The following is a 72089-nucleotide window of genomic DNA, read 5'->3' on the forward strand; positions in this document are numbered from 1 at the left end:
TATTCGATACACCAGAAGATAGAAAGATGATGTGTATCAGTTGTGTATCAAATGCAGTTGGCTCTGCTAAAACGATGAACAATCACTGATCACGTTTACAAAATGCATTTGCAGTTCCTTGGATGAAGAAGTATATGTACCTTTATATTTATTTAAGATGTATGGTAGATTATGCTGTAATGACTGTAGGCTATATTTATTACGAAACCACGGAACATATCACGGATCACTATTTCTTGTATTGGAAGAATTGAATTTTGGTGTCAAAGATGCACTAGACACTAGGAAATTTTTGACGGCAGTATTTGAGAAATAAAATGAATTTAGAAGGCGAAAAGTGTATAAATATTCAATTTTTATAATTTTATGCTTTAAGAACGCAGGCCACGTTGTCTCTAGATAACCCATGTTGTTAATGTGCCAAATCATTTTGTTCTGCAAAGAAAGGATTTTCATAATATGTAGTCGTCTTTCCTGTAGTCACCCATACTAAGCTACAGTAATTTAAATGGGAAGACAACAAGGCATAATAAATGTTCAGTTTCGCTTTGGTTGGAAGACGCCGATATCGAGACAGAACACCTGTGATAGCAGACATTTTTGTGCAGATATTTTCAATATGTTTGTCCCAAGTAAGGTGCGAAGAATAAGTGACGCCTAATATTTTATGTTCATCAACTATTCGCAGTTCTTTACGAGCACATACTAAAGTTTGATTACTAGTAAGAACTTTATTTTTTGCGCGAAATAACATTCTTTTAGTTTTCGTTTTATCAAGTATTCATTTAGGTTTATTTTTAGGGGATTAGTGACTCACTATTCAGATAGCTTAGTGAGTAGATAATTACATTTTTCCATTAATTCTTGTGAATTAGGACCAGTAGTAAGAAGATTAGTGTCATTCGCATACACAATAAATTTTACAGTTGTATCAATATTAGTGATGTCGTTAATGTAGAGTTTAAAAAGCATAGGACCTAGTATGCTCCCTTGTTGCACACCATTTAGTAAAGGAACAAAACTTGACTTGTCGTGTTTTATGCATACTGATCGTTTTCGATCAGTAAGGCAAGACCCAAATAATGCTAAGGGAGTACCTCTAATGCCATTCTGTGAAAATTTCCATAGCAAAATTTTATGATTCATACAATCGAACGCCTTACTGAAATCGATGAATAGTACCAATGTGAAAAGATTTCTTTCTATGTTTTTTAGTACACGTTCCTTGAGTGTGAGCAAAGCAGTTTCTGTTGACCTGCCGTTACGAAAGCCAAACAGACCACTGGATAGAATGTTTTGTCTGTTGAAAAAGTTTGACAAGCGAGAAAAAATAATCCTTTCTAATCCTTTGGAAAATACTGGAATGATTGAGATGGGTCTGTAATTGGACACATTGTTTCTGTTGCCTCCTTTAAAAAATACAGTTACCCTACTCATTTTCATTTTTTTCTGGAAACACCCCAGACTGTATAGCTAGATTAAAAGATTAACTAGATTACATTTAACTCGGAACAACTTTTCCTCACATCGATACAATATGTCATAAACACAGGACAATGATCACTGACGTCCGACGTCACTGTTCCATATGCTCTACGACAGTGTCAGTATTCGTGATAAGAATGTCAAGATATGTAGGCAAAGACAATGTAACACGAGTTGTTGCATTAAAGCAGAAGAGATGTATTATAAAACATACTTTATAGGTTTATTTTGATATCATTTATGTCAAGAGCTTTACTATATTTAAGGTTCATAATAGTGCTAAATACCTCAAATTCACTAGCGGAATTTACAAATAAGCTGTTCGAAACGGAAGGAAACGGCGACATATCAGGCCGAGTTTGCTGTGGCACGGTTATACTTGCAAAGTACTTATCGAAATGGTTTGCAAGCGCTAAACTTGCAATTTCAATTTTATTAAAGATTATCTTGTCTGGGTGAGGTAGAACGCTTTTCATGGTCAAGAACTTTATTGATAATGCTTCACAAGGTTTCAGGATGTTTACCAGTGGCGTCTGCAAACAGATGCTCATGATAAGGATTCTTAGCACGTCTAACTTCTGTATTTAGTTTGTTTCTGTGCTTTTTAAACAGTGTCAGCGTTTCAGGCGAGCATGTAGTAAGAAATTTATCGTACAGTTTGTCTTTGTGTTTCATCATTTTAGGAAGTTCCTGCATAATCTAGGGTTTTCTTATCTTTTTGGTTTGCTTAATTTTTTTGAAAGAAAAATGTATGCTGTAGATTTGTAGAAATGCTGAAATAAACTTGGAATACGAGAAATTTACATAACTGATTTCATATGGGAAAGACCAGTCATAATTGCGAATTCTGTATTTAAAAAGATACATATTTCTATCAGTTATATCTTGTATAGCAAGCACATTTAACTCAGAACAACTTTTTCTCACATCGATACAATATGTCATAAACACAGGACAATGATCACTGACGTCCGACGTCACTGTTCCATATGCTCTACGACAGTGTCAGTATTCGTGATAAGAATGTCAAGACATGTCGACAAAGACAACGTAACATGAGTTGGTGTGCTAATTATGTAGACAAATCCCGCACAGCTAAGTCTGTTAGTAAAATCCAGTGTGGCAGCAGTATTCTAAATAAAATTTATGTTAGTGTCTCCCCTGCAGACAAGCCGAAATTCGTTAACAGAAACATATTGCAGTAAATTATCAATGAAATTTAGAAAGCCAAGGTATTGCGGGTGATGGATGACCGAAATTATATTGGAGTAATGTTTAAGCACTAAAATTTCATAGTCATATGTTGTGTTACAAAATTCTGATACTTCTTCACAGTTCTATCTCGACACGACGTAGGTTACTACACCCCCTCCTCACCTATCAGTTCGATTTAAAACGCAATCAGCATAGCCATCAAGGTACAGCCGGGCACTGCTGTCATGATACCATGTTTCGGTTAGCGTAATGATATCGAACTTGAAAGAAAACAGATTTTAAAAATTACTCATGATTTCTTGTTTGTTGACTGCAGATCGAGCATTCAAGTGTAGAACGGAAATGCTAGAGTTAGATTGTAATTGTAAACGATGCAGTAAGATGAAATCATGGTATTCCATGGCAATTTTTAGTGAGTGTTCCCAGTCATGCTAGAAACAGCAGACGTAATCGTAGCAAGATCACATTCTTCCGATATTTGCACAGCATCAGAGGTATCATTATCCCTTGCATAGATTTTCCCGTTGCTGGTCCACACAGATTTCCATTTATGGTCATATTTCCTTTTCACTGCCATGCCAAGCAGCCTCTTTAGCGCTGGGCACAAATGTTCGTTCAAGTAAATGGGGCATGTAGATTCTAATCCTAAGTCTCTGTTCGTAATTCTTGTTTTCTTTGCTTTCTTCAAGGTGGCGTCACGTTTAGCTCTAGATTTAAACTGAACAACAATGTTTGTTTTATCCGGGTTGCGTGTTGGAACACGGTGAAAACACTCAACGTCAGATGAACTGATTGGCTCATTGATTACAGTGTCTATATCAGACAAATTAGTAGCAAGGTCCTCATTTTCTTTCTTTACAACGCCCTGTATTTCCAGATTAGTATTTCGTGAGTACTGCTTTGAATGTGTGAGTCGCCTTTCAAGTTCTGCTGCTTTTTTTTCCAGAGCAGCACATTTAGCGCGCAGTTCATCATTTTCCTTTGCCTGACTTGCATTCTTTGAGAGCTCAGAGTTGAGCTTTTGACTCATTTCTTCGATTGACTCATGCAGAAAGACAGTACTCTTACTCAATTGGCGTTGCTCATCTCGCACCTCCCGGATCTTGTTCTGAGGTCATGTTCTGATGTGTCTTTGAAAGCTTTGAATTCTTGTTTAATTTCTTTGGGCAATTCAGCTCTTATCTCTTCCTTCAGCTTTGTGAATTATTTAGCCATATTGGCAATCCTAACATACAGCAACTGATGCACGAATCAAGCAAATACACACTCAAACTTGGCAGTGGCGATGAAACTGTATAAATATAAAAGCAAATGTATATGTACAGTGGGCACTAGCTTGTAGTAAAAACAAGCAGTAACCTTTAGTTGAGCGCCAAGCAGCGTGGTCACCACTGCCAAGGGAAGGGACGGGTGGCTGGCAGTCTGCATTTATAGCAAAGGCGGTATTGCAAGATGGCGAGAGATTCCCTAGAGCTGATGATAGGCACGATGCCTCCTGGTGGAAGCCAGTCCAAAGGCTACGTCTTCCGGCCACCGGATCCGGATGCAAGGCGGAAGACTTGATCATCAGGCTGCGCAATGGCTCCAACATCATAATAGTAAGCACCGACAATGAAGAGGCATCCCAACGTATACGGCGCATCACACAGCTAACGTTCGGGAACAGCAGCTACGCCATCAACGCACACGTGGCGGCGCCAGAGGGCACGTTGCGGTGGGTCATCCACGGGGTGGACGCGGGGACCTCGCCGGAAGAACTCAAGGCGAACCTTAGAGTCCGAACACAAGGAGTCAAGATCTTAGCAGCCAGGATGCTGGGACAGTCGAGCGCGGCGGTCATCACATTTGATGGCCCCATAATCCCGAAGCAAGTACTCTACTACGGTGGAGAGATGTGGTGCTACCCGTACCGCCCGACGAGACAAGTATGCTACAAGTGCTGCCAGCAGGGGCATCGGTCGGACGTCTGCACGAATCCGGAGGCCAAGGCCTGCAAGCAATGTGGCTACCAAAATCCAGTGGAACAACACCAGTGCACGCCCAAATGCCTGATATGCGGGGGCGACCACGTGGCAGGCACGCGGGACTGCAAGCAACGACTCAAGACGGCAGGCGAGCTGCGAGGGGGTCCACAGGGACATCAGCAGCAGAGGCGCAGTGGCAGCCGAAGCAGAGGCAGCGCAAGAAGACCGAGGTGGTTCCGAGACGAGGGCCAGGACCAGGGTCAACAAAAATTCAATGCCTACCGGAGCAGGTCACGGAGCTGGAGCCGCGGCCGGGACCAGAGCCAGAGCCGAGGGTCCAACCGGGACGGATCCTATCCACCCCTGGGCGGCACGGGCCAGCAGCAGCAGCAAAAACAGCAAAAGAAGAGCGGCGGCGGCGTTAAGGTGAGCTGGGGACCGGCCCTCCAAAAACACTTTTTGCTCCGCACTCGGGACCACACACTAACAACAACACACAGACAGCGGCCGAAAGGCAACTAAGTGAGGAAAACAAAAGTGTCAAACGCGAACTCGAGCTAAGCCGAGAAGAAACGCGACAACTCAGAGAGAGGATAGATGACCTAATTAAAGAAATGCAAGAGCTCAGACGAGCGGAGTACTTGCCAATCAGAACGCCAACGCCATCACCGCAGGCCGTGGCACCAGTGCAGCAAAACATTGAAGAGAAAAGCTTTAATGATGAAATGAGGAATTTCATCACTAGCGTGCAAAACCAAATGCAACAGATGCAAAATCAGATGCAACAAACGCAACAAAAGATAGCTCTGCAGGACCAGAGCTTCCGTAACTACGTCAAAAATCAAAACACGCAGAAAACCATTAATGATGCCAGGGATAGGCTATACAATGACAGGAGATTAGGATCAGAAACCCAAGGTACAAGCAACAACACTAACGTAACATGGCAGGACAAAACCAACTAGAAGTATGGCAGTGGAACTGCAGAGGGTATAAGCGCAAGCAAAGACTCCTGCAACAATTTATATCTACGCGAGAAAATACACCAGATATAATCATGCTACAGGAAACCAATAATACCCCTGCGCTCAGGGGCTACACGTGCCAGGAGAGTGGCCGCACCGCGACCCTCATAAGTAACAAAGTAGTAACCATAGTGCATAAAGAAATCGAGGACACCCAGATAGAACACGTGATCATGGAGGCGATTCTCAAAGAAAAGAAAGGCTAGAAGTACCTACATAGTAAACTTGTACAGTCCACCTAAACAAACAAAAGGAAACTTTATTAAACTTTTCGCGGAGGCCAAGAAATTGGCGGGACAAAACACTCTAATCATAGCGGGAGACTTTAACGCTTAAAGCCCGCGCTGGGGCAATAAAAAGGAAGAAAAGAAGGGACGAGGCATCTGCACGGCGGCAGAAAACACCGGATGCTAGCTGCTAACCGATGAAAACCAGCCGACTAGACAGGGAAACAGCGTCAGTCCAAACATGTGTCCCGACCTAACCTTTATCAGGTGCGCCAAGCAGGCAGAGTGGAAAAACCTGCTCGAGAACCTTGGCAGCGACCACCACATAATAAGAGCCAGCACGGTGGCAGACAATGTCAAGAGGAAAATTGGTACGGCTCGGCTGACGGATTGGGATGCTTTTAGAGCACACTGTCGACAGCTAAAGGGTAACATTACCTCGGTAGAAGAGTGGAGCCAACAACTCAAGCGAATTCAGGAAATGTACACGCAAGAAGTGCACAGAACCGAACAAGCACCGGAGGTAGACAAGCGGCTCCTCAGGCTCTGGGAGGCTAGACACGGGCTCACCAAGAGATGGAAAAGACGAAAGCTAAACAAGAAGCTTAAGAAGAAAATAGCGGACATCACTAGGCAGACGGAGGAGTACGCGACGCAGCTGGCCAGACAGGGGTGGGAACAGTTTAGCAACTCGCTGAACGAGACCCTAAGTACGCCCAAAACGTGGCGCATCTTCAAGGCCCTAATGGACCCTAGCAAGAACAAGTCCGAAAGCGGCAAGTCGATCCAAAGACTGGTCCACCAGTACGAAGGTTCCGAAGAGCAGCTCCTGAAAGAAGTCCGAGAAAAATGCTACGGGAAAGACCAAATCGAAGGTTACAAAGGAGATTATCTTGGTGAGGAAAACCTGAACATGGACCGACCCATCACGAGAGAGGAGGTCACCGAAGCTGTGAGAGCGGCCACGAAGAATGCAGCGGTGGGAGCGGACAAGATTCAAAACTCGCTCATAAGAAACCTAAGCGACGAGGCAATCGATCAGCTGACGTCGTACCTCAGCACGCTCTGGCAAGAGGGGAAGGTACCGGCAGAATGGAAACACGCCGTCGTGGTCATGATACCCAAGCCGGGCAAGAAACTACAGATCGAGAATCTCAGGCCGATCTCGCTCACGTCGTGCCTGGAAAAATTGTATGAGAGAATAGTCACCAGAAGGATCCAGCAGCACCTGGAGAACGGGAGGTGGTACCCTGACAGCATGTATGGCTTCGGGGCCAACCTATCGACGCAGGACGTCCTCCTACAACTCAAAGAGGAGGTACTCGACACAATGCCCAAGGCGGGTGAAAACGTTGTGATGGCGCTCGACATCAAAGGCGCCTTCGACAACGTCAGCCACGTGGCCATAATGGAGGGCCTCAACAACACCAACTGCGGAAGGAAAGTACATGACTATGTCGAGGCCTTGCTAACCGACAGAACGGCAACGGTAGGGCTGGGGAAGTTGAGAAGCGACACCTTCTCCACACCGTGTAAAGGCACACCCCAAGGCTGCGTAATATCGCCCATGCTATTTAATTTCATTTTATGATCAGTCTGGCAAAACGACTCGGCGAGATCCAGGGCATCCAGCACGCTGTGTACGCGGATGACGTCACGGTTTGGGTCACGCAAGGTTCACTGGGAGAAAAACAAGAGAAGCTATAAGAGGCTGCGCGCTGTGTCGAAAAGTACACCAGAGAGAGGGGACTGGTATGCTCCACAGAAAAATCCGAACTACTGAGAGTAGGTAGACACCCCACCCAAGCAACACTGGAAGTAACGCTTGACGGTCAAAACATCCCGGAAAAGAACATGATCAGAATCCTGGGCATGTGGCTACAGGGCAGCAGAAAATGCAGCCACACCATCAGCCTGCTGAGCAAAGTGACGGAGCAGATGGGCTGGATGATCAACAGGGTCTCCCAAAAAGATACGGCATGAAAGAGGAAGACACACTCAAACTCGTCGGCAGCCTGGTCGTCAGCCGAGTCATCTACTCGCTACCGTACCACACGATGACCAAAGGAGAGAGGGAACAGGCGGACACGATACTCAGGAAAGCATACAAGATGGCTCTCCATCTGCCAAAAACACGTCAAATGAAAAACTGCTCCAACTGGGCATCAGCAACACTTTCAGCGAACTGGCGGAAGCCCTGCTCGAAACGCAAAAAGCCAGACTCAAAAGCACCCCTGCAGGGAGAGCACTCCTGACTAGGCTGGGATGGGACACGAGCGGACACGTAGATAGATACGCAGACGTGCCCGACTGCTTAAGAAAAACAAGAAGCATTAGGCCAGTACCTAAGAACATGGACCCCAATCTCCACGAGAGCAGAAGGCAGGCGCGAGCCAATTACATGGAAAAGACACTAGCGCTACGAGACAACACGGTATACACGGATGCTGCCACGTACACACGACTAGGAAAGCGCACGGCCACGGCAGTGCTGGTGGACGGCGATGGTAATCTGCTCACATGTGTGACGGCAAAGGCAGCCAGCACAGCAGAGGCCGAAGGAATTGCCATGGTGCTGGCGGCAGTAGAAGGATATAGGACAGGCAGGCCTCTAAACATCTTAACAGACTCGAAGGAAGCATGCAGAAATTACACGAGGGGCAGGATTAGCAAAGCCGCCCTCAGAATTCTTGGCGGAGCCAACTTCGCTGAGAGGAACGTTACGCACAAGTTAATCTGGATTCCGGCCCACGCAGGCATAGAGGGTAACGAAAGGGCAGACAGCCTAGCTCGAGAGACCACGTTCCGAGCAGAGCTGTCGGACGTCCCGAAGTATCACCCACACGCTTGTGAAGGAGGATACACAGAAATCTTAAACTTATACAGAGGGACGAGAGCCAAATATCCCCCACCGCACAAAGCTCTAACGAAGGAGGAAGCAACGAGTTGGCGCAGATTGCAGACAAACTCCTTCCCAAATTTATACATCCTAAACAAAATGTACCCAACACAATACAGAGACACCTGCCCATGGTGCGGGGCCACACCCACACTATATCATGTCACATGGGAATGTTAACACAATCAATCATTCCACCAACACAATAACCCGAGTACGGAGCAATGGGAGAGTCGGCTTGCCAGCTGCGAGCTCACGGCCCAAAGGGCCTTAGTGCAGCACGCTAGTGAGGTAGCTAGGCTCAGTGGAGCCTTGGAACAGGGGCCCACCCTTGCCGGAAGAGGCTCCAAGTCGCTGGCGCCCAAGAAGACAACGGAGACCTCAGGACACTAATTCGGTGAAGGAACCAAATAAAGTTTCTCTCTCTCTCTCCGTGCTTTCGCTGACCACGGTGATGCACATGAAGAAGACCTTTTCTTCCCAAAACATTGAAATGCAGCTCCAGCAGAAACAGCGATCTGTAGTAAAAACAAGCAGTAACCTTTAGTTTTATTTATTTATTTATTGTACATACTTTCAAGGCCGGCAGGCACAACAGAAAGGAGTGGTGGAGTACATTATTTGCAGAACGAAAATAAAAAATAATGAAGGAACTATAAGGCACTTTGAACAGCAAGCTTGAAATTGGTGCTGTCACAAATGGTGACTAAGGAGGCGGGAAGGCGGTTCCATGCAGTGGCGGTTCTTGGTAAGAATGAAGAATGGTATAAATTAGTGCGGCAAGTTGGCACTTCAACTTTGTATTGATGATCGATGCGAGATGAGATGTAACTGGGTCTGGTGAAGAGATTTTCTTTCAGGAAAGGATTGAGGTAGTATATTTTATGAAAAAGACAAAGGCGAGAATGCTTGCGACGTAGTGAAAGGTCAGGTAGATCTAATGTTTGTTTCATGGATGTTACGCTAGAATGACGTGAGTAATTAGACAGGATAAAGCGCGCTGCACGGTTCTGAATGCTTTCAAGTGAATTAATGAGATTGGAATGAGCAGGGTCCCATATGGCACACGCATATTCTAATTTTGGACGGACGAGCGTTTTGAACATGGTAAGCTTTAGTGAGGTCGGAGCGGATGCAAAGTTTCGTCTTAGATAACCTAATGTTCGGTTAGTATTGTTAGTGATATATTCAACATGCATGTTCCACGAAAGATTGCTAGTAATATGCAGGCCAAGATACTTATAAGAGTTAACAACCGACAGGACAGTACCATTAATAGAATAGGGGGGCGGATCAGAAGGGGTAGAGCGGCAGGAGACACGCATATGTTTGCATTTATTTGTGTTAAGCTGCATTTCCCATTTATTACACCAATTTGATACACTAACCAGATCATCTTGAAGCTTACTGGAATCATTAAGGTTAGTTATTTTGTGGTAGATGACGCAGTCGTCCGCGAACAGCCTAATGATTGAGTTAGAGATACAGTCAGGAAGGTCATTAATATAGATGAGAAAAAGCAGGGGCCCCAGTACGGATCCTTGCGGTACACCGGAGGTAACTGAACAAGGTCTAGAGGTATAGTCATTAGCGGTTACATACTGGGTCCTGTTAGAGAGAAAATCCTTAATCCATGCAAATACGTTTGGGTCAATATTAAGAAGAGAAAGTTTGAAAATAAGTAAATCATGAGGAACAGAATCAAAAGCTCGCGAGAAGTCCAGAAATACACAGTCAGTATCAAGTTGCTGATCTACATTAATAAACAAGTCATTGGTAAAGGACAAGAGTTGGGTTTCGCAGGAAAAGAATTTTCTAAATCCATGTTGTGCGTTGTTAAAGAAAGAATTCATCTCGAGGAAATTAATGAGGTGTGAATAAATTATGTGCTCTAATATTTTACTTGGAATGCATGTCAATGAAATTGGTCGATAATTATTGGAGGAATGAGTGTCACCTGATTTATGGACCGGAACCACCTTTCCCACCTTCCAGTCTTTGGGCAGGGTAGAAAGCTGTAGGGACTGGTCAAAAATCTTCGATAAAATAACACTTGAAAAAACTTCAGTACACTTTAGCATTTTTGAATTAATGAGGTCGGGACCACAGGATGAAGAAATTTTTTGATTTCTGATAAGTTTGCCGATGCCAATCCAGTCAAGCGAGATAGGATCCATAGGCGGAAAACTTGGGGACGATAAGAATGGAAATTTTGGATGTACTGATCGCTGAAAAAATGACGAGAAGGTATTATTCAGAATTTCGCAGCACTCGTGAGTTGGAACTGGCACGTCTGATTGGATTAATTGAAGAACATTCTTTTTAGTACCTGCAACAATAGACCAAAACTTCCGTGGGTTAGAAACCAGAAACGAGGGCAGAGTATTATTTAGGAATGTGTTTTTGGCACTGGCTGTTGCCAAACAATATTCACTGGCAATGCAGTGATATCGAGACCAATGATCAGGATGATTTGTAGCTTTAGCGCGGCGAAACACCCGTTTTTTTTTGTTGCGCAGGCGCTTTAGTGCATTATTAAACCATGGTGATCGGGGGTTAGAAGGCACTCTTCTTTTAGGTACGTAGCGGTCAATTATCGATAGAAGTTTGTTTTTATAGAGAGACCAGTTTTCATCAACTGTTCGTTGCGAAAAGTTCATTAAGTAGTTCGTAATGAAAGACTCAAATTCGGCTGTTATTGACGAGGCATCAGCTCTGTTGTAATCTAGTATAATCTTCGAGCTTTTTTTAGTAGTAACATGCGCGTTAAGAGTGAAATGGATCATTACATGGTCGCTTATACCTTGCAGGAACGTTAGAGGTGAAACTAAGTTGGGGGCAGTGGTAAGAATGAGATCCAGGATATTGGCAGAAGTCAGTGTAGTGCGCGTGGGGTAGTGCACAAGTTGAATAAGGTTAAAATCGCGGCACAGGTCCAAAAATTCTAAAAATTGAGGACAACTCTGTTTCACAACTACGTCATCCTTCGACCACACAACATTGGGAAAATTAAAGTCCCCTAGTACAAACAAGGGTGATGTGGGGTATCTAACAATGAGGTTATTAATCACATCATGAAGTTCATGGCAAAACGAAATAGGGGCAGTGGGTGGTCTATAACAGGCACAGAAAATAAACTCGCGATTGGAAATGACAACCCGTACACACACAAGTTCTAATGACGATGTAATCGGAATGATGTGAGAAACAAGAGTATCTTTGACACCGATAAGAACTCCCCCTCCTGATCGAATGTCGCGGTCATATCGGTATAAACTGTAAGTGTTTTCGCAATCCAGTATTTCACTGCTGCTTATTTTTGCTGACAGCCACGTTTCCGTAATGATAACAATGTCAGCAGAACAGGAATCAATGGTTGATGATAAAGCTATGCGTTTGTTGAGTACACTTCGTGCATTAGTGAATAGTATTGATAGGCTTTTGACATTTTGGTGTACGGCAGATAGCTATGAAGAATCATTCCCCTGGGCGGCAGCGGACTCAGGTACGGCGGCTGGCACGTGTGAAGGGGGATACATTTCACAGATGCTATCGGTGGCTGCGCAGTAAACGTATGTTTTTTTGTTAATGATTAGTTTATTATAACGAAGTGTAAAATTCTGTTTGCTGGCATTTCCGAAGTCTATAAGTCTCTTACGCAATCGCCTGGTATTTTTGCAGAAATCCTCACCTACAGATACACCAGAGCCCTTTAGCTTTGCCCTCAAGGAAAGGATGCGTTCTTTAATCTTAAATGCCGAGAACATAACAATTATGGGGCGGTTTTTATTCGCAGAAAACGACCCCAATCGGTGCGCTCTAGATACAGCCGTGTCTGGAATAGAAATATCAAAATGCTTTGACAGTATGTCCCGAACTCGGGTTTCAGACTCAGCCCAAGTCTCTGTGGGACTGTCAGCGATACCGTAAAAGAGCAGGTTATCCCTCCTTGATTGATCCTCAAGGTCGTCAAGGCGAGAGGCAAGGACACTGTTCTCATTTTTGACTGCTTCCTTGACTGCTTCCTCGATTTCGGCCATAGGTGGCGAGTTCTCGAAATTCTCTACAAAGGATTCTACTTTAGTTAGCCTGGTAGTTAAATCAGATACGGTTTGAGCGAGTGCGTCTTGTTTTTGTTTAAGTTCACCTAGTGCACCCATAACTTCGGCATGTCTCGAGTCAATTTTAGACGACAGGTGGCTGATTACCGCAAGTAATTGTGTATACTGTGCACTAGAATCATTGAGAGGCCCGGGATTCGTCTCGACATCGCCACAAACCAGTAATGCCCTTGCCACTAGTACACAATCACAAAAGCATTGGAATAACACACTTGGGCACGGGATAAGCAGCAAACACAGATTGTTCGATCGCTTGCTAAGAAGTGATGGTTTTTTACCAACCTGCATGTAAAACAGAAACGGGTTTCTGAGCGACGAATGCATTGTCGCCGCCATCCCGTGCCCACTGAAGGCCGAAGTCGGATCCGCCGCCCTTTTGTATTATCCCAGTTGAGCGCCAAGCAGCGTGGTCACCACTGCCAAGTGGTCAATCAATCAATCAATTGCTCAATCAATCAACCCGTCATTCTCTTTGTAAACCCCTATTCCTACTGCAATTGCGTGCTGAATGCAATGCGAGAAATACAGGTTTTTGTACCTTTGCTTGTCAGTGATTGTACTGCTACACTATACATCTAAATCGCTCGTTTTCATTTCGGCCTTTCTTTTTTATTATTATTTTCTTTGTCATAGGATGGAAATGTGATTGGCATCAACACAATGAAAGTCACAGCAGGAATCTCCTTTGCAATCCCTGCTGATTATGCGATGAACTTTCTGGAAGAGGCATCAAGGAAAAACCGTGAGTAAAAATTACCATACTTGATTGCCTACTCCAGGACTTTTGGTCGAGATTGAATTAACTGAAAAATCGAATTAACTGGAGTGAAACTAATGGAAGTCTACTGTACCTTGCTTGAAATTTTCTTCTGCGTTCATTTTAACAGTAAAAGGAGTTTCATGGGATGGTAGTTTTAAAGAGATAGACGGGTGTTTAGAGCATAAATCGAGATAGCCATGATGATATAAAAATTGTTTCGTATTCACTTAAATGGCACCATTTTCCTCATTAAACTAAAATTTATACATATAATTGTTTGCAACAAATCATTAAAAATTACCTTTGGCGCCCTCACGTAGCAAAACCATGACAAAAAAATAGAATGCCCTATCACGTGACCTTTTATTAGTGTACACGGCTCCTCGGCCTATTGCAGATATTGAAATGCCATATGCATTTTTTTATTTATTTATTTTTTATTTATTTATCATACCCTCAAGGTACGGTTGTACATTGCAGAGGGGAGGGGCAAAGTAAGTAAATACAGAGGCAAATCACAAAATAAGGAAGGAAGGCAAACAACATGGCAAAAAACATCGTATACAAGATAAGAATGGTAAATAGAAACTTGTAAGCGTGGCAAAAATACATGGCGTAACAAAATAAAGAAAGGAAAGAACATACGATATAAAAATACAAGCCAAAATGTAAAACAATGACATAAAAGCAGTTATCATACAGAACAAGCAAACGCAACAATAATTTATAACATGAAGCTTTGAAGTGTGCTTTTAAAGTTATTGGTGTCAAAAATGCTTGTAAGTAATGCGGGTAAGTTATTCCAATCTTTGCTCGTTTGGGGAAGAAATGAATATGAAAAGCCGACGGTGTTGCAGTGCGGAATGTTTACCTTTTGGCGGTGGTCTATGCGAGATGAAATGTATGGTGGTGGTTGGACAAAAATAGAACGTAAATATGTGTTATGGTAGTAGATTTTATGGAAAAGACATATGCGAGGTAGTTTTCTACGGGTTGATAACAGCGGGAGGTGAAGGAGAGCTTTCATGTTAGTGACACTCGCAGTTCTTTGGTAGTTGGTGAGAATGAAACGGGCTGATCGATTCTGTATTGCCTTTAGAGACTGTATGAGGGTGTCATGACCAGGGTCCCATACTGATGACGCGTACTCTAGTTGTGGGCAAATGTAAGTTGTGTACAATAAGAGTTTTAGTGATGATGGTGCTTGAGAAAATTTTCGACGAAAGTATCCCAGTGTGCAAGTGGCCTTGGATGTTATGTGATCAATGTGAGTTTTCCAGGATAGATTGCTGGCAATGTGAACCCCCAAGTATCGATATGATGTTACACATTCTAGTGGGATGTTATTTAGCGTATACGTGGGGCAGATGACGTTAGTACGAGAAATCCTCATAGTCTTACACTTTCTAATGTTTAATTCCATGCGCCACGTACGACACCACTCATTTATGTTATTGAGATCCTCCTGAATTAGTAGAATATCTGAAGAATTAGTTATTTTACGATACAAGACGCAGTCATCCGCAAAAAGACAAATGTTTGAGGAAACGTGAGTGGGCAAGTCATTAATATTATTTAAGAATAATAAAAGACCGAGCACAGACCCTTGCGGGACGCCGGAGTCAACTGGGGCTAAAGGTGAGTTAGCGTCATTAGTGGTTACAAATTGAACACGTGATGTCAGAAACGCGCGAATCCAATTAATTACGGAGGGGTCTATGTTTAGAACACCTAATTTATAAAAAAGCGATGCATGGTTCACTTTGTCAAATGCTTTAGAGAAGTCAAGAAATATACAATCTGATAAAAAACCAGAATCTAAATTGGCATGTAGGGCATTAGTGAAGAGGATAAGCTGAGTGTCACAGAAGTTTTTACGGAATCCGTGCTGCATAACTGTGAAGAAGTTGTTATTTTCAAGAAAATTAACCAGATGCGTGTATATTATATGCTCCATAACTTTGCATGGTACAGATGTAAGTGAAATAGGTCTATAGTTGTGTGGATCATGGGTTGGTCCGGTTTTGTGAATGGGGATTACTTTGCCAATTTTCCAATCATACGGTAAGGTGCCAGAGTTGTAAGATTGTGAGTAAATGCATTCTAGTAGGATTGAACAGTATTCCGCTGTGTTTTGTAAGAATATAGTGTTAATTTCATCTACCCCACATGATGCTTTAGGTTTTAAGTTTTGTACTATGGCTTCGATACCAGTTGAGTCGTATAAAGTATAAGCTTTCTTTTTGTAACTTTCAATGTAAAGCTAAATCTTTGATTGTTATGTGTAGAAAAGTGGCGCCATGGCCTTCAAGGTGGGGCAACATGTGTTGTCGCCCAGTCTCAGGGGCCATAGTGGGGCGGTGAAAACTTGCTTCTACGGCCAGTAGAAGGCACCACATTGCCATTAGCTAGCGCTGTAATTTACAGCAGCCACAGATGCAGCAACTTATTGCAGCAGCATAATATTTTCAGAGAGGCTGAAAAAGTAAAAAAGTGAATCGTTAATCAAGTTGCACTTACTGCTTCAATATCCACCCAGTGTTCTCCTATCCCAATGAGCCAGGTAGGCTATAAGTCTTGCTCTCAGTTCTCAGTGTTGCTGGCATCGGCCTCCTTATTTATTTCTTTTTCAGATTGTTCACGTCGAAATCTTCTGCTTGCAAAATTTTTGCACACTTTTGTAGTAGCCGTTGCAGGTAGAAACACTACCGGGGATGGGCAATTCATTGCACCGTAAAACATTGGTTCCTTAAAATGTGATCGCCACTCCCTTTATGCTCCAGTAGCTTTTCCAATCATTTTTGCCAGCTGCATGTACTTCACTGCTGTGTTCAAAAGCCATTCCGCTGATATCATGCTGTATTATTGTGTGTTGGTGGTATGCAGAGGAGGAGACATCAGCTGAGCGATGGTACCTGGGCATCACGATGCTGACGCTGACACCTAGCCTTATCCTGGAACTGCAGCAGCGTGACCCTATGTTCCCGCATGTCACAAATGGGGTCCTTGTCTGGAGGGTCATGCTGGGCTCGCCTGCAAACCTGTACGTAGGAATCTGATGATACAGGGTGGGTCCGGAAAGTAATGCAATTATAATTTTTTTTCCAGCGCTGCTATTGGACGTACCATGATTAGATTGGTTGGGTTAGGTGGGGGGACTGTTAGCTTTTCATCATTGCCTAGTACAGTGTGCTGCAAGCTCTGGGAGCATCAGGATTGCTGTTTCCGTGAACTTCCTGATAGTGCTCTGTCACGACGTGGGATGGCATCCGCACACGAACTACGCAATCAAGTTCTGTGCTAAACTCAATAAGAGTCTTGCTTATACCTACCAAATGATTCAGCAAGCCTACAGGAATTCTGCTTTGTCATATTCTCAAGTTTCACGGTGATTGAAGGCACTTAAAGGGGGCCAAGAAGACGTGGGTGATGAATCCCACTCTGGACGGCCATCAATGAGCAAAAGTAACAAAAATGTCTCGTGTTCGTTATCTTGAACACCGACCGTCGAATGATTGTGCGGATAATAGTACAGACTCTCAATATTCCGAAAACCACCGTGCACGACATCGTGTGCGACAATTTGAACTAGCGGATAGTGTGCACCAAGCTGGTCTCCAAACTGTTGACTGATGACCACAAGAACAACCGAGTGGTGATCATGAGCAAACTTTTAGAATGGGTGCAGATTGAATCTTATTTTTTCTACAGGCTCATTACCGGCGACAAAACATGGGTATTTGGCGCTTTGTCTCAGGATCGTATTCAAAGTTTCGAATGGCATACCTCGGAGTCTCCTCGCCACAAGAAAGCAAGAATGAGCAAGTCGAAAGTGAAAACAATGCTAATTATCTTTTTCGACGCCAAGAGTGTGTTTTACAAAGAATTCATACCTCAAGGGCAGATAGTCAATGCTGCCTACTACGTGGATGTGCTCGAGAGATTGAGAAAAAGGGTCCTGCAAGCGCAAAATGATATCGCCGATACCTGGCAGTTGCACCATGACAACACTCCCAGCCGCACTTCTCTGGCCATACGGGGGTTCCTGGCCAAGCATAACTTGGTGACGCTGCCCCAGTGCCCCTATAGTCCCGACCTGGCTCTGGCGGACTTTTTTCTCTTCCCGAGAATCAAGAGTGCCCTGAAAGGAGTCCGTTTTGGGACCATAGAAGCCATCCAAACCTCCATGACAAAGGCTCTAAAAGAGGTTCCCGTCGACGCTTTTCAGGATGCATACAGTGCATGGCAGAATCGCTGGCAAAAATGTGCAAGTAGAGACTACTTCCAAGAATTCTAAACATTTGTAATATCTTGGATAAACATTTTTCTATCGATAAAATTGCATTACTTTCCGGACACACCCTGTATTATCACTTGCCAGCTGCAGTGCTCTATCGTATAAGCTTTCGCTTCATGATTAAACATTTTATTGTCTGCTATGTAACCTTATCGCAAATATGTGTATAATGTAGGCACATGCGCGAACAAAAACATAACTCTTGCCCATTGTTGTTTTTGCTACAGCGGCTTTACTAAATGATACATGAAGCAAGCAGCCTGAGCGGCTTTGCAGCTTGAAGCAAAAACCTAGGTCAGACTTCAAGTTGTGTTGCTCTTACCTTTTCATGCAAGGGCTTTCAACCATAAATAGGCCTTCACCAATGATGTTGCAAGGAATGGAGCACAGACAACACCTGCACATGATGAGAAGCCTGCCCTCTAGAGCTGCAGTCTAAATCATCATCATAATCACCATCACCACCAGCATGCAAGTTTACTGCATCACAGAGGCGCCTTTCAAAGAACTGCATTTGATCTGTACTGCCTGAACCAGTAACATTCCATAGGCACTTGATGAAAAGGCATGTGGTGCAGCCCGCAACATGGGCTGAAAATGATCTGAGTGCGCCTAGTAACAGCTAGGGGCACTGTGGCATCACAAGCCAGAGTATGCTTCTGCATCAAAGAGCATAAGTTCTAAATGTGTCCAGAACGCAGTTACCAATGACAGTAGTGCCCTTCCTTACAGTCAGCAGCCGTTTTTAATGCGTTTGCATTCTTAGGGTACTTGACAGATTTTCTGGGGACTCTCTCTCTCTATCTAGCCATCGATGTATGTTTTTATCTAACTGTTTTCCCGCCGACCTGGGTCACTGTATAGTCCATGCTCGAATGTTTAGAGCATCAGGCTGCTGTGGACAGAGAACAGGGTTCGAAACCAACTGTCGGACCAACTTGAGACTGAGTATATGGCAGTGTGTACATATGTGCCGCTCTTCAATGAAACTCTTGGATGTTGACTTGGAGCACCGTGTATGTGCCGCTCGGTCTGAGCTGGTCTTCAATGACCCTCTTCGATGCCAATTTGTGCCTGTAGGTGTGTGCAGCTCTACAGTGACAAAAGAAATCCTTAAAATTTTTCCGATGTTTGGCTGAATCAAACCCATGTCACATGGGTTCCTTATGGACAGCAACCCAATGATTAAGCAGGCTGTGCCACAAATGCACTGGGTATATGCCGCTCTTCATTGAACCTCTCGCCAACTTGGGTCATTGTGTATGCGACACTGGGTGTGCGGCAAGTGAGGGAGAAATTCTTGGGGACCACGCGCAGACTTCTTGGCAGCGCCATTAGTAGATGGCACAGTGTGCTTAGAAAAAAAAGGGCTAGAGGGGAGCCCAGCTGCCGCTCGACGCGTTTCTCAATGTTTGCACGCACCAGCATGCCATGCATTTCAGAGGCCGTGTGCAGACTTTGCGGCAGCGACACTAGATGGCGCCAATTGCTCTTAAGAAAGCATGAGTGGGCACAGCGGACCAACTGCGGGCATGTGGCCTCACAAGCCTTTCCTCTGCTTTATGCAGGTGCTCGTTCTTGGTTTGACCGGAGCGACGTATCACCGAAACAGTTATTCTACCGGATCTTCAAGCTGCCAAAATGTGCCTGTTCCTTCAACGTGTTTTCTTAACACGTCAGCAACGATGGAGGCTTATCACGAAACACCTTCCTTCCACGTCACGCCAGCTCTGGTGCCGCACACTCCAACCCTAGCACCACCCTACACATCATGTGACATCAGTGGGCTGCTATACAAAAGGACGACTGCAGCTGCACAATTTCAGTGGGCACGGCGGACCAACTGCGGGCATGTGGCCTCACAAGCCTTTCCTCTGCTTTGTGCAGGTGCTCGTTCTTGGTTTGACTGGAGCGACGTATCACCGAAACAGTTATTCTACCGGATCTTCAAGCTGCCAAAATGTGCCTGTTCCTGTCGTGTCCGCTGCCGGAGCGGTGATACAAGCAAAAGACTGACGCCACTCCGATGTAGCCACGAACCCAAAAAGCCCCGTGTTTATTAGACAGCCACTTTTTATCCCTTTTGCTCCATGACGTCACAGCCTGCGCACATGAGTGCTGAGTCAGATCAGAGAACCGATAACACTACATCTCCCCCCCTTTTTTTTTTACACAACACATAGAAAACAAATGAACCACAAAACAATCAAACAGTATGAAACGTACAAATGGGATGAGTATACAGCACTCAAGTGTAGCCATATCGCTGTGGCGGCCTTATTTCTCGACCGTAGCGTGTCATATAACCACCGGGTCTCCTGTCCTCATATGAAGCAGCAGCCGGCGTTGAATTAAGCACAGAAGGCTCTGCCGAGGCCTTGTTTTCCTCGGATTGGCCTGCAGCGTCCGTAGTCGCAGGAAAGTCATAGGATGGGTCATGCACGCCGGTTCGCTCGCTGTACCGGACCAACGCGCATCTGTTTCTCTCTAGTTCAACCCCGTTGTCTGTCCGCACCCTATAAGACCGAGGCCGCATGGCCCTACTCAACACTTTTGCTGGAATTTTGCTGTCTTTTATCCATACCTGGTTTCCCGGGGTGAGCAGCGGTAGCTGCGTTACCGCATGGCAGCGGTCGTAGTCAAATTTTTGCTTCATCCGCACTTTCTTGTCTTTGTATCGGAGGCTCCTGAGACCACTCGTCATTGACGGTACTAGCTTTTTCGGGTGCACGGGAAGCGTAGAGCGCAACCGTCGGCCCATCAATAGCTGGGCTGGGCTTGTACCCAAAGGACCTGGGGAGTCCCTATAAGCTAGGAGGGCCAGGTACGGGTCAACCGCTTTTTCCAACATCCGTTTTACCGTCTGCACTGTACGTTCGGCAGCTCCATTTGACTGCGGGTACCTGGGGCTGGACGTGACGTGATGAAAGCCATAACTATTTGCAAACAATGCAAATTCTGAGGAAGCGAATTGAGGACCGTTGTCTGTTACGACAAGTTCTGGAATCCCGTGCCTAGCAAATATACTCTTGATTTGCTCAATAACCGCCGCCGAGCTCGTGGAAGATAAAAGGGCAAGCTCTGGATAGTGCGAAAAATAGTCTACGACCACGAGATATGATCTACCATGCAAATGGAAAAGGTCAGCTCCTACCTTCAGCCAAGGCAAGCTGGGGGACTCTGATGGCATCATGGGCTCGGCCTTCTGAACGCGCAGTCTCGCGCACTCTCGACAACTGTTTACCAGAGCTCCTAGCTCAGCGCTGAGACCGGGCCACCACACAGATTCGCGGGCCCTTGCGCGACATTTCACAATGCCCTGGTGACCAACATGCAATGAACAAAGTATTTCACTTCTTAGGTTCTGAGGCACCACAAGACGAGACCCATGCAGAAGCACACCGTCACATATTGTAAGGTGTGCTCTCTCCGACCAGTAAGGGCTTAGCCAACTGCTTACTTTAGCGAGACGTGGCCAGCCCTGCTTACAATACAACCGAAGTTGTTGGCAGGTTGAGTCTTTTTCTTGCGCGAACTTTATTTTGTTCCAATGGGCCGAAAATTTCAGTTTGCTAATGCAGCCTTGTGCATGGCTCGATACTTCACCGCAATCCAGCTCCCCTATCTCTACGTCCGCTTCCGTGCAAGGTGCCCTAGAAAGGGCGTCGGCGGTGCCAATCTGTTTTCCTGGGACATAGGAGACTGAAAAGCGATATCGCATGAGCCTCAATCGGAATCTTTGTATTCTAGGGGGAAGCACATCAAGGGGTGACTGACCGAGTAGCGATACGAGCGGTTTGTGATCCGTCTCAAATTGAAATTCCAGCCCTATCAAAAACCCTTCCAGCCTTTCTGCCGCCCGCGTCAGCGCAAGTGCTTCCTTTTCTATCTGCGCGTACTGTTGTTCTGTCAGCGTTAATGAACGAGAGTGGTACACAACCTGCCGCCTTTCCCCATCTGATTGCACTTGCATGAGCACACAGCCGAGACCGAATGACGACGCGTCGGTGGATACAATAGTGCGCGGCTTAGGGTCGAATTTCGCGACGCATTGCGCCGAAGTGATAAATTCTTTCAGAGTCTCGAAGGATTTTTGCTGAGGCAGGCCCCAGTGCCACTCACGGCCTTTCAAGAGAAGGCTACGGAGCGGTGCTGACATGTCGGCAAGGTTGTTCACAAACCTTGCCAGATAATTTATCATGCCCAAAAACCTGCGTACATCAGCAACATTTGATGGCGTAGCCATTTCGTTTATGGCTCGAACTTTCTTGGGATCCGGGGCGATTCCTGCCGCATCGACCACGTAGCCTAAAAACGCTACTCTTCTGACACAAAAAGAACATTTTGCCCGATTGAGTGTTACCCCCGCTGCAACCAACCTTTTGAGTACTGCGTGCAGCAGTTCATCATGTTCACGCTTAGTAGCTCCGTAAACCAGAACATCGTCCATCAGGTTCACTACTCCTTCAAAGCCATCTAAGATTTCCTCCATTCGCTTTTGAAAGTATTCCGGGGCCGAGGTGATACCGAACGGCAGTCACTGGAAGCAGTACCTACCAAAGGAGGTGATAAATGTTGTTGGTTCTTGACTTTCTTTCGCCAATTTAACCTGGGGAAATCCTGAATTGGCATCTAATTTCGAAAAGTATGTGGCTCCCGCCAATTGCCCCAGTGCGTCGTCTACGGTTGGCAAGACAAACCGTTCACGTAGGACGCTCTTGTTCAGCTGGGTTAGATCCACACAGATTCAAACTTCCCCACTTGGTCTGACTACTGGAACCATTCCTGCACACCATGTAGTTGGGCCATCTACCTTACGAATGACATTGCTTTTGACCATTTTCGCCAACTCTAGTTTGATGGCGTTCTTTAACGGGATGGGTACCCGCCGCGGCACGAAAATTGCAAAGGGGACGGCGCCCTCTTTCATGCGAATGGTGTATTCGCCTGACATCATGCCCAGTCCAGAGAAGAGCTGCGGATACATGTGCTCAAACTGTTTATCATCAACCACATCAAGAAATTTGACTACACCAAGTGCTTCAATGGCTGGGAGCCCTAATAGGACACACTGCAGCGACTCTACAACATACAGTGTTTGTCGCGTTGTTTTGCCTTTCCAAACAATATCTGCTGAAAAACAACCATTCACTTCGAGGCGCTAATTCGCAGCGCTTCTCAAAACCGCTTGTGACCTGTCTATACGAGGTGGTACACCGGGGAAATCGGGCGGAACAACAGTGACTTCGGCTCCTGAATCAATTTTTGCACGTACGCGTACACCATTGATAGACACTTCCGCGTATCTGGCATTTGAGCTGTTCAGTGTCCCAACAAAAAAGTTTTGTCCATCGCCTTCTAGCATAGACACGCCCACCTGGTTGTTTTCTGTTCTCGTGCGACACGCCACGGCGAAATGTCCCTTGATATCACAGTGGTCACACCGCGCTGACCGTGCAGGGCACCGGGCTCTCGGGTGGCTCGACCGTCCGCAGAACTGGCACGCCTGCGTTCGCCGCTGTGCGGTGGCGCCAGGCTCCCAGTTGTTGGACGGCTTCCTCGTTGTTCGTCGGACTACGTCAAGTTCGCCTGTATTCGCCTCGTTGCTGACGGCCCGGAGTTCCAGTTGCTGTCGGGGAACTGTTTCCTTGAGCCTGGCCCTCGCCAGAGCGGTCGCTAGCGTAAGGGTGGCATCCATCTGGAGCGCTTCCGACAGCTGCGCGTCCTCGAGGCCGACCACAAATCTGTCGCGGATCATTCGATCCCGAAATTCTGCAAATTCACAGCGGTCTGCAAGCTCGTGCAGGGCTGTCTCAAAGTTGTCCGCACTTTCCCCGGGTTCTTGCTTTCGTCGATAGAAATTTGCGCTTTCATAGACTATATTCTTCGTGGCCACAAAATGAGCGTGAAACTTTTTCTTCACTGTCTTGTAGCTTCGAGGCTCCTCTTCGGTAAGGCCGAATGTGTGAAAAATTTTGCTTGCCGGCCTGCCCATGGTGTACAAAAGCGTTCGCACCTGGGCCTCTTCCGTTCTGTCGTTGAGCCCCGAAGCGTAGCGGTAGTCGTCGAATGACATAATCCATTCTGGCCATTCGGAAGTCCGGTCAAAGTTGAAGGGTGTCGGTGGTGGGATGGTCACACCAAAAGGAAATCGGGTTAACAGTCCCGAACCTGGCTACGGAGATCGGTCCTTCGGGACCCAGTGCGGCAACACAAACCAGCTCGGAGACGCCGATGGGAGCCCCGGGAAGAGTTTTCTTTTCTCTGTAAGGAGATCGAGTCCCTGGAATGGGTTCACCCCGAGATAGGGATGGTGGCTGCGTAGAGCAGTGCGGCTCTTGCGCTGTCCGGTGCGCTCCTGTCGGCCCTTGAAAATCCGAGTGAGGGAGTGTGATTTTCGTGCCGGACCGTACCCACATCCGCAGCAGGTCTCCAAGGTGAACAGCCTCTAGTCGATAGACCAATGTAGGTAAGGGAAGTCGGCAAAACGGATCCGTAACCTTGGGAAAAGGATTGGCTCTGAGGGCTGAGCCGGTGGCGGGGCTGCCGCTGGCGGAGCCGTCATCGCGCAGATCGAACGTCGGGTGAGCGCCGCAAAGGCAACTAGGATGGGGGGGTCGACCCCACTCCTGACACCATGTTGTGTCCGCTGCCGGAGCGGTGATACAAGCAAAAGACTGACGCCACTCCGATGTAGCCACGAACCCAAAAAGCCCCGTGTTTATTAGACAGCCGCTTTTTATCCCTTTTGCTCCATGACGTCACAGCCTGCGCACATGAGTGCTGAGTCAGATCAGAGAACCGATAACACTACAGTTCCTTCCACGTGTTTTCTTAACACGTCAGCAACGATGGAGGCTTATCACGAAACACCTTCCTTCCACGTCACGCCAGCTCTGGTCCCGCGCACTCCAACCCTAGCGCCACCTACACATGTGACATCAGTGGGCTGCTGTACAAAAGGACGACTGCAGCTGCACAATTTCAGTGGGCACAGCGGACCAACTGCGGGCATGTGGCCTCACAAGCCTTTCCTCTGCTTTATGGAGGTTAGTTACTACTATTAGGGTTGGAGTCGGGCTTGCAGGACGATCGGAGAAACTTGGGGCCACAGGACTAGGTGAGCAGGATTTAATGGCAGTATTTACATTTAAAACATTTTAAGCAAGATACATTGGCAGTCTAGCGCGACTCCCAAATGGAGCCCGCAAGACTAACGTACAGCAAACAGCTTACGAGCACACAGCTCACTAGTACATTCTAGCATGACAACGAGCACTCAGCTCCCGACGACGAGCACACTCTGGCAGCCGGCAATCGCTGCTTATATTCTCTCCGCTTGACGTCATAGTTCGACGTCACCGTTCGAAAGCCCCGTAGACGGAGTCCCAGTGGACGGAAACGTTCATCCAGTCATTGTAAACTAGCCGCCCCCCACAGGACGGCCCACACACACAAGGGCACCCACGTACGAGCCCACACACACAAAGGCACCCACGTTCGAGCCCACACACACAAAGGCACCCACGTTCGAGTGTCCGGAGCCGACGTCGGAGAGCTTCGTAGAACTCTCGGTGCCGCATAGCTCTCGATGCCGACGTCAGAGGGCTTCGTAGAACTCTGCTCCGTCCCGGGTGGCGCTGGCAGCTAGCACATTCCTGAGCTGACCGCGCGCCATGTGGCTGCCGGCCATTCGCAGTTCTTTGAAGTGCGCCCCGTCCGGCCGGATTGGAACACGTGCAGCGGGCTGAAAGCTGGCACGTTGCCGCCCCGTCCGGCCATTCCTAACACTACTCTGCCCCATATAAGAGTGATAGCCGCTGTCTTTTGGTCTTGCTGTGCCCCCGGCGTTCTGTTAGTATTGCTTACGAAATGTACTGTATGTGTTTACTTTTGCTGTGCGGTGACGTTGAGACAAATCCAGGCCCCAATGTTGAAAAAGTGCTGCAAGAAATACTGGCAGGACAAACTAAGTTAGTTGAAGATATGGCGATGCTTCGAACGCAGCAAAACAATATGGAAAAACTTTTTACTGATTGGGGCAATCGTTTCACTGTTTTAGAAAAACGTGTCACTCGTGTTGATGAACTCGAACAAACCGTTAATTCTCTAGAAACCAAGATAGTAGAATTGGAAGATAGGAGTAAGCGTTCCAATTTGATACTATTTGGCCTTCGGGAGGAAGCCACTGAAACAGAAACTGAGCTTAAGCAAAAAATTGTGACTGACATATGCTAAACGTAAATTGCAGCTCGATTGGAAGAATCCACCGTTTAGGGAAGACTGGTAAACAAAGACCCATTATTATGTTCTTTCAGGACATAATATGTTATTAATGTTAATATTATGTTCTTTCAGGAAAAACGTGCAATCTTAAAAAACGCCCACAAGCTAAAAGGCACCAGAATCTCTGTACAAAATGATTATTCACGTGAAACCCTCAGAAAACGTAAATTGCTTTGGGACAGCCCGAAGGCTGAAAAAAAAGAGGGCAAAAAAGTTACTTTGATAAACGTGAAACTGCGGGTCAACAATGAATTTTTTATATGGAATGATGCCACGAACACCAGGATTAAAATCCACGACTATCACAGTACTTCAAAAAACAAATGACTTGCTCCCCCTCAAGAATACCGAATCTTAAATATCAATGCATGCAGTGCTATCAACAAGAGTTCCAATTCGAATTCAACAAGAGTTCTAATTCTTGCGCGTAACCCACGCATTCTCGTCATCACAGAAACATGGCTGCATGACGAAATAGAAGATACGGATGTCTTTCCCTCTAATTACCATGCTTTCCGTCGTGATAGACCTACTAGAGGTGGCAGTGTTGCTATTTTGGTGAGACAAGATATCTTGGCAGTTCTCCCACGTCAAGCTGATAATCTTGAAGTGATCTCTTTAAAAATTTTATGCCATAAAGCCTCTGTTTTGATTTTTGCTTCTACCGTGCTCCCAATTCCGCTCCGCAATTTCTCAATGATCTGCGTGATCACATGGCGTCTTTTGTGCATGACAAAATTTTTCTCATAGGTGATTTCAATCTTCCGTGAATTGACTGGATTCACGGCACTCCTAGCGCTGATGTTAATATAAATAATGAGTAGTTGCGTAACATCATCTTGATGCACAACTTGCAGCAAGTGTTTACTGAGGCAACACGAATTAGTACTACTTCTGCCTCAATACTAGACGTTGTGTTTATTAGCTGGACTTTAGATAATTATTCTGTCTGTGTTGAACATGGCATTTCTGATCATGAACTTGTGGCTTTTTCTGGCCACCTTGATCCTCTCAGATCTACTTATTGTGAAACTATTACTGTAAAAGATTTTTCACGTGCCAGGGATGGATTATCTGGATACTGAATTATACTGACACTGGATTATCTTGACTTTCATCTTAGCGGTTTTGGGGGACATGACACCGTTCAACCTTGGGATGAATTTAGGGTGGCGAGGCCCAGTCAGGCACGTTCAGTGCCTTTTGTCGCGTCCCCCAAGGCATTTCTGTAAGGAATGTCTTGAATAAATGAATAAAGAAAGAAAGAAAGAAAGAAAGAAAGAATATTTGTACGCACTGTATTGACAACTTTATTCCAAATAAAACCAAGAAAACATCTAGAGCTACTCCCTGGATGACGCGTGACATAGTGCACATAAAGAGGAAGGTCAAGCGACTAAGACGACAGGGTATTTCTTGTGACATAGTAGAACCCTACCAAGCAAAATTAAATGAGGCTATCAGTGTTGCTAAACTTCGCTATTACCAGTTAACCCTTCCTAACTTCATCAGAACTGCTCCTTCCATGTTTTGGGGTTATCTTAGTAGAAAAAAGTAAATCAGTTGACCATAATATGCACGAGGGCAATCCTGTCATCGCTAAACAAGATATCGCTGTTCACTTCAATGCTTATTTTAACAGTGTCTTTTTGAACTCGCCTGTTTCCGCTCATGTGAATGGCGTAGCACACAACGATTATTTTAGTTTTATTTCTTTGTCTGGCGTCTTTTCTATGCTTCTGAATATTAAAACAAAATCATCTCCTGGGCCTGATAACCTACCAAACATGTTCCTTCACGGGTACGCTGAAATGCCATCTCGCTTTCTCGTAATTATCTTTCGTGCATCCCTTTCATCGGCGGTGCTTCCTAATGACTGGCTTTCTGCTCGTATTTTTCTGATACTAAAAAGAGGCGATCCATCACTAGTGGCAAACTACCGTCCCATTTCACTAACCTCATCTTGTTGCAAATTTTTAGAACATATTATAGCTTCTGAAATCAATAAATTTCTCGATGATAGAGCCATTCTATCTCCTACGCAGCATGGTTTTCGAAAGGGCCTCTCCACTGTAACCCAATTAACCATTGTAATTCACAGTCTCGCTAGCACTATCGATAAATCAGGGCAAACTGACATCATATTCTTGGACTTCAGGAAAGCATTTGATCTTGTATCACACGCAAAGCTAATAGAAAAACTTGAACATCTCAACATTCCTTCACATCTTCTAAATTGGATTCACGCTTATCTTTCTAACCATACGCAATTCGTAGTAGTTATAATTGTTCTTCCAGCACCCTTCCTGTCACTTCTGGTGTTCCCCAGGGTAGTGTTCTTGGACCATTATTATTTAACATATATATTAATGACATTGTAGACACTGTTACTCAACCCGTACAAATAAAACTATTTGCTGATGACTGTCTCCTCTTTAATGAGATCACTTGCCAACAAGATCAAGTTATTCTAAGCTCCAACCTTCAAGACATACTAGCTTGGTGTGCGTGCTGGGATATGCAGCTTAACATTGATAAAACAGTATTTATGAAGGTCACTAGAAAAATAATAAATTGTCGTTTACCTGTAGCCTAGCATCCAAACCTCTTACGGAGGTGAATGAATATAAGTACCTCGGTGTTACAATTGCCAGTAACCTTAGTTGGAACTCGCACATCTCCATCTTTGCGACTTAGCTTTTAAGAAGCTTTGCTACCTCAGGCATAAATTAAAACACGCTCCTTCTGAAACCCGTATTATCGCCTACACTTCTCTTGTCCGTCCTAAACTCGAGTATGCAGCTATTGTTCGGGATCCCTATACTAAAACTAACATTGATGCGCTAGAAATGATACAGCATAAAGCAGTAAGGTTCATCTTCTCTAAATATCGCTCAAGTGATTCCCCAAGTCAGTTAATGGCTGAACAGAATATTCAGTCTTTGCAACTAAGAAGAAAAATTCACAGGCTTAAATTCCTCTTCTTGCTTCTTGCCCGAACCTTACATAACACCCCTTACTATCGCCGAACAAGACATCGCCACGCTGCCTCATTAACGCCTTATAATGGTAGAACCAATGTCTTCATGTCTTCCTTTTTCCCTCGAACAGTAACAGAATGGAACAGCCTACCTTATAACAAACTTCTCAGCACTGACTCAATAGCGTCTATTACTATCTAATATTAGTGCTTGTTGTTACGAAATCTCATTTCAATTTGTATCATTGTGCAATATTTATTGATTTACGCGTTGTAGTAACTTTGAATTATGCACTCTTTTTTTTTCTATTACATTTCCAGTGTTTTGAAATTGTGCTTGTGAAACAGTGTTTAAATTTGTATCTGCCACTCTCTATGCATTATTTAGGTGCTTTACTTATTATGCATTTGTACTTTTTATTACATTTTTTCCGGAGCTTTTTTTTTTTACTCCTTCGTCCATCTATTGTTTCCTTTTTTTGTATGTACCTTTCCCCTCCTGCCTGGGCCTTCTAAGGCCTGCAGTATTCCTAAATAAATAAATAAATGAAGGAGAAGTTCCGCTACAGTACATGGCCTCACGCATAGCTTGTTTCAACAGTGCCAATACGTTGTGTCGCTTTGTTAATTCAATGCTAAACATATTACCGTCAACAGTCGTCGTGTGATGGGTTCTGCCGAGTTTTTAATTAAAGGAAATGCCACTTATAGGAGCCGGCGTGTTCTTTGTTCATGATTGCCGCATGCAAAGGAAGATTGTGTATCTAGCTCTGAACCATGCATAATTGTCGCAGACTAAGATTCCAGTGAGTGCTTTCAAAGCAAGGAAATTACCGTATTTACTCGCGTAATGATAGCACTCACGTAATGATCGCACCCCTGAATTTTGTTGTCAAAATTCGTGTTATTTTATTTCCCGTGTAATCATCGCACCCCAAACTTGCCGCAGCAATATGCCGTGTGCCAAGTCTAGCTAATAATGATCGCGCTTACCATCTGTCGAATGCCACGTGAACGACTCTTCAACACAAACCAAGCGGTCTCCATGCGCCAAACATTCTTAGCAAGCAAATGCCCCATTTCATTCCTTTCATCACTTTCCGCACTTCCATGACAAAAAAAAAGCTACAACCAAACTTGCCTTTATTATGTGTAGGCTTCATAATAGTTGTGGTCAACGACTACAAAAAAGGCACCTTTCGATTCTTCTCGTCTGCACTCGTGGGCACACAACAAATTGCGAGTGGCAGCGATAGCAGCCACATTTACACTGATACGTTAGTGTACCCTATTCATACACTGACACTTGTAATACAGCTAAGATATTCGCCCACCCTTAGCGGAAACGTGCCTTATTAGGATAGTAGTGAAGACAAATGCCGCAGTTTCCACAGCATGCCCGCTATGTGTTCCTATGTCACTGGCAGCTAAGCGCGCCCGTCTGTTTCTGTCCCCTCAAAGTGCACATGGCTACGTTATTGCCGCAAACTTGCTGATATTAACGATATTATTCATTACTTACGGAAGAAACTGTTTTAATGCATATAATATACTCACGAGAAGAAAAAAAATTGCGTTCGGCGCGTTTGGCTTGCTCCGCTGACTGCCATTTTTGTTTTGCTGTCCTGCACTACATACAGCGGCAGCCACCTATTTGTCAACCTGTTGTCATGCTGCAGCAAATGCGGGGCCGAGGAGCACAGTCGTACCTCACATGGGCTCCTGCTTTTCTCGCTATTTTGTGTGGAACATTGCTTGGAAACAGCGAATTTGGTAACCTCGGATTCCTGAAGTTGCAAGGCATCGTTTGACACCAGCCACGACGCAGTGAGCAGACCTTTACTCGAATAATTGAACCCTGAACATTCTGTGACCGTGCGCTTCAAGATAACCCTAACGCCGGGGCACCAGTGGCACGAGCGCGAGACCAGCGGCTCGCGCCTGCAGGCCCGCGGTGCACGAGCACAGCGCTCTCGCAGCAGGAGTGAATCACGCAGAACCAGCATCTGAGGCGAAGCGCGCCCGCTTTTCAGGAAACAGATGGCCAACGCTTTACAAGAGCCGACAATGGCGCGAATGGAGGTGACCGCGGCTAACTCCGACACCACACCACAGTGGACATACGATGCGAACAGCGGCAAAACGACGGGTAAAGCCCACATCGAGTGGCTACAAGTTTGTCGCAAAGGCAGATCAGCAAAAGAAGACAATAAATCTGCCGAGGAAAGAGCCATAGAAGTCCTGAAACCAGACCCCAAACCTCAAGCACAAGCTCTGCCGCAGCGTCAACGCATGCTGAGGATGCGACCCTTCCCTACTGATGACTTCAAAATCATCTTCCGCCCTCAAGCTGGACTGGACCTCTCGAAGCACACACTCATCGCAGTGACACATGCCATCGGAAGATCCAGCGGTTTGGTCCAGCAAGACTTTCACGATAACGTCCGTGTACAAGTGCAGAAACTGGAGAACGTGATCATCGCGAGCACGGCAAGTACAGAACGAGCTTCCAAATTGCAGCACATCAATGCCATACAACTCGGCGGAACCGTCTATCAAGTAAATCCCCACATTCGACACCCAGACGATGTGTACCACGGAGTTATATACGGCCTCGAACCGGGTACAAGTCCCGCGGAGATTGCTGCCGGTCTTCGAGTGGACTCAAGATACACGGTTCTCGGCGCGCGAATGCTAGGATCTTCAACAGCCGCGGTTATCACCTTCGACGGACAGCACGTCCCTTATTATGTTACGTACCAGAGCGGTGACTACAGATGCAAGCCCTACCGAAAATCCGTCCAATAATGCAGAACCTGCGGCGCCATCGGACACCGACAGGATATCTGTCCTCAGCCGAGAGCCAACTTCTGCTACACATGCGGGTGCGATGGAGTCACGGGAGAACACGATTGTCACCCGAAGTGCAAGATTTGCGGCGGAGACCACAAAACGGCAGGCAAGGAATGTAAGAAGAAGCTCCGTAACAACCCGCCTCCCTACCAAGTAAGAAGACAGCAGCTTGACAACGCTCGCGCCCGAGAGAATCACTGGAGCTCGAGCACCGAAGACTTCCCCGCGCTGGTCACCACCTCGGACAGCTCACGGGAGCCCTCGCCTCGACAAAAACCTGGCCGGAGACGCTCTCGCTCTATCCTAAGATCGGGCTCTACATCCCGCTCTCGGTCACGGTCTCGGTCATGGTCTCGCTCCGTTAGGCGAATCACTTACGTCGCCGTGGCGAACGGAAGCAGCGCCTCGAATTCCTCACGCAACCCGAGCACTTCGGGCGAGACAGCGACGATACCGACTCTTGAACATAAAGTACAGGATCTACAGAGGACGATACAACAACAACCGGTAGCCGAGTGCAAAACGTCAGATCTCGAGGAAAAAGTAGCGAAGAAAGTAGAAGCAAGCATACTAAAACAGGTAGAAGCTAGAATAATGAAGCGGGTAGACGAACGGCTGCAAGCACATGAAGCGAAGATTCTTGACCTTGTTGAACGACGCCTTCAAGTCTTCGAGGAAACCCTCACTACAAAACTTCTCGCATCAGCAGACGGAACCATACAGACAGTGGTAACTAAAATCATGGAAAAGGTAGAGCCACTAATCCGTACGGTCACCACACTCGATGCCAAACTGGATGGCTTCATGGCACAACAACACAACTTCATGACATATGCTTAGAAGAATTTCGTGACTCATGAACATCTGGCGGAGCAGTTAGGAACCAAGCGCAAAGGACGAAAGACAGCACGAGAGGAATCCAAGGAGGATTCTAGCTCGACAACACCAAACCACCTACTACAGGTGGAGCACAAGCACCAACATGGCAGCTCCCAAACGTAGACATACCGAGCCGCTTCCCACCCTCTCCATTTGGCACTGGAATTGCAGATCCTATAGACCCCGCTCGGCCAACCTGCAAGAATATTTCAAAGCAAACAGTCCGGACATAATTGCGCTACAGGAAACCAACACCAAGAAAATAAAGCTTCCCGGCTACAACACTATGGCACACACTGCCCGCACCGCAATTCTTGTCAAGAAGACACTAACCGCACAGCCTCACGAAATTGAAGACACTGAAATCGAACACACCATAGTGGAGGTGTTGCCGACTCGCAAGAATCAATAGAGCCTATACCTGGTCAATCTCTACAGCCCGCCGCGGGAGCAGCTACTCCACTACGACCACTTCGTCCGGGACCTTCGCAAGAACGTTAATGGCAACCGGCTTGTTGTAGTAGGGGACTTTAACACCCCACACGCGGCCTGGGGCTACCCCAATACCACCAAGAACGGGGCACGGGTTCACGATGCCGCACAGCAGCACAGTCTTACGTTATGGAATGACCTGCTCCAACCCACCCGCGTGGGCAACAGCGTGTCGAGGGACACCAATCCTGATCTCACGTTCACTCGAGACGTGCGAAAGGCCACGTGGACCTGACTCCCGGACTCGCTAGGGAGCGATCACCACATAATTCAAATCGAGGTTGAACAATCCCACCGCGCGTCCAAGACAGGAAAGGCACGACTCACTGACTGGAACACGTATAGGAATGAGCTTGACAACGATTCGGACATCAAAAACATTGAAGCTTGGCTGAACGGTATTGTAGGGGCGGCTGACGGCCACACCAGGACGATTCAACTAGATGAGGACAATCCGGCGGTTGATAATCACCTGCTGCACTTATGGTAGGCTCGGCGATCGCTCCTCAAACGTTGGCGACGCCAAAAGCTCAACCGCAAGCTCCAGCGCCGAATCGCCCTATTAAGCATGCAGGCACAGGAGTACGCTGAACAGCTGGCGAGTCAGAACTGGCGATCCTTCTGCGGCCAACTTCAAGGGACCCTCAGCACAAAGAAGACTTGGCATATACTTCGAGCCCTGGTCGACGACACCCACACCAAAACCCAACAAAGACATACGATTCACCGACTAATCCACAACTATGGCGGCACAGAGGATCAGCTACTCCAAGAACTTCAGACGAAGCTACATGGCTCAGCTAACCCACAAACCACTGCCACCAACCTTTCCACCCCCAGGGAGTACCAAGGAGTGCCGAACGAAGAGCTAGATCAGCCTTTCACACAGGCAGAGTTACAGGCGGCCCTCTCTAGGCTAACACGCAATACGAGCCCGGGCAAAGACAGAGTCACCAACAAGCACCTTCGACAGCTACCCCCTCGGGCGCTGACGGCTCTCCTGCGGTACTATAACGACTGCTGGATGAAGGGCGAGCTACCAACAGCCTGGAAACACTCGGAGGTAACCATGGTACCCAAGCCAAACAAACCCATCTCCATCGCAAATCTCCGCCCCATCTCACTTACATCCTGCGCCTGGAAACTGCTTGAACACATGGTCAATGAGAGGCTCACCACATATCTCGAGGAAAATGATCGCTATCCGCACACCATGTTCGGCTTCCGCCAGATGCTTTCCACGCAGGACGTCCTCTTCCAGCTAAAGGAAGATATTCTTGACCATTTGAGCAAACACAGCAAGTCTTCCATTCTAGCACTAGACGTAAAGGGCGCCTTTGATAACGTGAGCCATGAAGCCATTCTCCGTAACCTAGAAGATATCGGCTGCGGTGCTAAAACATACGCCTACATGCGCGCTTTCCTCACCAACCGTGCGGCCACGGTGGGGATTGCCAACCTCCGGAGCAAGGCATTTCACCTACCTAACAGGGGTACACCACAAGGTTCGGTAGTCTCGCCACTCCTCTTCAACGTGGCCCTCCTCAAGCTTCCGCGCCTCCTAAACACCGTCCCAGGGATATTCCATGCTCTATATGCAGATGATATCACACTGTGGACGAGAGGCACGAGCACGGGCGAACAGGAGACCCGTCTTCAGGAGGCGGTCAACATCATCGAACGATGCCTCAACACCTGCGGCCTCCACTGTGCCCCGGATAAATCCGAGCTGTTAGTACTCGGAGCACGCACCCGGGGCCAGCCCCCAAGCCACGAAGCACCGGACCCACAAGTCCTTCTTCAGGGAGTCCCTATACCGAAGGTAGACTCACTTCGAATTCTCGTAGTCCATATACACAAGGACGGGTCCAGCTCCGCCACACTCCCTAGGCTACACAACACCGTGGCACAGCTTACTCATCTGACACGACGGGTGGCCAATCGCCGCAATGACCTCAAAGAGCACGACACCTTGCAAATGGTACAAGCCCTCCTTTACAGCCGCATTACATACGGAACTCCTTACCTCAACCTGAAGACAGCCGAGAAACAAAAGCTAAACCTTCACATACGAAAGGCCACAAAGCTCGCCCTAGGACTACCGACAACCGCCTCCACTGACCGATTGCTTCGCATGGGAGTTCACAACTCCTGGGAAGAACTCGCGGAAGCGCACCTCATCAACCAGATCGAGAGACTCAAGCTAACAACCACAGGCCGAGCAGTCCTCCGACGCACAGGATACGTAACCAACCCAGAACACGATGACGAATGTAAGGAAAAGATCACGTCGAAGCTCCGGGAATGTTTACAAGTTCTTCCGATACCTCGAAACATGCATCCGGAACACCATCGAGGCAGACGGCTCGCCAGGGTAAACGCCATCAGACGCAAGCACTGTAATGACCCGCAGGCACGCTACGTGGACGCAGCCAAGTATCCGGGCCGAAATGCCTTCGCCATCAGCGTCACAGACCACAAGGGTACGACACTGGCATTCGCGACCATTCTCGCCAAACGTGCCGACACAGCTGAGGAGGCCGCTATAGCACTCGCCACCCACACAAGTGAGCATGCCATAGTGGTCTTCACCGACTCTCAAGCAGCAGCACGTAACTACATGAAGGGCAGGATCTCTATAAAAGCGATCAACATACTGAAACGTGGCGACACTCCTCCCCCCCAAACCTGCATCATGTGGGTTCCGGGACATGAGGGACTCGAGGGGAATGAAGCGGCACACGCCGCGGCCCGCGCAAGCCTCTACCGGGCCTCCCCGCACGAGAATCTAGGCATGTCCCCAGCGGAGGAAACAGAAACAATACCGTTAACTTATCAAGCACTACTGCAGCACTATCGCCTTGGACGCAGGTTATACCCTCCACCACATCCAAAACTAACGAGAAACGAAGGCACTGACTACAGGCAATTCCAGAGCAATACCTTTACCCATGGAAGCTTACTGCATCATTTCCACCTGACGCTATACAGCTACACCTGTCCACACTGCAACGTGCCAGACAGCCTGGCGCACCTCCTACTGCAATGCAAGAAAACCCGAGAAACCATCACAGCGGCACCACTAGTAGCCCCAGCAGACACAGGCCAAAACTTCCTCGCTGAAACGTGGGAGGCTGCGATCTCCAAGCCTGACCTGGTCGACCAGCGCGAACTAGTTGCCCGGGCCTGGAGGGCGAACCAAGCCAGAGGGTTCCTGGAATAAGGGACCCTCCCACCTCGACTGACAAGTCACTACTTCAAATAAAGGTTTCATTCTCTCTCTCTCTTGCGGGAAATTTAACCCGCACAATGATCGCACCCCTGAATTTGTGTCAATTTCTTTTTGACAAAAAAATGTGATCATTATGCAAGTAAATACAGTAATTTTCATGGAACTGCTAATTATGAGGAAACCTAGCACACTCATCCTGTTTTGTTGGTTTAGGTTCACTGTTCAGCCAAGTTAAACGCACATGTGAGGAGAAACTGCTCCAGAGAATGTACTTGATACCACACTTTTTAAAACTGACTTCATTTAAGTAAATCGCTAGAGAGAGGTGCATCTATTAGAAGAAATTCAGATGTCGAATCGCCAAGTATAAATGCGATTGTGAACCATTGTGAATGGTGCTCTTCGGTTCATTTTCTGCAAATGGTGCAAATAGTTGTGCTTGAGGAAGTTAGCGAAGAACTTTGATTCCAATTTATGGCGAACCATCCGTGATTACCTGTCCAAGCATGAACTTATAATGCATAGATGGCACACTTCTGAAGTGGAACACGAATTATGTAACAACACCACAATGAAAAATAATTCTGCAAGAAAATGTTCAACAGGCACATTTAAGGCCAAGTAAGGGAATGTGCAAGCCAATATCGGCAACACTGTCTGCAACGAATAACCAAACACGGTGTTTAGATCAGAGCTCGACGGAGCCACGACAAAGTAGGCCAAAGGACAATGATGACTAAACGTGTGTCGTCGAGTTCGTTGACACTAGTTTGGCAGTTGCTGTTTGTTGGAAGAAAGCCCTATTGCAGCCAAAAATTTTTCAACCAATAAACGACTCGCTTACCATCGGCGTCAGTTTTATGCCATCTGTGCCAGCAGGACAACCTAAAATTGTTTTGGGATTCTGCTATATGTATGTTGCAATGTGATCAGAAGAAAACTCTCATAAAGCCTTCACATCATCTTTTGCTAACTTGTTTGTCTAAATAGGCTGTTTCATATGATCCGCCACATGGCTGTCAGCCAAAAGCAACGTTCAGTAATACATTCGACCCTGAATATATCGAACTCAAGGATAATCGCGAAATTTTTCTAACTGTGAAATGCGTACAGTGAAGTCTCAATAAAGTGAAACCTCGTTAAACCTTAGTTGGCTGGAGCTCGTAAAAAGTATGTACTAAACGTTATTACTGCCTAACCAAAATACCTTGAGATCACCCACTTACCTGTCAAAAACGGAACTCGGAGAGAGTGCGATGAAAGGTCAAAAACATCGTGTTTATTCACTTCGCGCGAAAAAAAGTCTGTTATTTTTGTTTGATGCCGCAGCGGCCTCAAACTTACTGAAGCTGCAAGCCAGCTTTTTAGCTGGCCCCCTCTTCTCGAAAGAGGGGGCTGGATGATTGCTCATTGGCATTGCATGTTCTCCGTGCACGGGCGTGGTAGTGCTGCACAAGACGCAAGGTGCCTTTTTCATTGTGGGGTGCTGTTTTCGTCACGACGATTGCATTCATGAGACTGATGTAACGCGCAGCTTCTGCCACTGTCGGGTCTGAATCGCCCTTGCTGTCGCTTTCCGTGTCATCCTCATCACTGTCGTTAGGCGACACTTGGGCAACAGAGGCAACGATGGTGAAAAGTCTAACCTCATAGCCATCCTTTCGCGGTCGCTGCAGCGCTCCCAAGCAACTTCTTCGTATTCCAAATGCCACACTCTGCAGTAAACGGTACATCGCCGTCACGTGCCAGCACCGACTTCTTCGTGCCACATTCAATTGCACGAACGATGTCCAATTTTCCTTGTGTACTGAGCACCCGGTGTTTTTTATCCGAGCTTCGGCACAATGCATGTCCTTGCTTGCATGAACAAGACGTTCATTTGAGGGATCGCCAGCCATTCGTGCACTGGCACGAGTAAGAGCAGGCGTGAGAGAGAAAATGTGGGGGCTTTTGCTTCTTGAATATATGACTGCCTAGGCACTACGGAGGAGGTTTCTTAGCGCATGTTGTATGCGTTTGTCCCCTAGGCATGCCGGCATTGCCGAGTACGTTTAGGGCCGGTTTAGACTCGAGCCACCCATCGCCGCAAGCTGCACCGCAAGCGAGGCGGTCCGCCAGTAATGGTTGAACTGACATCACGAGAGGCGGTCGTGAACTTTTTGCCTCCAAGTGGCAACCGCACAAACATGGCGCTGGTTCAAAGCGAAGCGCAGCATGAGGCCTAGTCCCCTAGGCTGCGACAGCAGTTTGTTTTTTGCATGGTTTATTGTGATCATTGCAGGAGCTATTCAGCACTTGCAAAGCTATTTGTTGAATGCAGCAAGCCACTGTACCCTTCCTAACTTCTTCAGTATATGCGATCGCCAAAGGAAACAGACGGATGTGTGTTATGTTTACGCGAGGGTCAGAAGGGATGAGTGCGATGATTTCATGGTTTTGGGCCGTTTTTTGCGTGTGCATTATAAGCGCGAAGGCCCATCACATACACCTGCTTCTAAGCATGACACATGTTCGGTACATGCCAAAATGAAAAGATTGCGATTGCCCACCTCAGCGTATTGTGTTCATAAGTGTTGTGTGTGCCCGCTTCATCGATACGAAGATTGTATGTTTGTGTTTAAGCAGTTATGATACGAAATGTAGCGATGAGCTTCATTGTCGTGTCACCGCAGTCATTCGTAATGTGCTGTTTGTGTCTTGCTTTGTGTGAGCTGTGTTGCGGGCTGCGATGCGCATTGGTGACCGCAAACACGTACAGAACGTTCGAGCGCTAGGGTTCTTACTTTTACGAAGCATAAGTGTACTGTGATGTGCACATGCAATGTGTCACAGTGGTGCTAGGCTTGTATAAGTGTTCGTTTTATGCAATATGCATATGTTCTGAAGTGAACCGTGCATAAGCGTTGCAGGCGAGTTTTGGTTCTGGCCCTTTCTGCCTCGTTCACGTATGTTGTGTGTTTTTCAGAAGTTATTTCTGTGCTATGAAGGTGTTTATAATCGGTGAGGGCAATATAGGGAACAGCCTAAAAGTTACATGCATATATGCGCGCTGTCGTGAAATGTGGACGCGCTTATGCACTGTTCTCATGAATGCAAATTTCGGGCACTCTTCATTTTTGTCCTGTGGAGATTGGTGTGAACAGCAGAAATCCTGAGGCGTATTTCTAGATTAAGCAAAGTGTTCAGTTTTATATTGTGGGATGTGAGCACCTTGCATGGGCAAGAAATTCAGCTGCTTGTTGTTAGTGCCTGAGTACACATTAGATACTTTCTTTTGATTCTTTACAAATGCAAATTTTTAAATAAAAATCCATATGCACGTAACAAAGTACGAAGACGACAAAACAACTGGTATGGTCAATCTATGATTCAAGGATTGTAGCAGTAGAACTTAAGGAACACGGACACAGAAGGAATGACTAGACGAGGACGCAGCTGCACTGTCAACTGATTTCTTTATTGAAATTCCCACTCTTAATTATTTCATCACCATATATCTCCTCTTATCTATCTAAAGCTGTCTCAAAAAGGTGTCTTCCTTTCTTGTCAAGGCGACTGATCGTGTGCTTACACATTGTGCTCCTGTTTTACTTATCTCAAATGCCTCAAGAATCTCCCGAGTTAGCCTATCGTTGTTCCTTTTCAGGACTTGCACTTCATGAAATTTGGGGGTGCTCGTGCTTAATTGGCTATATTGTCCCTTCTTGTTCATTTCGCAGCGTTTGCAGTGCAAGGCCAGATTGCTTCCAGGGGTCCCTGGAAGTGATGATGCGTGCTCTCTTGTTCGATCATTAAGGCATCTTCCTGTTTGCCCTATGTATCGTTTTCCACAGGACAAGGGGATGGTGTACACTACTCCTTTGGCGCAATTGCAGTATGTGCTCTGGTGTGTGATCTGGCATTGTGGTTCCTTTTTTTCCTGGTTCACTCGTGCTCACATACTTTTTCCTTTGGTGCTGAGCACGCTACTCCGACGCCGTCTCTTTTACCAATATTGATGAGATTGTGGGTCACTCCACGCACATATGGAATTTTGCACACTTATCTTTTCCATTCGCAACTTCGGGTCCGCTTTTGCTTTCTTGTTTTCTTTTAATCTTCTCTACGAGACCTTCAGCTATGCTGCATAGCATTGACATGGGGTACCCTGCATTTTTCAGCCTACTGAAGTGCCGCTGAAAACCCCGTTCAGTTTGATGCTGGCATGATTTCTTTAGTGCTCAACTAAACGCTGCACTCGCTATTGCTCTTTTTATAGTCTTGGAATGGCTTGACATGAAGGGAAGAATTTGTTTCTGTGCTCTGGGCTCGTACCTCTAGCATAGATGTTACAGTTGGAATTCTAGTGAAATGTCAAGGAACTGCAGAGAACTGTGGTTCCGACGAGTCACGATCCACCCCGGGTGGTGAACAAGGGAGGGCTTGTGGCACCCTCCGATAGACGGACGCTCCGCAGCGTGGTGGTGCTGAACGATGACTGACCGGCGAGCAGCCGTGCTCGTCGGTGTTTATTAGGGTGCGGTGACCAATGTTGCCTGCCGAGCTTTAGCAGGTCGCCGAGCTTGGCGGGCGAACCAAGATTATGTCTGAGGGGGCGTCACATACTTGCTACACCCCCTTACCCCCAGTTTGTTCAATGAAAAACAAACGTCCATGTTCAGACTATGAGGCTCTGCCTCCACCCTAGCTGGGTCGACAATGCCTGCTACCCAGGCGAGTAACGGTCTGGTGGCCTCCGCTGTCGAGTACTCCGCCTGGGCACCGGTGTTGACGGGTCGGGTGCAGCAACGCTGGGTGCTGCCTGAGCCAGCCTTGCTCCATCCGGAGGGTTCGTAGTGGTCGGCCTTGCGAGTGGTGCTGGGCTCGACACCGGTCCAACGGGTGCCGCACCACTGGCTACGGTTGCCACCTCCAAGGTAGGTGGTGCTCTGCTGGGAGCGACTGGTGCTGCCACTAGTCCTCCTGCGGGCTGGAACTCAGTGGCAGTCGAGGGTGCTGGCCAGGTCCAGAGGCGAGGCCTGACATGGTCAGCGTGTCTGTGCCATATGTCCCTGTCTGGCATGCGCACGAGCAGCGATGAGGTGCTGGCAGGGGACACCACCTGTCCGGCAGACCAGGGTGGGCCAGGACGGAAGTTCCTGGCGAAACTGGAGCTCCCGACTCTGGCAAAAGCCCGGGACGGCACCCTTGGTCAGCAGCCAGCTTCTGCTTCAGCTGAAGCTGGCTGCTCCTGATTGGAGGCTCCTGATTGGAAGCTGGCTGCTCCTGCTCCTGATTTGGCCTCATGCAGCTTGCGCTTGCTGCGGGAGACCTTGCTCTTGAGCTGCCTGTTGCGGCCCTGCAGGCTCGTTATAATGTGCTGCATCTCCCGGTTGATTGGCTGAGCCTGCTCGCTGGACACCGATGACGCCTCGAACTCAATGCGTAGATTATCGTACTCTCGATGAATCTGCGCGATGTTGTCCTCGAGGCGGATGACCTCCGATTGAAGCTCCTTCTGGACAACCAGCTCCTCGCTTTCCATCTGCTCAATCTGGCGAAGGTGTGAGTTTTTGGCTCTCGACAGCAAGGAGCGACACTCGCCCAGCTGAGTCTTGAGTTGCATGCTCTCGTTGTACAGCACGGAGAACTGGCTCTGCAGGCACTTGTACTCGGCCGTGCTCACCACCAGGCTCTCGAGCAGCGACCGCAGCTCTAGCCGCAGCCGCTCCACCATCTTCAGGGCCTCCTTGTGGTCAAGCTGAAGCTGCTCCAGCTCCAGCAGCCATGCCGATGCCAGCTCCTGCTGTTCCTCGAGCTGGCTCTGCAGGTCCTCCAAGTGCAGGGAGGCTGCTCCGCCACCACCGCCGGAGCCCCCAAAATCCACATGTAGGCGGGACCAGGGTCTCTGTGGAAACGGCCAGGGGGTGCTTTCCACATTACGCGAGGCTTGCTGGTGCTCCTGACAGATTTGGAAGCTCTGCACCACATGCAGGCCTGGCTGGCTTCCGGGTACTCTGGCAGACGAATGCCCAGTACATGAATCCAGTTTCGGCCCAGCAGCGTCGGCGACAATCCCTTCGTTAAGTAAAGGGGAAGGGTTGCCTCCCTGTCGCCAAAGCGAGCGCTGACCTGTGCCTGACCCTGGACCTGGGAGAGTTGCCCGGAGGAGCTGCGCAGCATCACGCCCGAAGCCTCGACGGACACGCCGGGGAAAGCATGCTTGAAGAGCTTCCCGGCCATTACTGACACGCTGGCCCCTGTGTCCAGCTCCATGGAAATGGGGTGCCCGCAGATTTCGCCGATCAGCATGTATGGCGGCACAGACGATGGTACAAAGCCTGTGTGCCACATGTCAAAAATCGGCGGGTGCTTGGCCACGACGTGGAGCCTGGCTGTGGAAGAACATGAGCTTGCTTCCGCACGCCCCCGTCGCGTATCGTTGCGACGGCTACCCTGTTCGCGGGCTTGTGTGGTACCTGGGCTTGAACCAGGCTGCTGCTGCTGCTGTTTGCTGTTCGTCCTCCCCCTTCGGCATACACGTGCCAGGTGCCCAGTTTTTCCACACAGAAGCATTGTGCTTGAGAGAACTGGCACTGTGAAGGGGAGTGGGCACCACCTCAGCGACCGCAGGTAGTGGCCTTTGTCGCGAACTTGTTGACCGCCGCTTCCGCCGACGGTGAGCCAGTCGCACGGGCAATCTCGCCGGTGTCCTTGGCGGCAGCTTTCATTGCCAGCGCAGCCTTCACGGCGTCGTCCAGCGAGGGGTCAGGAAGCTCCAGGAGTCGCATCTGCATGGCAAGGTTGTGAGGTGAAGTTCAGCTGTGGGCACGTTGATTGAAAGGACACCAGTACAGTGTCCTTAAGTTGTTGGTAATCGGTTGCATTCTCTGTTTGGCACAGTATCAAGAACTCGTCCACGTATCGATAGATCCGTGTGATGTGCCTATCCTTGATAGATCCTTGAATTTTCGTGTTGCATGCTGCGAAGTACAAGTTACTCAGGATTGGTGCTATTTTTGATCCAATGCAGACCCATCTTTTTCGGACAAACAAGGTACCTTCATGTACAGTGATAGTGGCAGCGAGATAGGTGCTAAACAGCTCCAAGAAGGTTCCACAGACATTCCTACCGAGTTTTTAAATGGAATGGCTCCTTGCTCCTCTATGGTCTCTCTCATTACATTCATCAAATCCGCATGCAGTATTGAATAATCCATGTCTTCAATGTCAATTGAGAACCCGTACCGGTAAATCATCCATTTTGTACATTCTTAACTCAGAGGTTAGTTCTTCAGAGTTGCTAATTATGAGCGGATCTTCTACCCTAACTTGGGAAAGTTGCCCGAATAGATGTGCTGCAAGCAGTGATTCCCACATGTCTGCTTCCGATAAAATGGCGCGGGAAGGGGCATCAATTTTATAGCTTTTTCCTGTCAAGAACACTGACAGCATGCTGGTTTTTGCTGCTTTAATCTTGTTGCACAGCTGGCTATCATTACTTATTTTTCCTAGAAGCATCTTGACCTTTCTTTTTGCTTCCTTTAGGTCTTTATTTTCTACCTTGCGGAAGTTCCTGTTGATGGCTTCTAATGTTCTTGTATTGTAGCTGCTGGCATCGAATACTACAAATCCCCCCTTCTTTGTCTGAAAGTCACAATATGAAGTTTTCCTTTTTCAATTCCTTTAGAGTTTTAACGAAACTGTGCACATGGAGTTTGCATTCTTTTGAACGAGCCAGTGTCTTTACTCCTTCAGCCACAAGACGGCCTCTTCATTGGCTTTTGCTGCGACTCGTCTGGTAATGGCAAGCTTCCCTTCTTCATCTAGTCTTGGGGAAGCGCAAATTGTGGACCGAGTTCCAATACTTCCTTAGAAGATTGTGAGAGCTGCACCTGTCCTACTGTGACCACTGGGTTCTTGCTTATCTTCTTGTACTCTTTCTGACCTTGCATTGTTGACTTCAATATTGGCAGGAACCACTGGCCAATTGAAGACAATATGATTTTTTGCCAGAGGATCTCACCTTAAGGAGTCAGTGAGTAGGCGAATCTGTTTTCACATTTCAGCGCACAGTATCTTCATATTTCTTCTTGCATGTCCTTGGGAAGGCAACAACATATCGAGTAGTGACCTAACGTCTTCCACCAAAACATTCTTTTTGATGCAACATGAGAATAAGCAGGCCAGGCAAGTGAAGAAGGCAATGGGAAGACATATTTGTCGCGAGTCAAGCAGATGCGGGAAACAAGCAAAAATGCTCAGTGCTGAAAATGAATGTCAAAAAGGTGTTTAACTGGGCTAGTTTTTTCATTCTTTAAGGATTGTAGCAGCAGAACTTATAGAACACGCACACAGAAAAAACGACTGGATGAGGGCGCAGCTGTACTGTCAATAGATTTTTTTATTGAAATTCCCTCTTATTTTTTTCATTGCCATATCTCCTCTTTATATATATATCTGAGGCTGTCTCAGAAAGGTGACTTCCTTTCTTGTCAAGGTGACTGATGGGGTGCTTACACATTACGCTCCCGTTTTAGTTATCTCAAATGCCTCAAGAGTCTCCTGAGTTAGCCTATCGTCATTCCTTTTCAGGACATGCATTTCACGAAATTAGGGGGTACACATGCTTACTTGGCTATCTTGTGTTCATTTTGATTTGACTGCGATTGCATCAAAGGAGTAGTGTACGCCATCCCCTTGTCCTGTGGAAAGCAATACATAGGGCGAACAGGAAGATGCCTTAATGATCGACCAAGACAGCACGCATCATCACTTTCAGGGACCCGTGGCTGCAATCTGGCCTTGCACTGCAAACGTTGCGAAATGAACAAGAAGGGACAAGATAGCCAAATAAGCACGTGCACCCCCAAATTTCGTGAAGTGCAAATCCTGAAAAGCAACAAGGATAGGCTAACTCAGGAGATTCTTGACGCATTTGAGATACCACATTTTTTTGAATCTAGGCCAACCCCAATTCTAAGCTGACCCCCTAAAGTCTGAAGCCAACAAAAAAATATATATTACCTCGAATGTAGGCCGAACGAAAAAAAGCAAGGACAGCTTTCACAAAATGCAAACAGTATTTATTGAATCTGAACATGCAGAGCTCATTCAACGTCGTCGTCGCTGCTAGACTTGTCACTCTGTTCCTTGTCACTGTCACCTTCAAACAGTGCACTATCTTTGGTACCGTCAAGCGCATTGGATATGCTGCACTTCTTAAAGGCGCGCACGATCAAAGTACCTGGGATGTCGTCCCACGCTGCAGCTACCCAGCCTGCCAGCTGCAATAGCAATGCACGTTTGATGCGGCCAGTTAGCATGTGGTCTTCGTCAGTCAACCAGTCTGTGTAATATTTCCTCAGACGATCCTTGAAAGGTTTGTTGGTGCAGACATCAAGTGGCTACAACTGGCCTGTGATGCCGCCCGGTATGACAGCGAGGTCCGTGTTCACTTAGGCGAGCGCAGCCTTCACGTTGGTCAAGTGCCCACGGTAAGAGTCAATGAAAAGGAGCGAGTTCCTTGTCAAAAGGGCTCCCGGACGCCGTCGCCACACAATCTTAACCCACTCTTTCACCATCACACCTGTCATCCACCCGTTCTCATTTGCCCGCACAATGACATTTCTTGGGAAATTTTCTCGAGCAGGCAGTGTCTTCCTCTTAAATATCTTATAAGGAGGGAGTTTATTTCCATCAGCTGTGCTGCACAGCATCACAGTTGCGCGCTGCTTCTCGTAGCCTGCAGAGCGCACCTTCACCTCCGTGGCACCCTTTTCATTCACGGTGTACGCCACTGGCATATCAAAATACATAGCCGTCTGGTCGGCGTTGCCGATTTGCCCAAGGTTGTAGCCTGCCGCTTCTCTCTTCCGCAGCATGTAGCGCTAAAAAGCTATCAGCTTTTCTTCGAAATCGCTTGGCAGCTTCTGGGTGATTGAAGCGCGACATCGAAGGCTGAAGCCGAAGCACTTCATGAATTTCTGAAGCCAGCCCCAGATGGCTTTGAAATCCTGTGGCGTTAGGCCTCGCTCCCTCGAAAGTTCCCTAGCTTCCGCTTGGAGAACTTCTGTTGTCACTGGAAGGGCAGCTGCTCTCTGCGTCCGAACAGTCAGCCAAAGCTGTCTCCACTTCGTGGTGTCGGCCTTTCTCCGGTCCACTAAATGCCATCCTCGTTGCGGCGCATGCAAAAAGCTGCTGTCGTTGTCGCCTCCAGTAACGGACGTTTTTCTCGTCGACGCCGAAGTCCTGCCCGGCTTGAAGGTTTGACGATGCCTCTGCGGCTATCACAACTTTTCGCTTGAAAGCGGCAGTGTTGTGGCATCTCCTACTTGGTGCCATCGCGATAACAGTACGCCGCACACCGATATAGCCGACACTACACAGCTCAAAATGGCAACCTCGCTTATGTACGGTTGGCTACTGGCACAGCCAGTAGCAGCTGCGATACTGACTTTTCTCTATGGCGCTAGCTATGCATCATACTTAGCAGTTTGAATGAAAAACTGGCGCTTTTTTTAAATCCTCGAATCTAAGCCGACCCTAGAGTTTGGAATATGATTATTTGAAAAAATCTATAGGCCTAGATTAGAGTAAATATGATAATAAAACAGGAGCTCAATGTGTAAGCACACTGCTGGTCTCCTTGACAAGGAAGGAAGTCACCTTTTTGAGACAGCCTCAGATAGATAAGAGAATTGATACAGCAACGAAATAGGAGTGAGAATTTCAATAAAGAAATCGGTTGACAGTGCAGCTGCGTACTCGTCTACTGTAGTTCCTTCTGTGTCCAGGTTCCTTAAGTTCTGCTGCTACCATCCTCGAAGAATGAACTAAATAGCCCAGTTAGACACCCTTTTGTCAATATATGATATTCTGTAGGCTGCTGGAGCATGTAGTGTGTATGAAAGCGTCGAAACCATTATTTGAAGCTGTCGATATTGCATAGGGATGTGCCGAATATTTGCAACTTTGTAATAATGCATTGAATAGGGCCCTATTCGATTCGGTGGCCACTTTTTGTCAATGTCAATATTTTTTTCATACCATACGGGTATTTCAAAATATCAGCTACACCCACATAAACATTAAACTGCAGAAAAGTGCAGTATATTTTCACCATGACAGGCATAGTATTTATAGCCATGAAACATGAGAACATGAGAGTGGCAGGAGAAGATGAGGCCACAGCAGACACCGTCGTGGCTCATGCCGGGGCTATGAATCTCACAGGCTCCCCTCAAAAATCCGAGTTACTTCTTCTGCCATCCCACCGGGGGATGGGAAAACACATGTCTAGTATACAGGTCATCCTAAACCACATCCCCGTTATTAGAGTGGACAGGCTCCGGGTGCTCGGTTTACACATTCAAAGCAATCGGCTCAACACATATACCCTACATACACTCCACACCACAGTCGATCACACCCTGCGCCTTCTAGGGCGAGTCTCCAATAAACATGGCAGACTAAAGGAGGCCGAACTTCTCCGCTTGATTCAGGCCCTCGTTATCAGTAAGATTACATTTGCAACACCATATCTATATTTCCTTAAATCAGAATCAAATAAGATCGACACTCTTTTACGCAAAATATATAAATTCGCTTTGAGGGTCCCCATACGTACCTCCACTGAAAGGCTAATGCTTACTGGAACTTTCAACACACTTACTGAACTCACAGAAGCCCACCTCACATTCCAATATAGCAGACTTTCTGACACCGCAACAGGTCGACACATTCTACAAACTCTTTCTATCACGAGAACCTCTGCATCCCTCCACTTCCTAAAAACATGCACCCTGTGCATCACAAACAGCGCAGGAGGCAGCGAGCAAAGGCTCTCCAAAAAGAATTCTCCACCTCTAAAGACGTGCTCTATGTTGATGCCGTCGAATATGGGAACAGAAATCATTACGCAATATCAGTAATTAACTCTCACGGCCAGGTCGCTGCGGCCGCCTCCATTCCTGGCTCTTCCTCGGAGGGGGCGGAGGAAGCGGCCATAGCCCTGGCCCTCACAATCCCAAATTCATCAGTTATCGTTAGTGACTCCAAAGCAGCCATACATAACTTTGGAGCGGGTAGGGTCTCTAAGCCAGCCCTTTCTCTCCTCTTGGCCCATCCTTTCCATGAAACTGTGGCATTAATCTGAACTCCCGCGCATGCGGGCCTTGCCGGAAACGAGGCGGCTCATGCCAGTGCCTGAGGATTTACAGCCCGGGCTCAGGCATCAGATGTGTCAGACCTCGCCACGGAAGAGGCGCCGTTTACAGCGCGGGATCGACTTGTTACTTACCACATCTGCACACACTACCGATTAGACTGCTTAGACGCGGGGATTTGCCTCATGGGCAAATCCCCGCGTAGATGTGAAGTTCTGTGGCGACAGCTGCAGACTCGCACCTTTCCGTGCCCTTACCTCCTCCACCGCATTCATCCCGCCATTTACCTTTCTCCCTCTTGTAAATTCTGTGTCTCCCAAAGCAGATTGAAACTACATCATGTGGGGGTGCCCTAAGCACCCCTTCTCCCTTTCCTCAAGCAATTAATATCTAGTGGGGAGCAGTGGGAGGCTGCCTTGCGCAGCTCCAGGCCCGATCTTCAGGAGGCCATCCTGGAGTGGGCTGAGAGGATAAAGGAGGCCTACTTCAAGTAGTTCCTCCCCCCACCATCTATTCCATTGCCCCCTTCCCTTTAAAGAGGGATAAATAAAGTTTTTCATCATCATCAACAGAATATAATATGACTACATGCCATGTGCTAGTTAGCATTTCTAGTGATTAGGAGAATGATATAAAGGCTGTTGGGTTAATCTGGCTTATTTGTCATGTTAAAACATAGGCTGTGAAGTTAACTTCAACATGTCTAAGTTGTCAACATGTCTTAGTATTTACAAAATTGGGGGGTGGCAGTGAGACTTTCCTTGGGGAAGCAATACCTCAGTTGTATTAATGGTACAGCTTGACTATCTAAGTTCATCATTGCTTGTTTAGAAATATGACGGTAGGTTAGAACCTATGAAATGCCACAGCAGCAAGGCTGAACATCCATCCTTACTTTTCAGAGGCTTAAAGAATGATAAAGTTATCCTTTAAAGCACATTTGGTAACAAATATATGCCACGTACATTTCATTGGAATGGAAAGAGGTGATTGAGCACAACCATGCTATTGTAGCATGCATGAAGGAATGCAGGAGAGCCTGGGGGCTAATATGTGTTAATAGAGTAAACAAGTAGCTGTGACTTGCAAGATTATTTTACTCCACAGAGGATGCTGCAGTAAGGTTCGTGCAACTGTAAGCAATACTAGAACGAGTGAAAGATTACTTCATGATGCCTTCATCATGCTCTTCATCATGCCAGCATTATGACAGCGAGTGTCTGTGGCCATCGAGTTAGATGTTCTTGTGTTTACCTGCACGCATTACAATGTTCTTGTTAATTTAGTAATTGAATGTTTACAGTTGTTTATGCAGCTGATAAAACGACTAACCTTACTTCGTGTAGGTGTCTAATAATTTGCTATTGCAATCAGTGATTCGCCTTTCGGGCAGAACTGTTACTTCTTTTTTACATTTAAGCTATATATTCCATGTCTGCTCCATTGCATATTTCTTGCTCTTTAATGTGCGCCACAGGTAAAACCGCTATAAGTGGCTATAAATACTAGCCGCTATAAATACTGGAAGATATCTATAGCGGCTCCACAGCCACCGTAGTCCTCCATAAAGCAAGCAACAAAATCCCAATAAAGAAAGGCGTCAGGCAGGGAGATACGATATCTCCAATGCTATTCACAGCGTGTTTACAGGAGGTATTCAGAGACCTGGATTGGGAAGAATTCGGGATAAAAGTTAATGGAGAATACCTTAGTAACTTGCGATTCGCTGATGATATTGCCTTGCTTAGTAACTCAGGGGACCAATTGCAATGCATGCTCACTGACCTGGAGAGGCAAAGCAGAAGAGTGGGTCTAAAAATTAATCTGCAGAAAACTAAACTAATGCTTAACAGTCTCGGGAGAGACCAGCAATTTACAATAGGCAGCGAGGCACTGGAAGTCGTAAGGGAATACATCTACTTAGGGCAGGTAGTGACGGCGGATCTGGATCATGAGACGGAAATAATCAGAAGAATAAGAATGGGCTGGGGTGCGTTTGGCAGGCATTCCCAAATCATGAACAGCAGGTTGCCATTATCCCTCAAGAGAAAAGTATATAATAGCTGTGTCTTACCAGTACTCACCTACGGGGCAGAAACCTGGAGGCTTACGAAAAGGGTTCTACTCAAATTGAGGACGACACAACGAGCCATGGAAAGAAGAATGATAGATGTAACGTTAAGGGATAAGAAAAGAGCAGATTGGGTGAGGGAACAAACGCGTGTTAATGACATCTTAGTTGAAATCAAGAAAAAGAAATGGGCATGGGCAGGACATGTAATGAGGAGGGAAGATAACCGATGGTCATTAAGGGTTACGGACTGGATCCCAAGGGAAGGGAAGCGTAGCAGGGGGCGGCAGAAAGTTAGGTGGGCGGATGAGATTAAGAAGTTTGCAGGCACGGCATGGCCACAATTAGTACATGACCGGGGTTGTTGGAGAAGCATGGGAGAGGCCTTTGCCCTGCAGTGGACGCAACCAGGCTGATGATGATGATGATGATGACAGGTAAAACAGTCAAGCCAGGTAATAGACAAAGACGAGCTGAGATACATAGTAGCTTATGGCTGCAGTGTTATCTTTCCAGCCTTCTAGGGATTCTGTGCTTTGCTGAAAATGACCTTGATAATTATCAGGAACATCCATTTGTCTTTCCTGCAGGGCCGGTCTCCAGCCTGGCGATATCATTGTGAAGATTGGAGGGGCAGAAGTCAAATCTTCCCAGGACGTTTACAAGGCACTCGAAGTGTGGAAGCCACTTGACGTTGAAGTCATACACAGAGGCACCCGAAAAAAACTCAAAGTTCAGCCTTGAGTTACGTAGTACCAGCAATAAAATCTCCTGTTTATGTTCTTGCTAGCCTCGCTGGAGTCACAGGTGTAGCAAGAAGTATTTTCATCAAATGTGCAAGAAAATGACCATTTTGCTATGGCACTTCTTGATTCGGCTAGCTTCCATTAGAGTGATGCATCAGTTAACAGAAATACTACAATGGTTATTGAGATTTTTCTGCCTGCCACACAAGTTGTACTTGGGCGCCTTCATGCAAAAGTTCAGGATTGTGGAGCTACTGTGGTAATGCCGCATACTAAGTCTATCTGCAGGTATTGATGCTTGGCCCAGTGCTATGCATGAATATTTTCTTGCTAAGCAGAATAAGGCGGTGTAATTTGGAACTTTCAGTTATAGTTTCACCCTAGTGCAATAACTCACCCACTGTGATTTATTTATTTATTTCAAATAATAATACCTCAAGCGCCACAGGCATGGTGATTTACATGAGGGGACGCCAAAGACTTGAAAAATTATAGACCGATCAGCTTACTGTCCGTTCCCTACAAACTATTTACTAAGGTAATCGCAAATAGAATCAGGAACACCTTAGACTTCTGTCAAGCAAAGGACCAGGCAGGATTCCGTAAAGGCTACTCAACAACAGATCATATTCACACTATCAATCAGGTGATAGAGAAATGTGCGGAATATAACCAACCCTTATATATAGCTTTCATTGATTACGAGAAAGCGTTTGATTCTGTCGAAACCTCAGCAGTCATGAAGGCATTACGGAATCAGGGTGTAGACGAGCCGTATGTAAAAATACTGAAAGATATCTATAGCTGCTCCACAGCCACCGTAGTCCTCCATTAAGAAAGCAACAAAATCCCAATAAAGAAAGGCGTCAGACAGGGCGATACGATCTCTCCAATGCTATTCACAGCGTGTTTACAGGAGGTATTCAGAGACCTGGATTGGGAAGAAATGGGGATAAAACTTAATGGAGAATACCTTAGTAACTTGCGATTCGCTGATGAGATATTGCCTTGCTTAGTAACTCAGGGGACCAATTGCAATGCATGCTCACTAACCTGGAGAGGCAAAGCAGAAGAGTGGGTCTAAAAATTAATCTGCAGAAAACTAAAGTAATGTTTAACAGTCTCGGAAGAGAACAGCAATTTACAATAGGCAGCGAGGCACTGGAAGTAGTAAGGGAATACATCTACTTAGGGCAGGTAGTGAAGGCAGATCCGGATCATGAGATGGAAATGATCAGAAGAATAAGAATGGGCTGGGGTGCGTTTGGCAGGCATTCTCAGATCATGAACAGCAGGTTACCATTATCCCTCAAGAGGAAAGTGTATAATAGCTGTGTCTTAGCAGTACTCGCCTACGGGGCAGAAACCTGGAGGCTTATGAAAAGGGTTCTACTCAAGTTGAGGACGACGCAACGAGCTATGGAAAGAAGAATGATAGGTGTAACGTTAACGGACGAGAAAAGAGCAGATTGGGTGAGGGAACAAACGCGAGTGAATGACATCTTAGTTGAAATCAAGAAAAAGAAATGGGCATGGGCAGGACATGTAATGAGGAGGGAGGATAACCGATGGTCATTGAGGGTTACGGACTGGATCCCAAGGGAAGGGAAGCGTAGCAGGGGGCGGCAGAAAGTTAGGTGGGCGGATGAGATTAAGAAGTTTGCAGGGACGGCATGGCCACAATTAGTACATGACCGGGGTTGTTGGAGAAGTATGGGAGAGGCCTTTGCCCTGCAGTGGGCGTTACCAGGCTGATGATGATGAATGATTCGATGGCAAATTCGAAACTATGAAAATCGGAGTGGACTGTAGTGTCTTTGGGAAGAGGATTCCAGTCTCTCATGGTCTGCACAAAAGAACGACTGCAAAGGCACACAAGTTTGCGTAGCCGCAGTTGTAGATGGCTTTCGCATGGTTTGTGCTCCAAAATGGACGGTGAGCTCCAAAAACTAATTAGGCACTAAAAGAGAAATATGTTTTGTGGTAAAGGCACAGCACAACTGGAAGATGATGTGCTTATGATTTAAATTTAGTAATCAGAGTAGATATAGCTAGCTGCACGATTTGTAACTGCCCCAACTGTCTTAGAGAGGTAAAATTGGTGCTGGTCCCAAATGGGGCATACTTATTTGAACTTCGGTTGGGCACATGTTTGATAGGCTAGTAATTTTGCAGGTGGAAGAGTACCGCCGAAAGTAACAAATGGTTTGGTTAGATTCATTTGTGATATTTGTTATACTATGAGAAGCCCATAAATATGCGTTTCAAAGAGTTATGCTAAAGTGCTTCCATGTGTCGACAGTAGATATTTTTGTTTTAGATGACATGCTTCAGAAGACGGAAGTGCTTTCTGCAAGTAAAGGAACGAAGAACATTCTATTAACATTAACATCTTAGTAACAGTCACTGGTTAGTAATTATCTGTTTATTTCAGATATAACAAAAAAGCAGAAAGCAAGGAAAGTAGTGCTGACACCTTGTGCTGCTGTTAGCAGGGGGTGGAGTTGAGAGGAAAGGAACAGGGAGGGAGGGTAGACTAATATGAACGGGAATGGTCAGCACACAATGAACAATATGGTAGAAAAATAGATAAATAAAAAGACTATTTCACCAGGAGAAACCGTAGTTGATTGGTTACACCAGATGGTAATTTTGTCAGTATCCCTTTGAAATAATTGGAAGTTCTCTAATTAGAGATGGGACAATAAACCACCGAATAATCTATGAACAGACATGTTAAAGAGATATTAATGGGAAGATTGTTAATATAATTGATAGAATGGGGCCCAAGACAGTGCCTTGAGGTACCCCAGACAAAACAGCACTTATAGTTGAGGAATGGTTCTTAGCAAAAATAAACTGCTACCTATAAGGAAATTACTGATTGCCTAACACAGGAATTGAGGTTGGAGCATGAAAGTTTTAAGAGTCATTGATTTGTAGAGGGCTATGTGAAAAGCCTTAAATATTTACTGCTGTTGCACCGTTTAAATAAGTTGTAAAAGGAGACGCACGCCTTGGAGACCAAAATCAGATAAGAAAAATATGGATGTTTTGAAATCTAAGTTTTGTAGGGTCAGTATTTTAGCTGTAGTATCATACCAGGTGCTTTTTTGTTACTGCTGCCATAATTATCGACTACAGAATTTTAAAAAATCACCTGTGGCAGATAGCATAATTGATAGCATAATTCGAGCTGGATTACTCGCATAGGCAGACATTTCTTTAGTGAGAAATCGAAATGCATATACAACAAATTAACAAAAAAATGCCAATTAACATTTAAATTAATTAATGGCACATATTGTAGTTTACTCATTGTAGCTGGTGAGTTCGCAAGGCATATCCACTTAAAAGCAAATTTTCAGGCTGACACCACTTTCGAGACATTCATTCCAAAAGTGTGCAATGAAATACATGGTCATTCTAGTTACTTTTGGGCCTCGATGCATAAAGCGATGGTTTGTTGAAAAAGTAAGTGAAACAATAGTGCATTTTTACAAGTTTCTTGGCGCATTTCTCTAAACCTGTGCCACCCTCATAATTCCTTCGAAGTCGATATGCCATGCAAACTAACTCGCTGCAGTTTATAAATTGCAATATGTGCTGTAAAGTAATTAGTTCAAAAACCTACTTGGGGATTTTTTGTCAATTGTAGATATAAATTTCTCGTCCGAATTATGTCTGCTACTTCCAGTAGTCCAACTCAAGGACTACAATTGTGCTATCTGCCACAGGCAATCTTCAAAAATTATGTAAAGTCTAAAAAATGAAGCATGGCGTATTTTAGGCATTCGTCTGAAGTAGCCATGAATTAACAGCATTCAGCAACCTTCCTGTCCACGTTGCCACCGCACTGCTCTTTTTCGGTGTATATTATCCACGTGCCGTGGTTCGCCTGCTTCTCTCGTCGTGTGCATTTTCTTCAAGAAAAGTGAAAAAAAAAAGATCAAGGTCTCTTGAGTTTTCGTACAAGTACGGCTTGGCAAAGTCACATACCTGTGCCGGCACAGTTAACGCTCTCGCTTGCAGTGTCGCCTAGTTTACTAGCTGCTTCCACCTGGTTGTCCGCTGAACATGGCTGAATATTGTCACGTGGTAGTGACGTTTAAAGAACAGAGTAGCAATGCTGTGAAAAACGAAACAAACCTTTATTGGGCAAACGTGTGCCCACAAAAACAGGCTACACAAAGAACGGCGAACACAGTCGGCGATCGTCAAAATCTGATCAGCGGGTCAAGCGCGTCGGCTTTTTTTTTTATTGTTTCGCGGATTCTCTCCGTGTAGGTGGCAGAGGTGAAGGCAAAATGCCTGATAGAGCCTCTGCGCCCCTACATCTTGTCTTCGAATGCTCCAAACTAATAGCTGGGACCCGCGTGTCTTCCAAGTTAATATACCTGGTAGAGAAGCTTCCATAGGAGCCCATAGGTTCAAAACATGGCGGTTCATCGGCGGTTCATAAAGTCCCTCAATCGTTCAAAAGTACCGCCAGGCTTTGATGCAGCCGACAACGCCTGCGATAGGCTGATCGGTGACATGTGACCTTGCTCCGCCCCTTTGCCGCCATGAAAGTTCCTGCGCGCCGGGCGAAGTGCGCGCGTTTCGCCTGTTCTATGCACAGAGGTCCGAAATGCCTTGTTGCTGTGCGGTTGGGTGCCGAAACCGGACGAAGGATGGCAAGAAGTTATTTTGCATCGCGCGCGGCAACCAGAACGTAACCAGACGAAAAGTATGGTTACACAGAATTGCACGGACGGACTTTGAACCGTCGGTAACAGCACGACTATGCAAGGCAAGTAACATACAACGATACAAAGGCAAAGGTGCGATAGAAAGTATACACGTGCGTGTGTCGAGCGGTGATAGTATATCACTCACGTGCATGAATGTTGAGGGCCGAAGTTTGTGGAGATTACTTATTTTAGTTCGCTGTGAGCCCGCTGAATAGATCGGTATGACCAGAGTCCTTCCATTTTTCCCTTCCACTCTGGTATGATCTAGGATGCGAAGGACCGAAATGCCTTGTTGCTGTGCGGATGGGTGCCGAGATCAGATGGAGGACGACAAGAAGTTATTTTGCATCCTGCGCAGCAAACAAAACCTAACCAGAAGGTAATTCTGGTTGCATAGAAATGGACGGAAAGACTGAATCGACCGCTGGGTAGACGTCTTCACATTCTAATAAAACATGCTCCGTAGTTTCCCTAGCTTTACCACAGCAAGCACATGCTTCTTCTTCCTTCTTATATCTCGCTTTATAGGTGCGTGTTCTAAGGCATCCTGATCTCGCTTCGAAAAGTAATCAGCTTCCCTTTGAGTTATCATAAATGGTTTCTTTCCTGATTTCGTTTTTTCCTCTTAAGTAGTTACTCATGGCAGGTTTCTTTTCCATTGCCGCCACCCATGAGATTAATTCAGCTTCTCTAACTTTCCGCTTGACCTTTGTTGATGTGTTGTCCACCCTACAAGCCGCATACTTGCTGGTAAGCTTCCTAGTTCTTTTCCTCCACTGTGAATCAATGTTTTTCTTGTACAGATACCTGAACACCCTCCCAGCCCATTTACTTTCTTCCATATTCCTCAGCCGTTCTTCATACTCAATTTTATTGCGAGCTTCCCTCACTTCAAAACTAGTCCAGCCCATATCACCCTGCACAGCTTCATTTGTAGTCTTCCCGTGAGCGCCCAAGGTGAGGCGACCCACTGACCTTTGATTCCCGTCGAGTCCTGATTGTACCCCTGATTTATAGCAAACAACCGCATTTCCAAAAGTAAGTCCTGGAACCATTACACCTTTCCACATACCTCGGAGGACCTCGTACCTACTGTATCCCCATAGCGCTCTTTGCTTCATTATGGCTGCATTTCTCTTCCCCTTTACTGTTATGGTTTTTTCCTGTGTTTCCATATATCCATTGCCTTCGTTTATCCATATACCAAGGTATTTATATTCTGTTACCCGAGGTATTTCTTGGCCCTGTATCTCCACTGTCTGTTCACTGTTTTCATTGAATACCATAACACCTGATTTTCTAACACTAAACTTCAAACCTAAATCGTTGCCTTCCTGTCCACAGATACTAGCCAGACGTTGCAAATCACTTTGCTTGTTAGCTAGCAACACAATGTCGTCCGCATAAAGTAAACCTGGGAGTGCTACTCTATTACTGTACCCGCCTGTTTGTATGAGAGATCAAACCCGATATTACTTCCTTCTAGCACCCTTTCCATCCTCACCATGTACATCATAAACAACAGCGGGGATAAAGGGCACCCCTGCCTCAGTACCTTGTTGATATGAACTTTCTCCGCGCTCTTCATCCCTTCCCATTCTACGCAAACGGTATTTTCTAGGTAAATCTCTCTCAAAAGCTGTATACAATCGTTACCTAAGCCTTCCCCTTCCAGGATATACCACAAAACGTTGCGGTCCACGTTGTCGTAGGCTCCGGTAATGACTAAAAAGGCCACATACAACGGTCTGCTTTCTGCTTTTGATATTTCAAAACACTGAGTAAGAACAAACAAGTTGTCACCCAAACGCCTACCTATTCTGAAGCCATTCTGAAGCTCTCCCAAAATGCCATTATTCTCTGTCCATGCTTGAAGCTTTAATTTGATTGCCTGCATTGCTAGCCTGTATATTACCGATGTAATGGTCAACGGTCTATACGAGTGAATTCTGTCTTTCTCCCCCTTTCCTTTATAAATCAAATTCATTCTACTTTGTCGCCAACTGTCTGGTATTCGTCTATCTTTTGAATTTCTTTCAACTGCTTTCACCAGAGCTTCCTTACTTTTTGGTCCTAGTTCATTTATCAGCCTAATGGGAACCTCGTCTAGCCCTGTGGCTGTACGCTTAGGAATTTTCTGTCCCGCTTTTTTCCAGTTTAAATTTGTTAGCACCAGCTGCTTTTCCCCTTGGGTCTCTTTCATGCTCTTTTTTTCAACAAGTATAACCTCGTCATTGCCTTGGAAAGATTCGGCTGTTGCTTTTCAGATGTATTTTATTGCCGCTTCTCCTTCTAGTCTGTTTTCATCTTCGTCTAGGATATGTTGTATTGTTGTTGACTTCCTGCCTGATGAACCGCGGCAATCGCTTCTCGTATCGCCTTGTTCCACCAGCTTTTCGGCTTCTTTTTTCCTTTCCAACGAACATGTTGGTTCTCTTTCCGTATTTCTGTCTTTATTAGACTTATAAGCTCACCATATTCCCTCTCTTGACCATTTGCCAAGTTCTTCCTCAACTCTATTGACTGTATTTGCTATTTGTTCAGCGTTCAAATTTAGACTGCCCATTTTGCTCTCCTTGCCCTCTTTCCCAACTACATATCCCATTTTCAATATGATGCGTTTATGGTCACTCCCTATGCTTTTATACCCTTCCTCATCGATGACCATTTCTCTCAACTTATCATGAATTCCTTCTGTCATCAGACAGTAATCAATGGTCGATTGCCGGTTTCCCACTTCCCACGTGATCTGTCCTTCACACTTAGGCCCTGTATTCACGATCACGAGGTTATTTTGCTCACAAAGGTCCAGCATTGACTTCCCGTTATTGTCGGTATAGCCATCTAAATCCTGTATGTGGGCATTCATGTCACCTAATAGGACAATTTCAGCACCACTCCCGAAACCCTTAATATCAGCGCTTATGCATTCCACTAACTTTATTCTTCTCTGTGCAATTTTTTTCCGGTCCACAAATACGTAACGCCCAGCCAAGTTTCTTTCCCACTCATTGTACCTGATAACCAAAGATGCTCTTGACATTGTGAATTTACTCTTTTCCATTTGGCTCCCTGATGGATGAGCATTCCGACTCCCCCTCCCTTTCTTTCCGACTTAGTTCTGTTTCACCCTTCCCAAACGTAATTGTCAATAACTGGTGGCTCTTCTGAGTCTCTAAGGTGCGTTTCTGTAACCGCATACACCCCTATTTGTTCTCTGTGTAACTGCTCCTCAATCTCTGCCTACTTTTCCTTTCTTCTGCCGCCCTGCATGTTTACGTAACCTATTGCATGGTGAACTCTTTTTTTGTTTTCCTCCTTTTTCTATTATCGACGGCGATGCTCTTCTGATGTTCCCCTAGGGGACCTTCTTCTTTACTATCTACTCTGACCTCCTGAGCGCCCGCGGGCCCCCTGAAAAAGCTACAGCGCGATCACCAAGTCGCCAGCCCACTTCTCGTGCTAACCTGTAATTTCATTTCATTTCATTTATTATACCCTCAAGGCCTGTGAAGGCTTTACAGAGGGGAGTGGGTTACAAGTGAATCCAAACAGTAAATTTGCAAAAGAAAAATATACAACATAAAAATACAATTTGACAAGTAATTCAGTAGGACTACAATGAGCAATTACAAAAGGTGTTACAAAAAAGGGCAAGATATACAAGCACATTAAACAGCATTTTAGCAAGTAACGTTGGTTAAGGCATCACGAAACAAAGGATTATCATTGATGGACACAATGCTTGCGGGAAGGTGGTTCCACTCTAGTGATGTCCGAGGTACGAATGACTGGGAAAATGTATTTGTGCTGCAAGAAGGGACGTGAACCTTGTAAGAATGATCGATGCGACGAGATACATAGTGTGGAGTATGGATGAATACATCACGTAGTTTTGTGTGGTGAAAAATTTTGTGAAATAATGATAAACGGGAGACTTTACGTCGAGCTGCAAGAGATGGAAGGGAAAGGCCAGTTTTCATGGCTGTTACGCTGGCAGTTCTATTATAATTCGAAAGAATGAAACGAGCAGCGTTATTCTGAACTAATTCTAATGAGTTAATTAAGTTTAGGTTACTAGGGTCCCAGACAGATGCAGCGTATTCTAATTTCGGGCGTATTAGTGTTTTATAAAGCAATAATTTCAAGGAGTGAGGAGCCTTAAAAAAGTTACGCCTTAAGTAACCAAGAGCGCGGTTAGCATTGTTCACTATATTAGTAATGTGAGTTGCCCAGGTAAGGTCGTATGTAATATGTATTCCTAAGTACTTGTACGAAGTCACCTGTTCTAAAGGAAGACAATTTAAATAGTACACTTCAGATACGTTAGGTGTTCTAGATACTTGCATAGCTTTACACTTGTTAACATTTAATTCCATTAGCCATAAACTGCACCAGTTAGATATTATATCAAGGTCCGATTGAAGACGGTTAGTATCACAATGCGTAGTTATTTCTCTAAAGATAACACAATCATCCGCGAAGAGATGAATGTTAGAAGTTACTTGTGAAGGAAGGTCGTTAATATATATTAAGAACAACAAAGGACCGAGAACCGATCCTTGGGGCACTCCGGAAGCAACAGAGCACACCGGTGAATCGCAGCCATTAGCAGTAACGTATTGTGAGCGATGAACCAGAAAACATTCGATCCATTTTAAGAGATTAGCATCAATATTCAAACGGGTCAGTTTGTGGACTAGAAGTTTGTGACAGACTTTATCAAATGCTTTTGAGAAGTCTAGAAATATGCAGTCGGCGCGTGATGAACGATCAAGAATTCGATGCAACTGATGAGTGAAAGATACGAGTTGAGTCTCGCATGAGTATGATTTCCTAAAGCCATGCTGAGTAGGTGAAAAAAATGTGTTATCCTCAAGAAATTCTACGAGGTTTGTGAATACAATGTGTTCTAGAAGTTTGCAGCACGTGCTGGTAAGTGAGATGGGGCGATAGTTTGTTGCTATGTTTTTGTTACCAGATTTATGGAGTGGAACCACCTTCCCCACCTTCCACTGATAAGGTAAAGTGCTGGTGTTGAGTGACTGTTGAAAAATTTTTGTTAGTATTATAGAACTGTATGCGGAAGTGCTTTTTAGGAACCTAGTGTTAATTGAGTCAAAGCCAGGCGAAGAATTGTAGTCGAGCTTGTCAATAAGTTTAGCAACACCAGATGTGTGAACTATTACTGGAAACATGACTGGATAATTATAGTTACGTAACTCGGGAAGTTGTTTATTTAGAGCTCCCGAAAAATTTTTGAGAAAGGCTTCGTTAAGGTGAGTTGCAGCACCGTTTTTAGGAACAGGCTGCCCAGTAGAGTCGTTTAATAAGATTAAGTTATCAGAAACAGGTTTAATTATTTTCCAAAATTTTTTAATGCTAGTTTTAAGAATAGATGGAAGAGTAACAGCAAGAAAAGTACGTTTAGCGAGTTTTAAAGCTTGAATGTATTCGTTAGAAGCCGCCTTGTATGCCGTCCAACGAGAAGCACTTGAGGACAACTTAGCTGAGCGGTAGATACGCTTTTTACGGTTAGAAAGTCGTTTAATGCGAGTGTTATACCAGGGGGCTTGTGGGTTAGAAGTTAAGATACGGCTCGGAACATATGTGTTCATTAGTTCCTTTACTTTATGAGCAAACAGGTCCCAATTAGTTTGTACAGAACGGTCATCAAAGTTAATTAGGAATGTGTCAAGAAACGTATGTAACTCATTATTGATGGCCCCGAAGTTTGTTCTACTATAATCTAGTATCGTTTTCCTTTTCTTGATATTTTTCGGATGTTTGGCACTAATAGTAAAATGCATTGCAGAATGGTCGCTTAAAGGCGGAAGGAAGGTAATGTTGGAAGTTAGTTTGGGTTCAGTAGTAAGTACTAGGTCGAGAGTGTTTGATATAGTAGCAGTATTCCGAGTTGGTTCAGTGACCACTTGCGAAAAGGAAAAAGTGGAACACAAATCTAAAAATTCCTTAGCCTGAGACGAAAATGGGAGTAATGAAGGAGGCTGAGAGTTCCATTTAATGTTCGGAAAGTTAAAGTCACCTAACAAGTAAAGGGGCGATGATGGAAAGCGTGATGATACGTTATTAATTACATCATGCAATTCACTAAGGAATGTGGACGATGAAGAAGGAGATCGGTAGCATACGCCTATAATTGCCTTCTGGTGATGAATGGTAAATGAAGCCCAGACGATTTCGAGGTCAGTAGCGACAGAAATTCGTGAAGAAGGAATGTCGTTAGAAATGGCAAGTAGGACGCCGCCTCCACGACTCACAGTACGATCCTCCCTATAGATAGCGAAGCGATGGGCATCCTCGAAGATTTCAGAATCATTAATGTTGTTCGAAAGCCACGTTTCTGTTAAGGCAACAATGTGTGGAGAACAAGTGTCAATTGCTGAGGACAATGAAAAATATTTGTTCAGTACACTTCTAATGTTAGTAAAAAAGATGGACACATGGTGTTGTGAAGACTGTCCACTTCCCCTCTCGCTCCGCTAGGTTAAATTGCCTGCAGGAAGTATGTTCTTTGCGTGTTGGCCCTGCGACGGTTTTTCTGTCACGCATTTCGTTTCGGCGTCAAAAACGTAGCACCTGTCATTCATAAGTAGTTTGTCGTATCTGAGTTTAAACGCAGGTGCGCCGGGCTGACTTTTTCCAAACTCGATAAGATTTCCCCGAGCGAGACGGGTTGCTGGGGAGTAATCTTCACTAAGAGTGATATTGCTTGTTTTAAGCTGATTACGTAGTGAAAGAATATTTTCTTTTATTTTGAAACTCGAGAAGTTCACAATTACAGGTCGGCATTTTCCCGGTAAAAAAACACCTAAGCGATGGGCGCGTTCGATTGAGTCGTGGATCCCGTCTCGTTTGAAGTGGATCCCGTCTCGTTTAAAACCACCGCAACTTCTCACTTCCCCGTTTACTTCGACAACCTCGAAGCCTTTCTCTCGGCTCATTTTCCACATTGCCTCATTAGCAGCCACTACGGCTCTTTGTACGTGACTGTCACGCACAGGCACCTCCGGCACCGTGCACACCACGATCTGTACCTGAGGGGATAGCTCACGCAAGTCGTCCACCCCCTTCGCCAAGCCACGGCCGCTCAATGGAAACAAGGTGTCACCTTGTTTCCATTGAGCGGCCGTGGCCAAGCGCTGGGCTAGTCCTGGCCCTTTCCTGTTCAGGACGTCATTTAGCCCACCTGCTACTATGACGAGGTTGCGCACGTGGGCATTTTCCGCGAGCTTTTCTTTTGCTCGCTCCATGACAGAACCCAGTGTGCGCCTTGGAAATGTCCCTACCGCCACTCTTTTGTCGCCTTTCACCCTCTCCACAATTGCTTTTGAGCACCCAGCCAGGTTTGAATCGCCTGCAATATTCACCCTTTCACTCTCTCCTACCTCTCCCTGCTTCCCTTTGTCATTTTCCGCGTGATTCGGACTCGACAAGGGGCATTGTCCCCTCGGCTCTGCTTTTTTCGCATAGTGGCCTCAAGGTAGGTGCTGCTCTTTCCAGCTAACCCATCATCACCCTGCCTGCGTTCCACGTATTTCTCTGACCCTCCCGCGCCTGTCGCGTCGGGGGTCTGCGTTCCATTGTCACGCACATTCTCGGTCACAATGGCGGTCCTGTTCAGCTTTTCCTCTGCTGCTTCCAGTCTCTTTTCAACTACCTTCCGTGCCTCACGCTCCGTGTTTAGCTCATTTTTGAGCTCTTGCACCTGTTTGAGCTCTTCCTGGAAACTCTCCATTTTCTGCAGCCTATACACCAGAACACCGTGAATTCAAAGGGCGCGGCCATATTGATGAGCGCCGGTCGCGCCATCTATCCCAAGCGCCGCGAAGTAGCAGGCCTGGGCTGCCATGCCGGGAGATGCGACCCGGCGCGAAAGCGAAACTGGGGCTTTTTAGCTGGGCGGAAGGCGTGTTTCGTGTTTTTTCTAACCTGTCATTTTCGCTGTCTGGATGCAATCAAACTTCAAGACCTCATGCAAGTCCCCAATGGCCACACTGAGTGCTGTGCAGACTGCAGAAGCGAATACATCGGGTAGGTACGCTATTACGTTTGTACAAACCGCGCGCTATATGCTAGAACACGTGTGAGCTTTTTGGCACCGTAACCTGTGAAGGAATTTACAGCACTGTGTTGGTGCCATATATTATTAAAGCACGCAGAACACTGTCATCTGCACTTTCAGTTTGGTCTTGTTTGTCATGGTCTCTACTGGGTTGGCCGCGTTTGGCAACCAACTGGCGAGGTCGTTTGACTGCCTGGTTAGCAGACGCCTGCCCTTCACCACCTGCACATTGAAAACAAAATATATTTTATAGTAAGAAGGGCTGTAGTTCTTTCCCATGCCATCACTGTTGCGAAGATATAAAGTCCTCTCAAAATGAAATAGAAAATACACCAGGCCAATTGTATCGTGCAACCACTTAAGAGTACAACATTCAGAACAAAAGCCTACAGCACTCAAACAAGCAGCATATGATGCTAAACCTGCACTCATTGGAAAATGAGTTACTACAGTAGTTATAATGTTCAGTCAAAGTAGTTACAGTAGTTACATGTGCAGTCAAAGCCCGTATAACAGGGCGAGCATGACAGATGCAGGTGTTGTACAGTTGCACAAACCATGACAGGGCACGTAAAATTACCATCCCTACTTCAAGCTGCATCATCAGGAACCATTTGGTACAAGACAACAACCGCACCTGCCTTCCAAGAAATTAGCCCCACCAACTGCAGCTACCTGGTACCAGACCTGTTTCGCTTGTGCGAGGCCATCGGATTGTTGGCGCTCCCTTAGAAAAGAAAACAGTAAAAGAAAAAACTAGTGAGAACGATCAAAATTTTGTTACATAATGCAAGAATAATTAAGCACCTTATTTTCCTCGCCATATGAACGGAAATATTTTGCGCTTTGCCCCGCATAACAGCCCGCACGCAGTTTAGAGCTCAGGAGGCTCAAATGAATTCGTTACGAATGACCCCTGCAACACCAGCTCGTAAAGGTAGGTGCGCTGCAAGAACACCTTCGGCGACGAGTAGTCGTCGTTTACGTTTTTGTGGACGCATGCTACGTGACGAGCAGACTTCGGTTTACTTTCGTTAGCAATAACGCTCACCAGCAAGGCCTACAACTTGTCGTTCACGCTTAATGGTCATTCCGTGCACCAGCTGCAAGTATCGCTAACCGCAAACTCAACTGTTCCGCTTAACCGTCGGGAGCTCTGCCTGAATGAGAACACGAAAAGGCTTGCCTTTTTGTTATAGGCAAGGCGAAGCACCGGCGCGGGATTCTGCTCTGTAGGCTTGTTGCCCAGAAAGTGCTCGGAGCAAACCTGCGTGTGTATTACGTTTGTAGGGCGCAAAGTTGAACGTGGCACCAAAATATACACAGATCGAATACTCACTCGTGCATTTTCACTGGGTTGGTAGTTCTTCCTATTCACTGCAGCTATCCACCGGTGGCGCAGCTTGGCATTCTTCGTTGCGGATGGAAATCGGCGCAGGCTGAAAACACCGCACCTGCACGATTCCCTACGTGTGTTGTGCTCTTCGCAAACAGCGCTAAGCAACCTGCTCCTTTTCCGCTGGTTGTTTTGGCATCCAAACACGACGCAATGATGCCCAGATGACTTCTTCTACTTTGGATCCGTGTGAACGGGCACGTTTCCTCACTTTGGAGCCCTAGAGCTGGCGCTTGCCATGTCTACTGGTCGCCGGCGAACACACTTTGGCAGCCCAGTACAAAATTGCGCCGGTCGACCGGGCAACCCGGTGCGAGAGTATGCGTTCGGTTAGCCTGGGTGCGAGACTAGCGTGTTCTGGTCTATAGTCGGATACAACTTTAGAAAAAAGGGGAGGCCCCGCCCAGATGACCGAAGCGCGACAGCCGATTGCCTCCGCGACTAAAATAGTCCCGCTCGAAACATCGTGCTCCCGAAACGCGTATCGGTATAAATAAAGACTTTTGCATTTTGATGACTGGTTTATTAGAGCTCTCATGTGCTACAGCACAGGCCGGATAGCGGCAGAAAAATAACCCCGTGCCTTTCACAACGCTCCCGTCGTCTGCTCTTTAGCTTCATTGCAAGTGACAAAAGTATAGAAAGAGCAGCTTTGCAACACTTTTGCGCTTCTTCACTTGTACACGGCGTATCTACTACTCTTTTCTCAAGCTAAAAATGAATCAGTTGCTATTGAAAAAAATCTTATATAAAACAATGCTTTACCGCAACCATTACAAACCTGGAGCGAGAATACGGTCGAGGCAGGAAGTGCAAAAATGCTTCATTCATCGTTTTAAATAAGTACTCTTGGTTTTGAATTGCATAAAAATTTATATTTTTTTGGTTTTGTGTTTTCACAATTTCACAGCATGCATTCTACCGCTTGCGCGTGCAGTGAGTACTGGTGGACAGCAATTAATCGACAGTGCCACACAACGCTCGAACACCGTCGCTGGACGCTCGGCTATCTCACTGCTGACAATAGAGAGGTTTATCTTGTCCGGTATTCCGGTAAAACGCAGGCGGACGGGGCATTGGGGCAGCAACACGATTATGTCAGTGCCGAAAATTTACACCAGCAGCGAAGAACACACTCGGTTAATGCAATATTAACTGTTTCGGTTTGTTCGAGCAGTGCGCCACCTGGTGGCTGCACCATGCAGACCACTCGACCACTCACGCTTACGCCTCCGCCCCAACGCCCCGGGCGTACGCATGCGTTTTACCAGAATACCTGAAAAAAAAAAACCTCTCTATTGATAGTTTACGCTAAGTTCACGCCGACAAATATTTGCTTTGAAGGCTTCTTCTGCACATAGTTTATGTCGCGCGCATTTTTCTGATTTCTCCTGAGAATGGTGTTGCTCCATCACTTCACCCCGTCCGACGAAAAACGCAGCGACACAGTATACGAACACACCCGCTGCCACCGTAGGCACCAGTCTTTGGAAAACTTTCTCGCCGTATACTTCACTCGGGAGTGAAATAAAATAACATGGAAAAAGCACGCAGTATGTGTGTTCGCAGCGATCGCCGCGGGATCCTGTTTACAGGCAAAGCGTAGCGCAGCGCCAGCGATGCTCGCTGCAATGTTCCTTTACCGGATCACGGCTCAGAATAAATGCACGCTGCACAAATGGCGCATCGTAAGCTCGCAGTAATATTTCCGGCATGATAGACCATAACAAACAGTTCTGGAATTCGCTCTGACGAGGGGCTGAAGCACACAGCTGACGCGACCTCGCCCAGTTCGAAGCGCGGGCGGCCATCTTCTCCGTCGGCGGGGTCACCGGCCGCCTGGCTCATGACGTTTGTCCAGAGCGCGCGCCCATTGGTGGATGCTCGTGTGCCTCCGCCTCGGAGGAGTAAACGCCCCCTTTTTTCTAAAGTTGTATCCGACTATAGTATGGACATCACATTGTGTGCCGGTTGATTCGACGCCCTCTCCATTCTCACCCGTCTCCTCATCTGCCTTGAGGGTCGCCACCCGTACTGCCTGCTTTACCGGCTTTCTCCTCATGTATTGCACGGCTTTTTTCAAATACTATAATACTATATCTATGCGGAACACGTGCCTTCTAGAAAAAAACGATACGCACAGGATCCAAATCCTCAAAATGCCGCAAAGCAACTCTCACCACTGTTTCAAAAATAATCAATGCCGTGGAGACCAAAGGTATGACGCGCTCAACCACGCGGTCACGCTCTCACGTTTCTAACAGACACGCACAGTAAAACCACTAATAGCTATTTTTCTTGCCACTTCCAAGCTACTACTTAAAGACTACAAACACTCAACGTCCCACTAGGCTGCACATGTTGGAACACATGGCACGAAAGGACGCTCTAATCATCCTGCAAAACAAACGTACACGAAGCACACCCGCGCACCCGAAATACGAGAGACAAATAAAAAAAGGAAAGAAATGGAAAACCCCCAATTACTATTTAAATGCAAAAAACCAGCAAATAAAAACGAAAGCAAGCTCAAAGCATGCACAAAAACTTATGATTTCGTCGTCGCCACGGAGCCCCGAAAAGCACGTCCATTTGCCACAAAATCCAAACCAACCAAGCCCCATGAACCGCGATTCGCTGTTCATGCGGCTTAGCGCCATCGGTATGTGGTGGGAACACTTCCGGCGAAAAAAAAAAAAGAATGTGACGCCATGTCTGTTAAAAGTCGAAGTGACGTCATTTTGTTTTCGAAGGCGCGAAGTTTACTTTGCTGGCCTGCATTTGGAGCTATATATCCAAATGCCCCGCCATTCGACATGATGGGCGTTTCGAGCTTTCAGCGCGGAAAGCGATGCAGGAAAAGCCAGCCGCACGGTTGTCGAAATCGCACCCCTGCACAGAACATACTTTCTGTGGAGGCCGACGAAAGCTTTAGGTGTAGAGTGCTGATCCTATCGTCGGACGGCAAGCTCGTCGGCCGGCCCGGTCGCACGAAAACAACTACATAATTATCTGGCCGTCGTAACTCACTACTTTTGACTGAACAGATTAAGAAGCGATGAAGCTAACCGCGTCACCAAATTGAGACAAACTTCGACAAGCAAGAAAGCACAAACTGTGAGGGGGGCCTATTTCAACAGGTGAACTTTACGTGTGCGCTTTTCTGTCCATTTCAAGACGTGCATTGCATTGCGAGTGATAGTGGCATAAACGCCCCCTCTAACGATGGGCGCTGAAAATAAATGCATTTATTAATAATGATAAAATGGAATAAACTTGTATTTTCCTAACTCGTCACGAATATATAAAATTGAGCGGGAATTTTATTTGCGTTGCATGAATCTAACTGTGTCTCGCTTGAATTAAAACACGCTTTTTTCTTTCCCAATGTTTGTTGCCTCCAAACATAGCCGCGCACCAATCGCTGCTTCCATAACCCCCCTTGCTGATGTCGGTGACAATCTGTACTGAACCCCTTTTTGCCCGAAGCTTCGTGGCCTATTTCGATCGACCTTGTGTCTGCCACAAGTCCTACACCATTCGCATCACGCGATGAAATCAGATAACACTCGGTTCGGTAAAAACAGAGAGCCGGATAGGACTACCCAAAACTTTCGAGAAACTTCCGATACATCAGGCGCGTCCTGCCCTGTGCGATAACATTTGTTAAGCGGTGAAACGCGGTCGCCCGATAGAGGCACAAATGCACGTGTGAATACCCCCCTGTTAAAAATCATCTACCCGATGCTGCAAACAAACGAAAGTAATAAACAAAAACACCCCTAGCAGAGAAACAACAAAATAAGGATGTTCGTCAGTGTGCGTAAAAGGGCTTAAGACGCACCATGTGGGCTACATCAGATCGTGCGCGGCGCCGCTGTGAATGCGAAATACCGTCCGGCACGACCAGTGAGCCAGTACATCGGATGACCTTGCAGGGTCCGAAATAGTGTCGCAAATTTTCCCGACCCGCTGCGACGACTCGCTTTGTAAAGACAACAATGCGCCTCCTAAACAGCCCAACGGCACCGGCATGTCTAGCCATGTTCGGTGGACCGAGTATCGTTAGTTGATTCGCTGTCGCTTTCACGGTTTGCTTGGAGCAAGAGAACTGGAAAAAGATGTTTTGAGGTGCTTTCTTTTTCAGTCATGCTATACTGATGAAATGAAACGTTCTCCACCCTTCATGTAGATATTGTAAATCAATATTCCTCGTTCTGGATGAGAACAAGTCCTTCCCTTCAACAACGTCCTTAGTGTAGATGAGTCGGACGACGGTATGGGCTAGCCACCACTTGATTTATGCCCGACCCCAACTCTCACAACTGGCTGGCAGCGGTGAGACGGACTTTGCGACGTGGTGCTGTGTCTGCGGTGAGTGCTTGGTTCTTGCTTTGACCCTCTAGGCTTCATTTTGTGGTTGTACAGTTTAGAACAGTAGGGAAGCAGGATTGTTGATTGTTAGCTAGGTTGTGTTTACCTAGGTATGTTTAGCGAGCAAGACTAAGGCAGTAAAGCAGCAATCATGGAGTTAAGGACACTGCTGAGAGACGAATTCTTGATTGATGGTAACTGGGCGAAGAGGCACACAAGAAAATGCTAAAAGGTGAATTATTGAAGCTGATTTCCGAACAGGCCAGTGAGGGGGACATTGAAATTGGTTTAGAACTTTTTAGAAAAGAGGGAAGCGGGACAGGGAGGAACGCGAGGTGAGAAAAATGCAACTTGAAGTTGAAAACAAACGTTTGGAGTTTTCTCAAGGAAATCAAGGGGCTCTGGGACGATCAAGTGAGGCAGAATCATACCGCATGGACAGGCTGTTAAAGCCATTTGAGGTCGGGACCGACATAGGCTTGTTCCATGTAATTTTGAAAGGACTTGCGAGAAAATGAACTTCGGTCCGAGTACATGGCCACAGCGGTTGCTGTCTATGTTGCCGTGTGAGGCGGCGGAAGTAATCGCCAGACTGAGTGCACAGGATGCATATGATTATGCAAAAGTTAAAGCTAGTGTCCTGAAGAAATACCGCCTTTCAGCCGAAGCTTTTCCGCAAAGGTTTAGAAGCACAGGCAAGAAAGATAGCGAGGGGTACCTGGAGTTTGCATATAGCTTAAAGGCCAACCTAGTCGAGTGGCTGAAAAGCGCGGAAGCGTACGACAGCAGAGACATGATCATAGAATGCATGTGTCTAGAGCAGTTTTACAAAACCATCCCCCAAGCTGTGAAACTGTGGGTGCAAGACAGAGGGAAAGTAAACACTGTGGAAAGAGCGGCTGAATTAGTCGATGAGAATGCAACCCGTAGAAAGTTGAACGCCGAGGACGGAAATTGGGACGGTCGAATTGGACCGCGGAAACCATTTCCGTTCAAAAAAGGTTCGCAGACTAGTCGATTGGAGCCTGTAGACGTGGAGGAAAAGCCCGCAGAAAAGAGCGAGGAGAAACACAACGGGGAAACCGCAAAAAAGGAACAGAAAAGAAAATTCGAATCTTTTAGGCCGATCCGCTGTTATAAATGCCACAAACTGGGACATATTGCCGTAAACTGCGGGAAGCCTAGCGTAGTTTTTTCCTACGTAGAGGAAAAAGACGAGAATACGGAACTTTAAGTGCATATCTTCATGACCTGCAAGTTAATGGCAAACCATGCCGAGTGCTAAGAGACAGTGCCGCCACGATGGACATTGTCCATCCGTCTTACGTGACGGTTGATGACTTCACCGGAGAAGTAGCATGGATCAAACAGGTTGTAGAACACAGCGTATGTCTGCCCATGGCCAAAGTCAAAATCTGTGGACCATTCGGGGACCTAGAGACCGAGGCTGCAGTTTGCAAATTTTTGTCACTGCAGTGCCCTTACATCTTTTCGAATCGTTCAAATCAGTTACTGCGTGAAAAAGGGCTTAAACTGGGAGAGGGCGTAGTACAGGCTTTGACGCGAGGCCAAGCTCGCAGAATCGCGTTGCTTTCGGCCGAAAATGCACAAGCTGCTCCAGTGGAAGTAGCAAAGGAGATAACTGCAATAACCGAATCCGAACTAGGCTCGAGTGATGAAAAAGCAGTTGAGGAAAGCCTGCCAGCTGACCAGTTCAATGAGAGCGTAGCACTTGAGTGTCAAAGTTCAAGCCTGCAGGAAGAGCAAGCTGACGCACTCACAAGTGAGACAGGGTCGTTATTATCACCGGCCTCAAAGAACT

General features: G+C 46.4%; 2 protein-coding genes across 2 annotated transcripts; one reads left to right on the forward strand and one right to left on the reverse strand.

Annotated features, from left to right (window-relative positions):
- Positions 1-13570: 13570 nt before the first annotated feature.
- On the forward strand, positions 13571-51714 carry LOC139053533 (serine protease HTRA2, mitochondrial-like). The gene is made up of 3 exons (XM_070530485.1): positions 13571-13678; positions 16583-16739; positions 51523-51714. Exons 1-3 carry the CDS (start codon positions 13597-13599, stop codon positions 51674-51676), a joined length of 393 nt encoding a protein of 130 aa, XP_070386586.1. The 5' UTR covers positions 13571-13596; the 3' UTR covers positions 51677-51714.
- LOC139053532 (uncharacterized) lies at positions 20023-24805 on the reverse strand. The gene has a single exon (XM_070530484.1). The coding sequence runs from the start codon at positions 24067-24069 to the stop codon at positions 23155-23157; it is 915 nt and encodes a 304-aa protein (XP_070386585.1). The 5' UTR covers positions 24070-24805; the 3' UTR covers positions 20023-23154.
- Positions 51715-72089: the final 20375 nt, after the last annotated feature.

Source organism: Dermacentor albipictus, unplaced genomic scaffold (assembly GCF_038994185.2).
Source record: "Dermacentor albipictus isolate Rhodes 1998 colony unplaced genomic scaffold, USDA_Dalb.pri_finalv2 scaffold_149, whole genome shotgun sequence".
NCBI lineage: Eukaryota > Metazoa > Arthropoda > Arachnida > Ixodida > Ixodidae > Dermacentor > Dermacentor albipictus.

What these genes read in the sequence shown, in the direction of transcription:
- LOC139053532 (XM_070530484.1), bottom strand. Translation starts at nt 24,069, where the DNA reads ATGTCATTCGACGACTACCGCTACGCTTCGGGGCTCAACGACAGAACG.
- LOC139053533 (XM_070530485.1), top strand. Translation starts at nt 13,597, where the DNA reads ATGAAAGTCACAGCAGGAATCTCCTTTGCAATCCCTGCTGATTATGCG. An exon ending in AGAGGCATCAAGGAAAAACC is followed by an intron (nt 13,679 to 16,582) that starts GTGAGTAAAAAT and finishes GGTGGTATGCAG; the next exon opens with AGGAGGAGACATCAGCTGAG. An exon ending in CTGGGCTCGCCTGCAAACCT is followed by an intron (nt 16,740 to 51,522) that starts GTACGTAGGAAT and finishes TCTTTCCTGCAG; the next exon opens with GGCCGGTCTCCAGCCTGGCG.